The sequence below is a fragment of the Anabas testudineus genome, chromosome 24, assembly GCF_900324465.2.
Source record: "Anabas testudineus chromosome 24, fAnaTes1.2, whole genome shotgun sequence".
In the NCBI taxonomy this organism is placed as follows: domain Eukaryota; kingdom Metazoa; phylum Chordata; class Actinopteri; order Anabantiformes; family Anabantidae; genus Anabas; species Anabas testudineus.
The window spans coordinates 10207896-10265641 of NC_046632.1; the positions used below are offsets into that span (position 1 = coordinate 10207896).

At 40.5% G+C, this 57746-nt stretch overlaps 5 protein-coding genes across 16 annotated transcripts; 3 read left to right on the plus strand and 2 right to left on the minus strand.

Annotated features, from left to right (window-relative positions):
* The first annotated feature begins 557 nt into the window (after positions 1–557).
* On the plus strand, positions 558–4813 carry LOC113149000 (pro-opiomelanocortin-like). The gene is made up of 3 exons (XM_026340803.2): positions 558–764; positions 2774–2903; positions 3700–4813. Exons 2-3 carry the CDS (start codon positions 2781–2783, stop codon positions 4468–4470), a joined length of 894 nt encoding a protein of 297 aa, XP_026196588.1. The 5' UTR covers positions 558–764; positions 2774–2780; the 3' UTR covers positions 4471–4813.
* A 2713-nt stretch (positions 4814–7526) lies between these two features.
* Positions 7527–31373, minus strand: LOC113148972 (protein EFR3 homolog B). 11 transcript variants are annotated; one of them, XM_026340761.1, is made up of 23 exons: positions 29476–29658; positions 23172–23248; positions 21218–21345; positions 20297–20447; positions 18217–18338; positions 17734–17883; positions 15101–15235; positions 13593–13671; positions 13031–13166; positions 12758–12919; positions 12425–12536; positions 12221–12272; positions 11595–11767; positions 11428–11503; positions 10988–11149; positions 10551–10682; positions 10396–10463; positions 10151–10278; positions 9639–9730; positions 9424–9472; positions 8991–9097; positions 8838–8887; positions 7527–8279 (listed from the first exon to the last, which is right to left on the minus strand). In XM_026340761.1, exons 1-23 carry the CDS (start codon positions 29558–29560, stop codon positions 8174–8176), a joined length of 2532 nt encoding a protein of 843 aa, XP_026196546.1. In that variant the 5' UTR covers positions 29561–29658; the 3' UTR covers positions 7527–8173. The 11 variants fall into 11 exon arrangements, with proteins under 11 accessions (XP_026196546.1, XP_026196536.1, XP_026196540.1 ...); XM_026340751.1 differs by lacking the exon at positions 29476–29658 and adding exons at positions 30600–30738; positions 31197–31373 and having other exon boundaries at positions 10396–10682; positions 12758–13166; XM_026340755.1 differs by having other exon boundaries at positions 10396–10682.
* Positions 31374–32647: 1274 nt separating this feature from the next.
* si:dkey-206f10.1 (adenylate cyclase type 8) lies at positions 32648–45706 on the plus strand. The gene is made up of 23 exons (XM_026340747.1): positions 32648–33149; positions 33651–33686; positions 33835–33952; positions 35225–35436; positions 35933–36676; positions 36895–37044; positions 37254–37384; positions 37588–37699; positions 37797–37924; positions 38010–38168; positions 38441–38675; positions 38798–38968; positions 39092–39192; positions 39627–39828; positions 40505–40585; positions 40788–40948; positions 41041–41122; positions 41217–41375; positions 41926–42072; positions 42297–42389; positions 42503–42617; positions 42771–42973; positions 44798–45706. Exons 4-23 carry the CDS (start codon positions 35260–35262, stop codon positions 45002–45004), a joined length of 3558 nt encoding a protein of 1185 aa, XP_026196532.1. The 5' UTR covers positions 32648–33149; positions 33651–33686; positions 33835–33952; positions 35225–35259; the 3' UTR covers positions 45005–45706.
* Positions 45707–47103: 1397 nt separating this feature from the next.
* On the plus strand, positions 47104–57500 carry parp1 (poly (ADP-ribose) polymerase 1). Of its 2 annotated transcripts, none has more exons than XM_026341888.1 (23): positions 47104–47354; positions 48227–48389; positions 48855–48970; positions 49116–49330; positions 51492–51582; positions 51686–51802; positions 52001–52177; positions 52379–52541; positions 52644–52784; positions 52896–53135; positions 53239–53304; positions 53397–53529; positions 53695–53890; positions 53999–54127; positions 54335–54418; positions 54561–54683; positions 54806–54934; positions 55087–55185; positions 55302–55454; positions 55551–55678; positions 55792–55853; positions 56022–56136; positions 56686–57500. In XM_026341888.1, the coding sequence occupies exons 1-23, from the start codon at positions 47232–47234 to the stop codon at positions 56765–56767; spliced, it is 3045 nt and encodes a 1014-aa protein (XP_026197673.1). In that variant the 5' UTR covers positions 47104–47231; the 3' UTR covers positions 56768–57500. The 2 variants fall into 2 exon arrangements, with proteins under 2 accessions (XP_026197673.1, XP_026197674.1); XM_026341889.1 differs by having other exon boundaries at positions 48858–48970.
* Positions 49469–51481, minus strand: LOC113149160 (adenosine receptor A2b-like). The gene has a single exon (XM_033325886.1). It carries the CDS (start codon positions 50564–50566, stop codon positions 49469–49471), a length of 1098 nt encoding a protein of 365 aa, XP_033181777.1. The 5' UTR covers positions 50567–51481.
* Positions 57501–57746: the final 246 nt, after the last annotated feature.

Below are 57746 nucleotides of genomic sequence, written 5' to 3' on the forward strand. Positions count from 1 at the left end.
TTTCTCCATTCTAGGTGTAGTAATGATGTCTAAGCAGTGACTCACATCTTCCTAATGAAGTTTCCACACAGGGATGCATGAACAACCTGTAATCGAGAACCACCAAAAACCTGTCCAATCGATGAAATTGATTTGCACACTTCACTGCAGCTGCCTCTTTTTTGGGAGGACGTCACTCTCAGCATTAAGTGTCGGTGATTATGACTGACCTTTGAGGGATTTAAAATCAGGACGGGCATGAGCCCCCTGATGAGTAAAAGTATTATTTTTACCTGTGTAAAATAATGTAAATCTAAAATGTACCTGAGAACATGCCAATAACCAGTCATTAAGGATCCCTGAAGGCTTTTCAGGCTGGATCCCAACCAGTGGCAGGAGAAGTAAAACTTGTAACTAATGCTTCACCTGTTATCTGGTGACGTGAGCAGCTCAATTGATTAAAAACCGTGTGGGTGGCCTTTGCAAAAACATGCAAATACACACTCCTTCCCCACCCAGGAAAGAGCAGGAGACCCCTTTACCTCAATCACACCCAAAGGCCTTTCCACTCCAAGCTCCGTACCTCATGTGTCTATAAAAAGAGATTTCCTCCTCTTAGGAAGTGACAGCAGACCTTCTCCTACATTGAGCATTTCATCACAGAGCAGAGAGAGAGCAGGAGAGGAGGAGAGGGATCACAGTAAGAGTCATCACTGTGGAGAATCTGTGGACAAACCGGAGGAAGAAAAACAAGAAGCGAAGGAAAGAAAGCACCTGGAGAAAAGGTAAAACAGCCGTCTTGTTGTTTTGGCATGGTTTCGGCACTGTCTGATGGTTGGTAACTTCTCATTTTTCTGAGTGAATAGTCACTGATGCATTGATCAGACTTGCTGACCGATTGATTCATGATTCTCTGACACGTGCAGCTACATTTGCTCATTTACCTCTTTAAAAAGGATTTCGATTCCACACCTATATATCTTATAGACATTTGAATTTCTTTTCAATAATGCATACTTCCACAAACAGTAATGGAACTTATAAAACCTTTAATTAGCTCAACATGTCATTAACACATCATGGTTGCATTTATTCATCTATTTTAATTGCCGCTCCCCGGCTCCTTTTAACAGATTAAGCCTGTAGAGAGCAGAGCTCAGCGGAGTGAGTCATTCTGTAGGAAGCGTGTAGATGAGTCTCTGCCAGAGTTACAAAGACGATGGCCCACCAAGGAGTCACTCCTTAGAATAATGATGGGTGGGAGAAGCCATTTCCCAATAAAGGAAAGAAAATTGACTCATTTCTTGTTAGACATTTAAAGCACCAGGATGATATTTTTAAAATGGGGGTATGGGGCATTATAATTAGTATTATTGTTGTTATTGTTGTTGTTGTTGAGAGAGAATAGAAGCAGGAGAAGTGATAAGATGAGGGGAGGTCTTAACATCATAAGTCACTGAATGCTGTCATCTATTGATAGAATTAGTTTGTCCGTCTTCCTCCGCGTTTCGGGATAATGCAGTAGAATAAATATGCAGAATACGTGAGCGGGACCTGGATGAATGCAGTCTCTTGTATATTTGCTCGTGTGTGAGCATTGATCAGTTTCGTCGAGGTGGCAGTGAAGGTCACATTTGCTCACCACTTGTCTCACAAAGTGACTTTAATAAGCAATTTACCTCCGTGACCTTTCGATTGTTGGCTGCACAGCTCTCTGTTAGAAACGGAAGCGGAGCTGGGGAAATTCAAAGCCTTTTCAGTGATGTAATGCATCATTTTTCAGCAAGGCTGCAACATTACATTCAACTTGGAAATCATATAGCAGCACAATTTAGGTCATGTATAAATGAATGAGGTGGAAAATGGGACTGAAACGTTTTTGATTGATGAACTGATATTTTAAGTCAAATAATACAGCATAAGGTTTGCACTAGACCCTCACTTTGAAACACAGCGAAGAGGAAATTTTAGGACAAGAAACATATCAAATGTGTGATGTGTTCACTGATTTAAGACAAGAGTCAAGTCAAAACACAAACACAGGTATAGGGAACAGTACAGGCTTAATGAAGTTAGTTAGATTGCTGAAGTTGGATTTGTGCAGCCTGTCCAAAACTCACTGTGGCTTCATCTTGCTCAACTACCCCTGTACAAATGACATTTTAGGCCTATCTGATGGTAAATGCATCTCTGTTTTGAAGATTATAATATATTGAGAACAATATATAACCTACGTCTCTATGTCTATGTACATGCAGCTCATCAGTTTTAAATACTATACATCTTCAAGCCTCTTTTAGGAACCTTTTAAACAAGGTCCTCGTAAATACACTCATCTTTTCCAGAACAGCTACTTTTTAAATGCAATGAATGTGGCACCAGCAAGGCCATCTGTTACAATATGTGTGACGCTGGCCGGAAGAGAGAGGTTGATTGTTGGTATTTAAGCTCACAGTTATTATTTGACCATGAGACACACAAAAACACACACACACACACACACACACACACACAGCTACAAATCCACCAATTACTGCAAAGATGGTGTTGAAACATGTCAAGTTATATAAGGACCGGAGGAAACTGTTATGCAAGTCCAGCGATCAAGACACCTACTGTATTTCTGCACAAAAGTAGCACTTTCTTCCAATTCGGGACTGATTAAGTGAATATTCGAGCCTGTTGGGACTGTTGTGGTACTAAAACATTCTCTGTGCTCTGAGGATATTTTCCCAGCAGTCACATTACCTACTGTTCAGCTCAAAGCCTCACTTGTTTCTGTCTTCTACACCAGGCTGAAGATGGTGTGTCTGTGTTGGCTATTACTGGTGGTCATGGCATATGTATGTGTGCCCGGGTGTGGGTCGGTGTGCTCGGTGAAAAGCTCCATCTGCAATGACCTGAGCAGCAAGGGAAGGATACTGGTAGGTCAAACTGTCCTCTTGTCATCTATATTGTTTATTTCTTCTTTGTTTCTGCGATCACTAGGCAAGGCGAGCAAATCCCATTCCTGGAAACAGCCGGTAACAAAGCAATGTAGCTTTGTGGTCCATTCAAAAGTTGTGCCGACGCTTTCAATTATACTCCATGATGAAGAAGTCCTGAAAGTCTTCAGACAAATGGACATTTTAAACACAATAATGTGACTAAAGGACAGATGCTGCAGTTTTTATCCTGAGGAAAAAACATGAAATTTAAGCAAAAGCACGTTAAAATACATGTTTCTAGATTGGAGGCACATTTTTTACTTATTAACATGAGGATTATTATGAGAACAGACACAGAGAACCTTCTTGACCTACTTTAGTGGGATAATAGAATCCATCATTGGATAAATAATGAGTAAAGTCTATTCAACATGTTGTATTTCCTTGGGTTTGGACTGTTTTTTTACATTTACCCTTCATCTTTTCTGATATTTAATACGTAATTAATACGTTGTAGAATAGAAAAGAAGCAACAGATTGATTTGGTGTTTTCTTTCATTCTCTGAGGCAAATTATCTAACGAAAAGAAATCTTGCTGAATACTTTTGCTGATTGATTTTTCGCATATGTCACTGATTTTGCTCGTCATTATGTGTCATGTCTTTATGGGTTGGCGCAATTTCACCCAATGGGAACAGTCAGTCTTCGTTACTGTATCATCGTCACTCCTTGTTGCTGCAAATGATCCAGTGTTTAAAAATGTTGCTGCTGTGATTTTTATTTCTCCACACAGGACTGTATTCACTGCTGCATGTCTGTGATCCAGGCTGAATTTCCAGATCTCACTGCATTGGCAGTGAAGGTTGGCGGGGATGATGATGACCTCTTGTTCAGCATCATTCTGGCTGCCATGGCCTCTAAGGACAAGATATCAGAGCCAGATCTGAAAGCTCGCAGCAACAAGCGACGTTCCTACTCAATGGAGCATTTCCGTTGGGGTAAACCCTTGGGAGACAAGATAGCACAGCCAAAGCTGAGGACCAAAAGCAACAAGAGACGCTCCTACACAATGGAGCATTTCCGCTGGGGGAAGCCGTTAGGAGGGAAGCCACCAAAGCTGAAGGCCCACAGCAACAGCAGACGCTCCTACTCAATGGAGCATTTCCGCTGGGGGAAGCCGCCAGGTCGTAAACGCCGGCCTGTCAAAGTCTTTGGCTCTTCACTGGAGGGAGGGGGCTCGTCCGAGGACAGTTTCCCCACTTTGTCTCGCAGGCAGCTGAGTAAGGATGAAGCAAAGTGGGAGCGAAACCAAAACCAGCAACTGAAGAGGGCAAGGGTCAACTCGACGACAAAGGTCCCATTGGGCCCGCAGGACAGAAAAGCTGGGACCTATCGTATGAGTCACTTCAGATGGGGGAGCCCAGCCGCCTCCAAACGTAAAGACGGGTTTGCGAAGCCGTGGCAGGAGAAACGTCCCGTCAACACGCTGAGGAACATTATAGTCAAGGATGTACAGAGGATAATGGGACCGATGAAGATGAGGGAAGAAGAGGTGGGGGGTTAGTCGAATGGTGTAATAGCGACTGCATGTTAGTGCCCACATGTCTTAATTTGAAATTACAGGAAGTTTCCACTGTCAATAGCATGTTGTTGAATGTATCTTCTGTGCCAATGGTTTATCTCAGTAACATCTGATCTAAAGATAAGAAATAAGACAGTTTCATGTTGAATAAAAGCGAAGATGCACACACCAACCGCCTTGACCTTCTTGGCCTTGACAATACAATTCCAGGTTATGAGATGAATATGAATGCAAGTGTTTAAGCATAGCTGTCCATTTACAGGGTTGTACTGTATCTTCTTTTGTAAATTAATATATTAAAGATGACTTTGTTTGTTGCAAATAACACAGTAACTGTCTGATTGGTTTGATTTGGTTTATAATTTAAGGAAATAATCAGATGACTTGTGAAAGCTTCCACAGAATGTGGATGGTGTGTCTGAACTAAGACTAAATATGATATGTAAATATCAGGGGTGGAGAAGATTCAAAGCGTATTAGCGTTGAGTTTATGAGAGAAGTATCAGCTTCTCCGTTCTTTGCAGCCGTGTCTCATCTGGAGAGTAGGAAGCTCCTCTAGGAGCTGTAGGTCATTATTTTCTTAACTGTTCAATCCTCTCCAGCGAGACAGACATTTTCCTTTTCAGGGTTTCTTATTCAAGAGAAAGACCAGCTTGAAAACATTTCTTCTCTTCTTCTCATTTAATGACTAGCTCGTCCGAAGGAAATGGAGAAATCCTATGTTTAATTTCTAGCTTCTCCTATTCCTACGTATAGCACTCCCTATCAGCGCTGTCTCTACGCTTAATTTGTTCTCTCTCCTGTTTTCTGTGTGATGTCATGGTTAGTCGAACTTCTCTGCAGGTCTGATCATCAGTTTACAGTTTGATAAAATATAAATTTATTCATTTTATATAACTTCTGAAACTACTTAACCTTTATTACTTATCCTGTCAATAGTTTGACACCATATTCTGTTGAAGGTTGTAAGATAGACTGAGCTAAATCCTGATAGGCCATCAGATAACAACACACCAATGGCAAACAGAGAGGCTTGAAAGTTATGAATCAGAAATAAAACACCATGCAATCCAGACGAGCACAGAATAACCACAGCTGAGGGAAACATCTGCTGAACACTGCAGCTGACTCAAACTGTCTTCTGTGTTTTCTCATTCCCTATGTGATGATGCATGATAACAGCTTTCTGTACCACATAAGAAAACAATTATTTGACATGCTCCTCTTATCATAATTTGACTTTCATCAATTTAAAAAAAAAAAAAAAAAAAACACGAACCACATCAGAGCTTCTATGGTTACAGATAAATTTTATTGTACAACACAGCAACATCACTAGCATGCAAAGTCGGGTATGACACTCATAAGGCATTTTCTTCATGTAAAAGCTGCCTTTGTCACTAGGTAATCCAGTTTTTAAAGTGCAAAGTTCACAGAATGAATAGATTTGACCTACAGCACTACGTTGTAAACAGATCTATTAACCAGACATGTAATGACAAAAGTAGGATCGGATTACCGTCAGTTAATTTTACATTACACTATGCAATGACAACAAGCAGACTGATAGAGTTACAGGTCTTCACCGCAAAGTTGCAAGATGCTGAAAAGACAATTTTACAAGGCGTCACTGGAAAGTTTAGAGGGCTGCAAACTGCTCTTAGTTGGTTTGTTCTTCGTTAACATGATGGAAAGAGTCACTGGACAATAAACGTAAACTATCTGAAGAGTTTGGTCTTAGGTGATGACAATGAAAAGATACATAATGAACAAATACACTCACTCAGTACGCGAACACGGACAACAGTAAACATGAAGAGCCAATCTGATGCACTGGCATGTGTGTACTTACATACAGAACAGACCACATTGTAAAAAATATAATAAACGAAATGGCGCCAACTAGACTGCAACACACGACAATCAGAGACAAACCAGACAACGCAGTCTACATTAAACAAGATGGCAGCAGCAGATGCCACGTCTGATGAGGTTAAAAATTCACAAAAGCGCTGGAGAGGGAGGGGCAGCCTCGCAAAAACCATCACTAAACGAAGCACACCACAACAGAAAGTACGGTTTAAAACACACAAAACAATCTGCTACCTAGAGTTGGACCGTGTAAGCCAGGCTAGTGCCAAATTATTGCCATTATACCTTATATTATTACAACTGTGCGCGTGTGTGTGTGTGTGTGCGCGTGCACAAAAAATGGCTTTTAGGTTTATTCTGATCTTGCTGAATGAGACAAACGCACTGCTTGGAGGCTGGCGCAGCAGCACTATGGCATGCAAAGAGTGCAAAGTCATCCCAGCAGGATGAAATGGCAACGACAGATTCAAGATGACGGTGAGAAAACCTGTTTCAAAACCTGTGGCTACGAGTGTCGAAGATTTTATCAGATGGGATTATTACTACTTCACTGTTGTGATCTACTGCCTTTAACGAGATGCAGAGTTCCACTGTGAACTGATCAGACCCTCATCGGTACACATTTGAACATGTTGCTGGTTACTCATTTGAGATTTTAACAAAAAGGATCTTTATATTAACTACGTAGTCTTGTCTCTTATCTATGGACACCATCAGTGCAGCGGCTAAAATCTAAAATTAGAATTAATATACAGCATATTTATATACAGACACACACACACAAAACATCCCTACCCTGTACATCAGCTTAAAGATTTATATATTTCTCTGTATATACACATTTATATGGGAAGGAGAAAAATAAAGGATCATTAATTATTTTCTAGTGTTTGACCTGGTAAACATCGCAGTAAGCACTTCAGATCTTCAGATGTTTACTTCGGTCATGACTGTGGTGCCGTGTGTTGAGTCACCTGTAAGGCACACTCACTTTGGAGGATAGCACACAGATCAACGATTAACTTCCATTTAAACCACTGCTAAAAACTAAAGAACAATTTGAAAAAAAGTGCAATAAATAAATGCCCGTCATGAAAGAAAAAGCACTTTTGGCTAACACTAAAAATGCTAAACAAAACTACAATAAGCGTTAAAATGTTCAGTAACATGACAGATGGAGAGGAATGGCTTCATATTTGTTTCTACACATATCGGATCCACACATACATAACAATACAATCAAATTAAAAAGCATCTAATTCACATCCGCTCTTCCTGGTTACACAAGTAAAATATTAAAATCTCAAGAGAAAAGAAGCACGACTGGTTAAATCTAATTTCATGAGAAACAGTAATATGGCACCCTGTAAGGGACAAAAGAATAGTCGAGACCTGCAGTGGGATTATAATTTCCAGTTACAAGGCATGCAACCTCATTTCATTCTAAAGTCAATAAAATAGCTTTCAGTCAACAGTTCTCTCACAGTTCTTGACAATGTCTAACTTTAAAATCCAACCAGTGGAGTTTCTGCAGACATGTACTAATAACAAAAAGTCAATAATCTGTGTTAAATTATTAGTTTTGGCATTTATCAACATTAGCCAGACTGTTTTGGCTGCAATCGCAGGACAAATGAATTTTTAAGCAACTAAATTAATCAAAAAGTGGGTTGTTCTTTAGTTGGCTTTAAATTACTGCTAGTCCCCCCACATCCCCTGTAGTTGTTTGATTCCATGGTCAGTATGTCTTCACGGTGACAATCACCTTGTGCCCAAATATTTAACAGTTCAACATCACTGTAGACTTCCCGGTTTAGTAAACACAAAGGTCGGGAAACTTCATCTCGTAGATAGGTACAGATCGACTCTGACTTTGGCCATAACCTGATGAAACGGTTCCAGATGGGCTGGGCGGGGGTCTGAATGTGGACACAAACAGCAGTCATCATTATCATGAGTCAACACCGTCCTTATCGTCATCATCCACTTAGTCAGCATCACCACCATTGATGTCATTACTGCCCTTTGTATTATTAAACTAACACAAATGTATTTAATTGCTAAAGGGACACTCTAGGTTTCAATATGGCCATTATCACCAAAGTATTTAAAAAATGCAATGTGGGAAGGAGAACACAGCTAAATGTGTCCTGCAGCAGAGGCTCCAGGAGAGGAGGATGGTTACACAACAGACACATCCACAGGACGGGACATGTCAGGTATTGGTTGAAAGCTACGGTTGGTAATTTAACAAGTTGACCTAGAGAGTCACCAATAAACATTTTACAATGAACCTACTACTACTACCAAAATGTAAATTTGACCCAAAGCCTTTTACACAGCATTAATTGGTTTGAAATATCAGCTGTGTGGATTATATGCCAACAAAACTCTATGTTATTATGTCTAAAGCACTAAAAATAAAATAATTCAAGGTTTAGTGCCTCTTTAAAATATCTTACAGCGCTGCATGTTACCTGATTGTAATCTCAAAGATCTGGTTTAGTTTGCTCTGCAGTAGCGTGGCCTGTAAAGGAGAATAAACAGCCTTAGAAACAGAAAGAAGTTGAAACGAGAGTATGGATAACAGTACGAACACTACATATAAAAGAAAAATGTCTTGCTTGTACCCTGGCACCACAATGGGCAGCTATTTCCTCGAAGGGGGCCTTCTGGAACTTCACCACCACTTGTCTCCTCCGCTCCCTCTCCTGCTCCTCCATACCCACACTGTCCACTAGAGGGAGGCAGAAATATTTAATAAAATTTAAATAACACATTTTGCTGCAGCGCACTGTACGCTGTACATCCCAATGTGGGCTTAGTGCTTTTTTTAACAGAAGTAAAAATCACAATTATTTTTCTGCATTTAGGCTACAGCAGCATATTTCTATTGTTTCCATTCCTGAAGCTACATATCACTTTCTGATTATGACAAACGTTACATAAACACCTTCAGATATTTTCCTTAGTTTCAACCACACACATCAATATGATTTAAGTTTGTGGTGATTTCATGAATACTTTAAAACCACAATAGCTGAATAATGTGAGCAGACATACCGATGGCATTCTTTAGTGTTTCAAACGTGATCTCCTCTGCTGGAGTCCTCTGCAAAGAAGAATTACAGCAGAAAGGAGTTTGATACAGCCTCTTCCCTGGAGCAGAGCTCCACACTTAAAATGTTCAGTACTCTAAACTTACCCACAGCATCTCAGTGGTGCACATTTTAAAGTTTAGTACCATAAAATTGTTGCAAATAATTTTTTGCCTTTACCTCCTCCTTCTCTGGACTGTTTCTGGACTCCACCTCCACCTGGAGTGAGATAGTCTCACCAATGCTCTTTCTCTTGGACAGACGGTCCTCATCTGGACAAAGTGCAGTACTGCTGTTTATTATATTTTATTTTTAAATAGAAAACCTTGACAAAATATATGGCAAATATCAATGTGTTTTTTGGGTTGGTTGATTAAGTCCGTCTTAAAAAACTGAAGCAGAGAAACAGTGGTTCAAGTCCCACAGTTATAAACAGTCTGCCCTGGTGAAATGTCCTTCAAGAAACTCCTAAATCCTCACTAACTCCTAGGGAGCAGTTAGGTTCTGAATTTATATTCAGGAATCAATAATGTGCATAAACCCTTACCACATTGCAGAGTCAGTAAACATCACTATTTTCTGAAAGAGAGTCTATATTTAATTTTAACTGTTCCTCTATTTGACTTTTGAACTGTGTGTAGCATTACAACACATTTCTTGTCTTCAGGAGATGTATTGTCTGGGCCCTTTACCTGTATACTGTGGTACATAAGGCGTAGCCAGCCTCTCAGTGTTGTAGCCACTACCTCCAAGGACCTCAGTGATCTTCGACTGAAGGAACAAGACACCTCCCTCCACCTTCTCCAGTGAGGAAGGCAGCCTAGGAGAACAGCAGCAGTGTTGAGTGTTTTCTTTTTATATATAAGATGTACTTAAATATCCAATTGAACACTTGTATTAGTTTGAGGAAGGACAATAAAAAGTGGATGGTACATACTTTGGATTATCAATAAAGACATCCTCAGGCAGAAGGTAGGGACTTTCTTTCTGTCTCACCTCAATTACCTGAAGGGCAGAGGATAAAGGCAGTTTATTAAAAGAAGCTTCAGACATGACACACACAGATATGCACAAAGGAGCTTGGGTCAAGACCTCGTGTATGTGCTGGCAGAAGGCTGGGACGGTGGTGAGCTGGCAGATGAGGTTGAGGTAGGCGGCGGCGAGGGCATGAACAGCACAGCGGTTATAAACAGGAAGAGCCTCGTCGGTGGATAGAGCCAAGTCCTGCACAGGATACGGAGAGACGTCAACATTGTACTTGAAGAACTCCAGCACTAAACTTTATCCTCAACATACAATGTATGTTAAAATGAATTCAGGCTTTATATTTTATATCTTTATGAGTCCTGGATAGTTTCCACTTCAAATTGTGTTGAACTGGATGTTTATAACATGCATTTCCCACTTTCAAATCTTTTTTTTTCCCACAATTTTAAGCACACTTTTAAAATGCTTTGTGAGCTGTGCATTTAATTGTGTTACACAAATATTATAAAAAATTACTTGATTGCATGCACATTCATCCAAACCTGCAAGGCGAGTGCCAGGCGAATGAGGTCCACCACCACCTCTTCATTGGCCAGCTCCACGCTGAGAAGACCCAACAGAGCAAAGAGGGTCTCGTAGTGCTGTCGACCGCTACTCGGCTCCTTACAGCCCATGTAGATGTGTCGGTACAGCTGCTGGCCATGCTATTAGTAGAGGATGGCAAGAGTGAGAGAATAAATCAAAACAAAAACAAAGAGCATAATCTAGAGTAGTCAACAGTTACACTGCAAGTATGAATATTTATCTTTTTATTTTTATTATTTCAAAATAATCAGTTTCTATATCTGCAAATATATTACAACATTTTCAGAATAGGAAATGCAGAAAAAGTTTTACAGCTTTTGAATTTGTATTTCGAATTTCGGAAATTTTGAGTTCCCATGACAGTGAAGCTAACTCCAGATGTAGTGAGAGTATGTACCTTTTTCATGAATAAGTTGTCCTGTCTCGAACACTTGTCAACTTTGAGCTTGAGCACGGAGATGTCAGAGATAATGCTGCACAGAAGGAAAAGCACAAGTCCAACAAAGCCTAAAAACAACACATAGTATACAAATCCACAACGTTCCAACATACACAGCTACACACCTAATGTTGGTGAACTTGGGTCTGTTGTCATGTCTGTCAATGAGACTGAGAAGGATTTGGAGCACCAGCAGTCGAACTTCTGGATCCTCAGTCAGAGAGAAGGACAGCAGTGGCTCCAGGAAGGAGCTGGGCAGTGCTGTCAGCATGTTGGTGGTCTGGAAACCTGCTGTCACCTGAGATATTGATTTTACAATGTTACAACTCAACATGAAAATTCAATATAACAACAGAAACTTAACTACAAATTCTAATGTTTCTATGTGTTTTCATGTAAGCAGATTACATGCTGGTGTCAGACGTATTTGTATGTTCACATTTAAAAACATTGGCTCAAACTCTTGTTATCCCTAAACTGGCAATCAGGATGGAAGGATAATTAGAGGAATTGATAAGCAAATAGTTATGATCTGGTAGAAAGACATTGCTAACAAATATTTGCTGTACAAACATCCCTTGGTTGATGGGAAGACAAACTGGACACTTTTTGTCAACATAGGTTAAACACGATTAAAACACAGATTTATTCAATTTCACATCTGTGTACTGTGTCAAACTGGTGATCATGACCTCTTAATAACCAGGTTTTTGTGCTTTACATTTTCTGCAGTACACATTATTAGACTTACCTGCACCAAGGACTTGAGTAACATAATTTGAATCATTCTGGTACCCTCGGGTCTGTGGATGAAAGAGTAAATTCAGATTCACATTTAAATCTTCACCAACAACCAATGCATATGTTTAAAAGTCACTGCTGATTAAAGGATAAAACAAAGAGTTTTAACATTTAAGATCCTGGGCATACTGTTTGAGATGTGTGAATAACCTACCCAGAACCTGTCGAGGGCAGAGTAGGGTGAATCCCAGGGACAGGGATCTTGCCCATGATGAAGAGCATGACCTCTGATCTCTGGTATGTTGGTAGAGTGTTGGCAAATGAACCTGAAAGAAAAAGAGAGAGTTTAAGAGTGGATAAGAGGGAGATTTGGAGCAAAGGAAAAGAAAATCACATGGAACGAGAGAAAAGGTTGGATAAATAACTGTCAGAAAAAAATTTACACAGAGGCATAAGCACCACAGATGATCTGATACACTCCAGGAGCTAGTCTCGCAAAGCCTCCTACACAAACCAAAACACACAGAGATGTTGCCCACAGACTCACCAATGGTCCTAATGACAGCTTCCTGCAGCTGCCTCTCCTCATGAGCTTTAATGATCTTGGTGCCAATGTTGGTGCTGCCATCATAGGAGCCAGTCAATTCATAGTCCACACTCAGACGAAGCTGTCGCAGCAGAGTGTTAAACACCTCCAACACAGTGGGGCCTGCATATATAAACAACGAATAATCAAAAACCTGCCCACCTGACGCATCACGTCTAAACCTATTTGCATTCCAATCTGTGAACTTAGTATACATGTGGGCACATAACTCACCAACAGAGCCACTGGCTGCAATGGCAGCTGCCTCCAGCAACACTTCCACTATACCAGCTCGTACTTTGGCTGAGTTCTTGCTGTTAGCATCCAGGTGGCCAAGAAGCTGCTGGATTACCAAGTGAGAGTGCTGTGACTGTAAAAAAAAGAAGCAATAAAGCAAGAAATTTATTAAACTGCATTAAAAAGAAAACTGTGAGGAGAAAGAGAAAACCAGTTTTCTGGTGAATTGCAATAAGTCATTCAACCAAGTAGCAAACTGAAAGCTTTGGAGATTTAGCACTTCACTAACATGCATTTCTCATTTTGTCCAAGTTTAACAACAGCTGTGAGGAGAAAGCCACATGGAATAAGCAATCTTCTCTCATTTTCAGAGCAGTTCTAAGCAGTAAATCAGTGAGACCCCCATGGATCCTTGATCATGTTTCTCCTGGGCACCTCTGAATCATCTAATAGCCACTTATCTGTGTGAATCACACAAAAACGTTGAAACAGAGTGAAAGTGAAGGGAAAATGAGTGAGGAGGAGGTCTTTGAGGATATGATGGCACAGGATCACTCACCTGGATGGAGTACATGATGATTTTGAAGCAACACACTGCAAAGGTCTTTCCCTCCCATAGAGAGTGGTTATCTAAGTGCCTGGGGATAGAAAGACAGGTGGAGAGAGACAGGGAGGATGCAGAAGATGTAATTATACAGCGCCACTAGTGATGGAGAAAATCGATGCGTGGAAAGCAAAATAATAGTCCTCCAACATATGTTACACATAAAGCTATATGTCGTTTGTATTACATATGCTTGTTTTTTATATATATTTTTATATATACAGTAGCAAAAAAAGTATGTGAACCTAAAATTTTATGATTTTCTGCATTCATTTGTCATAAAATGTGATCTGATCTTCATCTTTTTCTTGCCACTGTTTATACAGCATAACTGAAAATTCTGGGAAGTTAATATGATTAAAACAGGGCGTCATAATTCAAAAAGAAAAAAAACATCTATCAAACAAGATCAAGGTCGTTCCTACTGAATAGTTGCTCAAACTGTAGCATCCGTACGTATGAAGAAACGGGAGGGAGAGTGATATAAATCACTAAAGCATGAAACGGGCTGAAACAGAGACAGTGATGGATGGACAAGAGCCAATGCAGCCAATATAACTTTTCAAGAAGTAGAGTTGTAGAGAAATGTAGGTGTACAAAAAATAAGTAAGAGAATTACAGGCTAAAAATTTAATTATATTGGAATTGCGTATTTCCAACGTTTAGATATGTGTCGGGGGAAAAAAAGAGCAAAAAATGTTTTCAGCTGTTATGGCTGCCTTTTAAAGTATTTTCAGTTTAACTTTATGTTTTATCTTTCGATAAACTGTAAAGTAATAATAATAATAATAATAATAATAACAACAACAAATAAGCCCAGTCCCAATTTCGATATTCTAGCAGATTCAGCTGCATTCCTCAAGGCACATTATACATGCATAAATGCTGGTGGACACATTTTATCTACTGCATTTTTTAGCAGACTTCTGTTTAACTGCCTATTAAAAATTAACATTGTGGCCAGACTGCTATGCAAACAATACCAGTGTCTTCATGAAAACACGGTATGAAGCAGGAGAGAAGAATACCAGCTGAGGTGCAGAGCTCATTGAGATACAAGCACAAGAGCAAATCCAGACTGAAAGGCTGAAATTGATAAAACACGACAATTCAAAACAGTGGAGCTGAAATTATTCATATAAGAGCGGGAAGGAAAGTAAAAGATGGAGAAAGAGACAATGAAACAAAGCTAATCTCCTGGATAAACATGCTCAGAGGCAAAGTTAAATAAAAAATTAAAAAAACATCAAAAACACAGTAAAGCTGGAAACAAACAGGAAATCTGCAATATTCTTACTATGTAACCTTGCATTGACCTTGCTAAGCTCTGTCAGGCCAATTCAAGTAAAGCTAAAAATCTGGCAATATATCGTCCTGATGTGTGTCATTCCTTAAGGTTAGTCAATATGTCAAATAAACGAGTCCACAAAGAAGGAAACGCAAAAGATAGAACAGTGTCTCACATCAGCACGGGTGTGACGGCATTCTTGATGTTGCCATAGGCGGCTCGTCCCAGCAGCTCTCTGAAGCAACGCTCTGTCAGCTCCACCGGGCTTTCCTTCTCCTTCTCCGTCGCCTGCAGCGGAGACGGGGAGCGGCTTGTAGGGAGCAATGCAGGTGAGAAAGCAGAAATCAGAGGAGAGGAAACAGAAAGGAGGAGGCAAAGAGAATCCGAGAGGGAGGGGAAAGCAAATTGGGAGGGGGAAGAGAGGTACAGACAGCGAGAGAAAGAAAGGGGAAAAGAGGCAAGAGTTTCAAATCAATTTGATTCAGTAGCGCTAGTATTTTCACAAGATTTTGGACTTCATCATCTGGACTGCTGTGTCACTGCAGCCTTCGCTCCTGAGGTGACTTTAACCTCTGCAGTTTGTCAGCAGTGAAAATGAAATGACTGTGCTGGCTGTTGTAGATGTACGCATTTGTGAAAAGAGACTACCATGGCGAACATGTCCAGTTTTAATCTGTGTGTACATACAATACAACTGGTATTGCCATCCTTTGTTATTATGCATATTTAAAACATCTACCATAACTGGATCTTGGTCATGAGTAGCCCTAGGTGGTCCACCAATGATGATATTACTTATTAATAGCCTAATAAAAATAAACTATGTGACTTCCTGCCTCTCTGTGGTGCCTCTAACTTAAAAAAATACACAAATCCAAAAGCTGAGAGGCAATGGAAAACAACAAAAACAAGTTAAAAATCAGTTTGAAGCTTCAACCTTTGTGCAGCAGTAACAAATGATGATAAAGCTGCTCCCACTGCCTCTGTCCATTTTAAAAGAGCTTATCAAACACTCACAAAAGACTATTCTGAGCTGTCACTGCCCAGTTTTGAACAAGAAAACCTTTTGACAGGAGGAGAGATCAGCCTACTTGTCTACTGCAATCTGACCTCGTATCTGCTTTTATCAACAATCCACAGAGGCCGAGTATGAGGAGTGTTTGAAACGCATGTTTAAGTGAAGATCATGTGGCAATGTCTGTCAAATTGTAAACAACCAATCAATGCTGGTACTTGTTTTTTAAGTGTAACAAACAAAACAGGGCAGAGAAAAATCTCCTGAAATAAACTACAGAAAATAGTCTCAACTGTCAGGAGCTAAAACTGTGCATGAAGTTGATCTTTAAATGAACTTGTTCATGTGCACAGGGATTAATGCAGAAAAAATTGCACCATCTGTGAGTTTAATTAAAGTCTGTATTGACTGCTGTGGGTTTTAGGGTTGGTAATGACTGGCTAAACTCGGTGTGAGAAAGGATTGAGGATGCACAGCAGGAGCAGCCCACATAACACACAGAGCGGAGTGAAGCTGAGAGGGAAATGCGTTTCTCCATTGGGTTGTGTCTGTCTCTTTCTGTCCATCTGTCTGTTTTGTTCAATAACCTCTCCATTCTTATCACTCTGTTTTTTCTATTATTGCACCCTCCACCCAATCTTTCAGCATTCTTCTCTTTGCCCTCCCCCTTTGCTCCCCTAACCTTCAGATCTCAGTACTGACGTCAAAGTGAATTTCAGCATGTGGAATAATGCCAAGAAGAAGAGGCTCCAGAATTTGAATCTGTCTCTCTCTCACACTATCATAGTGTAGTTCTCAGGGCTTGTGATGCTTTCATTATTCAGTCACTGTCATATTTCTGTTTATGCTTTCCCCCTTCCACGCTCTCTCATTATATTTTCTCCCTATCTCCTGGCCCCTTTGTCCTTGAATGCTGCAGGTGGCCAAACAGATGCCCATAAGTGAAGCTGTCAGTCGGTTCATTGTGATGACAATGATGATGAATGACATGGGTGATGGCTGGCTAGACTTCCAGGACAAATATGGCCTAACATAAGACAAACAGCACCAGTTGGGTACAGGACAGTGGCTGTGCAGTGTGTGACTAAGGCATGTTGGGCATACTGACCCATTTTGGGTCATCAACTTTCTCACTACATGTTGGCACATGTAAACAGTCCTGTCTATTTAGTAATGACCATATACATGATACCACAGTGATTTCAGTTTATCTGCAATAACCTGAAGTCAGGATTTTGTAATGTGCGTGACAAAATGCATATGCACCCAGTTGCCAGTTTATTAGATGCATCTAGCTAAAACGATTCCCATCTTGCAATAAAACCTCTCTTCATGGAGGTGATAATGTTAAGTGTTAGTTGTAAAAGTCTTACCACAGTTGCTGATACAACTTTGTGATAATTTGGCAGGCTGTGTGCTTAATGAACCGGGACTGCCTGTATCAGTCAGTATAGAACAGTACCTAATACTAACTGCAGATTGTTAAACATCAATGTAGAGCTTAAATTGTGTTTCTCAGTTGAATAGTTTAGTTCCAAAGCGTTTTAGTGGGTAAACTCCTATAGTTCTGCTCCCTTTTCTATATAAACCATGTACATATTAAAATATACAAATAAAAAATATACAGTATAATCAATTTAGACAAAATAGGTATCTTAAAAAGCACTAGCAATAAAAGTGTCAGAAAGTCTCTGGTGACTGAAGTTGAAACTGACACTATAATATGACATGTATAATATGTCACTGACCTCAAAAAATGGAACCTACTTAGTTGTCATTGTCCCAGCACTCACCTCTCTGAATGTTCTCCACACTGCAAGTTGAAAAGCAGAGAGGGGACGATTTTGTCCATGTGCTGAGGATCCCAAATATTGGCCTGAAGCTCATCATTCACAGTTTTCCTCACCACACCCTGCAGACCCTTTATACCTGCCATACGAATCCTGGAGGAAACATTTGCAGACACAGGCAACATAAATCATTTGACAGGTAACTGAATCTATAAATGGATAATTAAATATAGAAAATCATATTGTTTATTTTTGCCCATATCTGTCAGTGTTTAGATCTTTTAGATTTTTTCATTTTATTGTTCAAAGATGTCACTATTTCTATTTTCAGTGGATGACAAGATCACTTTAAAAAGATTTCACTTTTTAGACCATTTAAGAGAAATGTCTAGGGGCAGCAGCAGTCTAAAAAAAGGTTTGAAAAAGTAGTCTGAAAAAGCAGTTAATAATTTTGCCTCTAACACAATCAAGCATCTGTCCACTCACTTAGTGCGGATGTCAGGGTCCTCGTAGCTGGAGTGACACATCTCACTGAAGCGTGACACAAAGAAGTCATAACTGCGGTGGTACGATGGTGTATCTTCTTCTATGTTGGCAAACTTCACAAACTAAGAAGACAAGAACATTTTTATATAAAAGTGAAATTCAGATTAATTAAAATGTCTTTAATGAAATAAGCCTAAATCCTCAATGAAATTAAAATCTAACTGTAGCAGCATAACATCTCATTAAGAGTGAAAAGCACAGGGCAGAGGGGGGCTCTCCCGCTGGGCCAGAAAATGTCACCATTTAGACATGCTGACATTTAGCTTCACACCACACTACAATTAATAAATTATAAACAGGATTTCTTTTTATCAGGAAGGATACCCCGTGAAGGAAGAATTATTAAAGACTAAAGCAGATGGCAATTACAGAACATGAATCCCCCATTCAAAATACATTAATGCAGTAACCTAAAGGCTACAAAGAGTAGTATTTATGTAGAAAATGAACATCTAAAGAAGCCCTGGTGAACCCATTTCTTGCTCACAAAATGAGTATTTGGAGAGGACTGAAATTAAATGAAGCACCCTTGAGGAAAGTAAATGATGTGAACGAATAACTGCCACTGAGAAGCGGCTCAGCCGCTGCTGCAGTAAATTTCTGCAGCAGCTGATACCCGGAAGCTGCCTAGCATTAGTACCAGTAATACCGGGCTGCTTCAAGGCTTTAATGTTCGGTATCAGTTCTGTGTCTGCAGAAACAGACAACGGATTGAAAAGCTTTAAGAATAGAAACCAAGGGCGATGAGAGCAAAGATTAAAAATCTTTTCGTTACAACCAAAATCCTCTCTATCACAAAGTCACCCATAAAAGTAATGGCAGGTTGACAGTAACATGAACTCCGGTATTGATGTGTGTTAGAAAGGGCTCTGCAATGTGTATCAGTGAAAGACAGTGTAATGAAATACTGGCCTTGTGATGAAATATTCTCTCATAAACTGAAGATTACACTGTGTATGTGTGTGGTTCTATGTTGGTTGGGGTTTCTCTGCCCCGACTGTGTTAGGACTAAACACATCCAACGAAACTAATCCCAATCAATATCCTCACAACGTTCAACAACAGGCACTCTGAAAGTAAAGCTTTAAATCATCGCATATGGAAATATTCATCTTATATTGATTCTGGTAAACAGCACAGTGATGCACAATTAATTATGCAGCACTGATGGGAGGGTGAGTATGTGTGAGTGCATCAGCATATGGCCTTACATTTGTCCTAAATATACACCCCTTAAGTCTGTGCAAGAGAGACTGATAGCAGGAAGATTATGAGTGAGAGACTGTCGTGTCTCGTCCATCTGTGTAGATCTAGTCTGCAGCTAATCTGATTTCTCCTATATGTCCTCTGCTGACCTAAGCGGTGCTGATAGCTGCTTCCCACATGAGAGGATACTCATCACTCACCCACCGTCTGCCCATCACTCTCGTACTGAGATCTGATCTTTCTCCTATGCTATCACAGAATGTCTAACATTTTTTTTACTCTGTGCCATCACATCAGGAAACTAAAAACTTACCCTGAGAAATTGTTCTAAATCTTCTGAAATGCGACCAATGTTAAATGGCAGAAAAGCTAAACTAGCACAGTTTTGGGATGTGGGTATTTACTGCATCTACATTTATATTAGTAAAACAATCAGGTTTTGAATCATTATTGTTAACAGTTCATGGCTAGGGGAGTTTTTTGCTTAGTAAATTATATTTAGAGTAAACAATTATCTTCAGCTTTAACACATTTAGATATTACATTCACTCTCCCTGAATGCAACAGCTGACAACCATCATTTGATTATTTCAATGTTATTTTCAACGTTCAAATAACAATTTTCATGTCCTTACATTGCTGACAGGGGTGTAATTTAGTTAGTTGTTTAGTTAAGTATACTTAATTTGAAGTTCCAAATAATAGATGCTGTTCTTCTACAAAGATATACATTTGTATGATAATATGTCAGTTTTTTTGTCTGATTGCATCATAGTTGCACTTTAAAATTAATAGTATAATCCTATACACTCACTGAGTTGGTTCCAAGAATTTGCAGGCTGGGTTTGTCTGATTCTAGCAGCTTGCGCACCATCTTAAGAAAGCTCTCCACAAACAGGTTGATGCTCTGACAGTGACAAGCCATGAGGAGCTGGTCCAGGGCTTCCATGGCTATGCACACATACCTGAAAAGAAGAAGAGAGATAGAGGGATATCTAAATTAGACCACTGGCGCTATGGGCAAATATAATCTGTGTGTGGATTGTATAGACAGAAGTATAAATTTATAGCCTTAATGTTAAATCATGAACTGCACACAGCAGATTAACAGAAATCTAAATGCGATGAGCTTTGCCAGACAAACTCTGGAGACTTGCATATTGCACAGATTTCAGACAGAGTCTGCCAAGTGTAAATGTAATCTGCACATGCTGTTTATACTGGCAAGAATCATCACCAGGCATCATATTCATGAGTCATGAAAAACAAGAACTTCTCTGGCATATAAAGTAAGTACAGACTGTACAGAAACATTTGTGACCAAAACCAGCTATGTTGTTTTTGTAATAAACAGACCAACCTGTCTCTCTGTATGCTCAGCTGCAGTGACCAATAATTACAAATTACGTTACAACATGGAGGGGATAATAATTTCACAGTCCTTTCTCCAGATTATATGTGGGACACAAATCCTTTCAAGAATATCACAAGCACAGTTTTAAGGTCTTTGATGTACTGTCAGTTTGAATCTCTATGATGAAACGCACCACATTACCTCCTAGCAAGACAACCTCAAATTCTCCCCAGAATTTTAATCATGATGAAATTAAATCAATGTGTGGCCAAGAATAAATAATACACAATGTGCAAACAGTAATTGTCAGAGGATAGAATTACCATATGAAATGTTATTTCTGGAGACAGTTCTGAATAGCTACTGACTGCTGATGCTCACCCATATCTGTGTCGGGCCACATCCCTTGACAGTCTCTCAGACAGGTATGCTCCGATACGGTCAAGTTTCTCTGGAGCTGACAGGGCGTAGAATGTCAGCTTCTCCATGTTGGCTTTCACTAACCCATCCTAGGAGCGTGACAGAGGGAGAAACAAGACAAAGAAGCGTGAATCTCATACACGTTGCAAGTGCGATTGTGTTTGTACCATTGTGTGTACTTGCGTGTAAGGTAGTGTGTACTTCTCAAAAAACAAATTGGAACAATATAATGAGATTACTTTGTTCACCTGCTACTTTCCCCCTTGACCTACTTTACTGGTCTTTCAGTTTGGGCAGTGGGAGGAGAGAGCTAAAAACATCTATAGCCCACTGAGACATTCAGAAAAGAGTTGAAACATACCATAAGGAAAGCAGTACTTTAACACATTGATAAAACTACAATACTGTAAATGAGGTAGAATTATTTGTAAACTCTAAGTATCCTGTTCAGGGCTTTGCAACAGAATACAATCCCCAGCTGTGTGACATGAAATAATATTATTCATTATTTACCAAATATGATTTCAGCATGCAGAGAGCTAAGAAGCACTAACAGTCAAGTAGTAGACTGGTCTGTGAAAATGATCAGCTGGACTTTTGTCATGTTAATACCACCACTGTATCAACTAGCCTTTTCACAACTAATACTTTGAATTCCTGTTGTGTATGACATCAAAGTTCTTCGCATCCCTTTAAAAGGAAAGTCAAATAAACTCAAAAACTCAAGTTTGACCGTTGCCATAGAGGCTTTTGCAAACCGCTTGACAACAAGGCCCTATGTCCCAACTTCTCAATCATTTAAGATTTGTTCGTTTTGAAAATGTGTGTGATGTTGTAAAAGGTATTGTGATTGTGAACTAATTAGTATGGTTTCCTGGCACACCTAAATTAAATAAAGGCACTCATTAATGCCATTAGTTGCACTCATGATGAGATCAGCACCGGCCGTGACTCTGCTTTTGTCTGCCTCTTCGAAACATCCTGTGGTTGGAATCCAGGATCGATCACACAGCCAGAAAACTACAGCTGACTATAAAGCAATACACTCAGTTGAAACGCTGATTTGGGATTTTCTTAATTAGATGGAGTCACTTCATAGTTGGTAGGTTAAAATCTGATAGAGTCTTTGCAGTCCCTATCACACTGATAAATCCCAGTCGTATAATGTACTGTACTGTACTGTGCAGGAGAAGCATGCAACAACCTATATTATACTAATTTATAACCGTTTTACCACCAATTATCCGGTAGGAACTCTGTAATACACAAACTGCACACACAGGCTCAGATGCTCACACACTGTGACACATTAATTGAGGAAATGTTATCGGACGCCTACATTATTCCCAACCTGCTCTGATAACGTTACAGTGTCAACCAAAGCAGTTTAGATTCAAACTTACAAACCAATTTCAGTGCACCATTTAGAAAAACACTACCTGTTGGATCTGTGTCCCAAAACAGCAGTGTCCTGAGTATTGCAGTTTTGGCCACAGATCTGACAGATGAAGTGGGTTACTGCAGCAGCATAGAGGGACTTATAAAAAGTTTCCTCTGCAACAAATCATCTGCTCCTTCTGAATTCTCTTTATGAGTCATCTGTATCAGATCTCAGTTAATCAGAGGAAAATGTAGCAAACACAAGGTCTTTGGTTTGACACTAAAAGCTTTGAAGAAGAAAGTTGTGCATGGAAGCAATGGTAAGTTTTCTTATCGTCTCTTTCTCACTTGCCCTAAACCCGAGACTGTGTTTATATTTACCTGATTAAGCGACTACAAAAAAAAAAAAAAAAAAAAAAAGGAACCTGCAATTCAGGCCCACAGTTCTGCCAGTGCATTATCATATTTCAGGTGATTTGAAGATAGATGACAAAGCATTAGAAAAGACACTGAATGTAACATTGGAGCTTCTCACCTCTGGGTCTTCTGGGAAGATGTTGTCTACCAGTCTCTTGTATCGAGGCCTGAGTGCCCCACAACAACCACAAACCCCTGAGGAATATGTGAAATTGGGAGGGAAAAGAAAAACAGAGAAATGTGGTCATTTAGACTTGTACAATATAACTGACAGAAATGCAATATAAATGCAATAACATAGTGACAAAGATTTGACATTAACAACATGTTACATGCTATGTAAAATTATATACTATATAATATACACTTCCAGTGTTTGGTGTAAAGTTTGGACACACCAAACATTGTGCATTACTGAAAACATGGAAATTACCACACAACAAACATGGAAATGTGTAGTCAACAAAAACGTATTCAATTTCATCCAACTGAGGAAGCTGCTTAAATGAGTCGTGAAATGTTTGAACCTAACAAGAAAGAAAAGTTGCTGTTACAAATATGCCTGTTTTTATCGGAAGTTGAGTATTTATAGAGCTTTTGAGAAACAGAAGCTTGGTTGGGACCACCACAATTTGCTCCTAAACTGTTTTCAGTAACAGCCTGTAATTTTCCACACACACACACACACACACACACACACACACACACACACACACACACACACACACACACACACACACACACACACACACACACACACACACAGTAAGTGAAGGCAAGCCTGTGAAAAGACATTTAAGGAAGGACAGATATGGAAAGAATGTGGTCACAAGACAATTACAGTTGCAACAATGCCAATCAGAGGATAACACACACACACACACACACACACACACACACACACACACACACACACACACAGTCTCTCTTTCTCTCGATGCATAAAGGACAGCCTTGGAGAGAAAAGTACAACAGACTGAACAGTGACTGTTTTTCAGACTTTGGATTGGGGAGAAAGCTATGAAGCCAAAGAGAGCTGGATTATGATTGGTTGAGAGTATTCAGCAGTGGTGAGTCATAGGGGCCCAGGGAGAATTGAGAAATGAAAAGAGGATAATGTTTAAAAAAAAATAAAAAATGAAAACACAACAAAAACAAATGAAGCATTGGACACTTTATACAACTACATTAAAATTATTATATTACACAAAAGCTATTTTCACTAAATGGTCAGCAATGCAGTTGAGTTTAATGAATGTTCTCCCATTTGAAATGAAGACAGGACAGATTTGGTGTTTGTTACTTGTTTAAGTAAAGCAATCTGCAGAGAAGTCGCTTTTCTTCTTTTCTTGCTCACTTGCAAAATAATTTTTCGTTCCAGGAAAGATAGTATTATTAAAGCCTTGAAAGGCATCTTTACCTCAAGGCTCCTCTGTTTCAAGGTCTTGGTTTGCCTCCTAAAAGTTTGGCTGAACTCCACAGCAAGAGCTCTGCTAGTGCTTTGGCTTATCTCTGAGAGCTGCATGTCTATTCATAGCTGTGGTCTTCTGTCCTCCATCACTTCAAACACTAATGAGGCCTCTGCACCGCTCCCTTCTTCCCTACTGCACACACCCAACTACTCTCTACCTCCTTCTCTCACCCTCGCTGTATTGGCCCAGGGCCTGAGTGTGGGAGTCACCAATGAATTAATAAAAATGCAGCAGGTCCAAAGTGAAGACAGGAAAGAAAGGATAGACAGGGATGCAAGTGTAATGGAGATGGATTGTGATGCACTGTATGAGTCACAGATTAGCACTCTTATTGCATCTTCTCTGTCCACTACAATTGTGTCCTGTCCTCTCTATCAGCACCAGAGAAAAGACATTTTTGGAAAGACAAACCAGATAACATTTATTTTTACAGGGAAAACTTTGTACTGCCATGTTGTAGTGCCAAGTAGAGTTAAAAAGTCTACATGTTACCTTTTTTCTTATTATGACCTTAAAGCTGCTGTTTGTTTTAGGTCAGTTAGTAGAGCAATGGTGAAGCAAGCATGTGTTCTCTGAAAGTCAATTCTTCTCAAAGCAGAAAAATCAATTCGCCATCTGAAGCAGCTTTATTCAAAGCACATTCAATGTGTGACTGTGGCTCATGGTGGCTTAAAACATTTACATATTCTGCTTCTAGTGTTTCCGTAACTTGAATATCAGCTGCAATCCAACCATAATTTGGAAATCCTGTATAGTTTCTGAGATGTGCTTGTGTAAGAAAAAATGGTTGTTTTGTGTCACTGATGTTGGTAATGGTGGGTTAGTGTGGAAAAAGCTAAGAGAGTGCAATAAGGTGGGTGGACAGGAATTTGGATGACAGCGGTGAAAAGCACACATAACAGGGGGTCTCACGACATCCACCCACTCTGCATGGCACCCTGACAACACATTAAGGGGCTGGACATCGAGCCTTCATACACACTCGCACATAAACCCACACACAAACATGCTCACACACACTCTGAAGAGCATTTAACTAAGGAACAATGAATTACTGGTTGCTAGTGGATCAAACAAGATAATAAGGAGAAGGCGGACATCTGCAGCCTGGTGCACCAAAGTTGCGGATCTCTGTCTACTTGTTTCACTAGCTGGAAGTTAAGACACACAGTCACGCAGGTTTCATGTATGCATGCATGTGTGCACATCTGCACATATGAGGAATCTCCACACCTCATATCACCATAGTAAGGAGGCAGCCAATCACAATGCTATTTTTATCTATGTAACAATAGGCCAGTACATTAACAGATTACACTCTCCATTTCCCCCAGGATGTCAGATTAACCTTTCCACATTAGGGTGAGAGAGAGAGAGAGAGATGGGAGAAAAACCGTAGTGGAAAAAACATAGGGTCAAACAATACTACATAGCACTCAAGGAGTTGTTTGTGCATGTTAAAAATACTCTCCACACAGTTACAGAAAAACAATGTTGTCGGGACTATTACACTGTAGGTCAACTACCACAACACCACAAATCAAAACGTTCAACCTCACTACAATTACAAGATCCAGTATAATATTGAACCTTTAAACACACACACACACAAAAGGTAGGAGTGTTTTGCAATGTCCTGTCTGCACCTGCTGTCCTAAAAATGCTCTGTTGTACCCCCAGTCACGTGGCTGACAAGAGAGAGTAAATATAGTCCTGACACCCCGCAAGGACAATATTAAACACGTTTTTGATCAGTGTGTGTGTCTGTGTGTGTGTCTGTGTGTGTGCCTGTGTGTGTTTGCAACAGAAGAGAGAGAAAGAAAGAGGCAGAACTGTCAATACATATTTAGACCTCACCTTCCTCTGGGGTCATGCAAAGCATTGGCTTTATAGGTCATACTCATGAGCACATATTCAAACACACTCAAGCAAGCTGCATTACACATTTTGTAATGTGTAGCAAACTATTATGTATTAAGTAATATATGTACACCTGTACAAAATATATGACACTTCTCAAGATGCATTCAAAGCCTTTAGGGGTGTTCTTACATAAGACTGAGGGGAGAGAGACATCAATTCATGCTATTTTTAAAACAGCAAATAAGGGTGGGAGAAAATGTCTTTAAGCAACAGATTCACACAGTGAAATGCAGGCAGCAGAATCTACAAAAACACAGAGTATAGGAAAAGAGGCATGGAGAGTTTAAGTAAATCTCAAACAACGAGCAGGACTGATTCAACAGCCATTTAATTTGCACATAAGCTGTCACTCAGTGAGCCTGGGAAAGATGTACAGCAGCTGAGGGGAGGACGCCGAGTATCACCAAAAAGAGGCTGATAGAATTACGGAGAAATGTCAATTTTGTCAATAACACATGCAGAGAATGACGGCTTTTCAAATTCAGTGCATATATATTTCCAGAACATCCATCTATCACCCTTTTCTCGTCACGGCAAGCCCTATCTATTGAGAATGTATATTTAGGTATCCACACTGTGCAGAGAAATATGTACAGTATATACATTTTGTTTCAGCAACCAATTCACATACACACAGTGACATTCAAAGCACACAGTAAGTGTGGGAGGCAAATAACTGATGTACAGACCCAGCTGCCAACAAATCCTCGTGACATAAGGCCAATCCGATACACTACGAACACAGTCAAGCAGGCACTGAAACTGGGCTATGAGGGACTCAAGCCCAGAGCACTGTTACCGTACAGTAGCTCAGCAGAGCAGCATACAGTGAACTGAATTTGATCTTCCACTGTGCAGGTTATGTCTTGATAACTGATTAGCATACTCTACTAACCAAAAGCTGTCAATAGCTTACAAAGCCTAAATAAAACTGCCTACATTTTAATTAGTGCTAATCAATAAACCATATATCAACATGTCCCAGTTACACACGTGCTACAGTAAATGGCAATGCTTCACCAAGGACATCCTAAACTCCAAACAGCATATATACTGCTTTTCCTTTTCAAAGAAGCATGGATCTAGGTTACCTAAAACATTCAGAATAACAGAACCATAAAAACTATTACAGGATATCAAGATGTTAAACATCTACACTACACATCTACGCAAACCTGACAGCCACACAAAGTTTGCGCAATACATTACAAGTGCCAAGAACATTACGTTACCACCTCCAATGGAAAAGGAAAAAAAAAAAGAAGAGTAAAAAGTAGCTTTTACCAAAAATAAACATCTTCCTCTCTTTAGCTATTGGTGTAATTTAAGAGAGAATACCCTCATGATTTACTTCAAGGAGACGTGACACAGTAGTGACAGTTTCAGTTTTTCCATGTGAAAGCTAAATGAAATGTGTTGTAGAATGTAGGAAAACTGGCTCTACATGCTTCACATTACTCACATGCTTACCCAGCTGACAACACAAAGCTAAATGCACAACAGAGGAATCGCTGTAATTCTTACCGTACATTGATCGTGATGTTGGAGTCTCTCACTACAGAAGCTTATGGTTCCTTAATGTAGATTCAGTTGCTCATGCAGGCACGCTGCTGTGCCAAGAGGCACTGAAAACACACACAATCGCACACACCGCTCGCTCTGGGAGAAATGCCTGCATGTGTGCTTGGAGCTAAAAGGCAATATGAATGTGCACCGTGATTGGTGCAAATCCTCGCTCAGTGCAATGAATCTCACACACCTCTCCCTGCTGTGCAGACACACACACGCAGGGATATATATACACACACGCACAGGACAGGACAGTGAGGCAACGTCAGAGAGAAGCGTGCCATGATGACCTTGGATTTTCCCGCTTGTCTTCTGCTACAGAGCTCCTTCTCAATGAGCTAGTGCTGATTTCATATGCAGTTGCACATACACACTGCCACCTCACTTCAGTTGCAGAAAAACAAGCAGACAGAGAAGGGAGATAGACTAAAAGAAGAAGCACCAGAGGGTTAGAAAGGGAAAATACCTCCCACCCATGCAATCTCTGTTCTCCCTTTCTCTACCCCTTGCCAGCATCACTCTTTCTCTGCTCTCCATCATGAATCTTCCCTTTCCTCCTGCTTTACAGTTTTTCTTTCTTTGCTTATGCAACTTTCTGCCACGGTTCCTTCCATTTTCAGTCACAGTTGCTTGTAAAAAACTGACATATGAAGGAAAATGTTTGTTTATATAACTATGTTTACTGTTATTTGAATTTTTAAAAACAATGTACATCTGTAAGACTGTGAAATACTATCCTTTTTATGATGTCAGAGTTTACTCATTCTCTTCCAGGTTATATTTTCTAAAACCATGGTGCATGAATACATTAATGCATAAAAGCTGTTCAGCAGCTCACTCACATTCCTCAGATGGCAGTGCTTCTCCCACAACAATAAATGCCTCACATATGCAGACAGAACTTTTAAATCAATTCATACTTTTCTACAATACCACACAGCCATAATAATGGTCTTTAATATAAAGGTATTCAGCAAACTCAAAAGCATGAATGTTTTCAGTATAACAAACATGAATTTAGATAAAATGCCATGAAGTCTGCCTATCAGAATTACAATTACAGTTTAAAGGTTTTCAAGATCCCTTAAACTCTAACACACTCAACAGAGAGCATGTTATTAATGTAAAATGTAATTATCAGTGAAGATTTAGGCTAAAAGCAATTAAATATGAGAGAGTAAAAATTAGGTTCCCCTTTAATCAGTCAACGCTGTAGGACAGAATATTTAGTATTAATCACAGCCAGTTTTCTATTCCATGGTGGCCTGCAAATATCCAAACAAAACTATGCAATAAGCAGAATCAAGCTAATATATGCTTGTATTTGCAGCATAACATATTGTTGGCTGGCATTATGGAACAATATGGCAGAAAGCAGTGAAATTATTCTCTGTTCATGTGCCTTAACAACAGAGAAGGAGCTAGACAGAGAACAGGGGAGGTAGTGTTGTCACTTACCCTTGCCAACGCGATGGTCCAGAAGGGTACGACAGTCCAGTGCCAGCCTCTGAGAGGCAGGGACATCAGGAGCAGGCAAGGGCATGACGGACAGACACTCAACAGCCCACAAGCATGCACACACACTCAGACACACAATACTCCTTTCATAGAAAACCTCCTAACCAAGGCCAAAAACATGCATGTAATGTAACACTACAAGCATCAAACTAAAACTTTCTAATTACTATTTTTTTAATGTTTAAAATGTTATCCTTGTCTACCAAAGCCTACCAAATGTCACAAAACTATTTAACCACCCCGAGTATCACAATTCCTAAACTGACATGCTAAATGCAAATATATAATCACACACGCATCAACAACTGCCTGTTCCGAATGCAACAACACACTAAACACATGCACACAGAAGCATAGACTTGGGTCCTAGGTCAAACCTGATCAGAAGTGTCAGCTCCAACTTCTGTACAAGTACAAGACCAGAACTAACTCACAAGTTCACTCAGAATCCCTGCTGAACAACAGCTCGTATGTCCCGTCTTGGGCTTCTTGGTCATTTATGTTAGTGCATCAGCAGGTTGACCGTATTAAAGAAGAGATTAGCGATTAGTCCTATAATAGCAGCTCTGCTCTCTCTGTGTGTCTCTCTCATTAATAAACATGTCACTTACACAATGGCCCTCACTATCCACCAGAAGTCTCTCTCTGGGCGAGAGACAGGAGGGTGGAGAGAAGCTGGCAGAAAGGGGAACAGTGGAACAGCCATTCAGTCAGTCAGTGGGCTTGTGGTTTTAGGAATGTGGTCAGCAGCGGATGCCAACACAGGCAAAATGTCTGGTGAGTGATTTCTCTGCAAATTCTCTCATCACAAACTTGGCTGCAAAAACAGAAACATCCCATACATGCACACGTATGTGAGCGCGGGCACACACACACACACCTGGTACACTGACAACAAGGTTATATCCTGACAACTTTTTCTAATCAGCAGTAATTTATTGAGAATCTGGATGAGGCTGCTCATATTTTTAACTTTCTTTGCAGATCACTTTCCTGCACTACCCAATAAGTATATGTTCGCAGACAGTGGTTATGCTGGACCTAAATACTTGGATGTCACTCACCTGTCATGTTGGATGCTGGACACAAGGCGGCGTTCTTCTTCCAGGTTTACAGTGGCAGGGAGCTGGACAGCACTTCAGCCCTGAATGGAGTCTCCACTAGCGCTTCGAAACTCAGGAAAACCCCTGGATTGTCTTTGGCCTGTTGATGCCAGTTTGCCATGATTAGTATATGGGCTACTAAATAATGTTGTCATTTGGGTCTATGAAAAATGGACAATAGGTGTTACCATTTGGCTTAAAAGAAGTTTGTGAAATTTTGCTGACATACAAGAGCTGCTAATAGTTAGCAAACGTTTAATTAACGTTAGCGATGCTAGCTAGGTGTAACGGGTTTTCGTTTAAACCTAACTTGGTCTTCGCGTGATTAAGTGTTTTGCTACTTATTCATGTCTTCGGATACGTTTAGCCATAAACATACGGTGGCTAAACCTAACAAGGCTGATTAATGTTATTCAGTAGCAGACATCATTGTATTAAGTTGGCTAAGCTAGTTGTTAAATGCTAGCTGACTAAGCTAACGTCAGTTAGCTAAGTGCTGGACTTGCCAGGCTGTGCCTGTTTCAGAGCCGCCCATCAATACCAACACCCATTACTTACCATGAAGTGAACAAAATTAAAATCCTTAAATTAGGTTGCATATGTCCGCTCAACGCCAGGAACCCCGACTAACGTTTAGCTATACCAGCGCACCATACACCGGCGTTAATGTTACTACCCCTCAGACCTACTGCTTCACAGGCTAGCTGTTCATTAGTGACAGCCCATCACCACTGGAGAGTTGACTAAGTGATGACTGTTCATGCACTGTAGGCAAAAGTACTGCTTACGTAAAGATACTGGAAAAATTGAACAGTACATGAGTGCATTATAAAAGTTAATGTTATATTTACACAAATAAGGGGCCCAAAACATTTAAACACCCAGTGATTTAATGCACAACTCCACCACCCACTATGACTTCAGTAATAAACATAGTAGAAGCATTACCTTTCTGACAGTTTCTACAAACACTTTGAAATTATAACCTTAAAATACCTTAATAAGTAGAAATCATTAAAAAGGCTGCTGTATTGGATTGCATTTGATTGTACCTAATAAAGTGAGTAGTGAGTATAAACCTTAATCTGGGTATTGTCCATAAGTAGTGGGCCACGATGTTTCTCATTATTACCCACTTTTTCTGAATGTTCCCATCAGAGTCTATGCGTTTTGTATTTCTGTTCCTTGTTTACTGCTTTAACAGTTCAGCCCACACTAGATGGCAGCTGGTGTGTAGCACCTCCGACCGGGTTAAACCCATCTCAGTAGGTCAGTTCTATTGAGCTAATGAAGCATAAGCTAGATCTCAAAAGAAAGCAGGTTGGGGAGGAGGTCATTTCTAGATTTAGTCGTTCTGCCTGTAGTTATTGTGTTTTAATTGAATCTAATTGAGTTTAGTGGAAAAGTGCAGAATTCATCAGTTCAGACCTACTTGCTGGAAAGGTATGGTAGAGTGAGTCAGTGATGAATGATCACTTGTTGGGGATGAGCCTGTGTTAAATTAAAATTTGTAAATCTTTATATGGCGACAGACATGTTGTTTTGCATTAGAAAGGTTTTGTCTTTGGTTTGTATGTTTGTTTTGACCCATGTTCTTTACACTTTGTGCAACTGCCTACAATAACAGCTACCATGTATTATATATATATTTATATTGTACCAGCCATCCAACAGCAGTCATGTCTGTGATATACAGTCACAAATAGATCCCTGTATGTGGCATAAGTTAAATGTTTGGCTAGCAAACACAGGACTGGGACTAATTCTGTTGCTAAATTTGGCATGATTGAAAAAGAATCAGCTGATTAACTGCAGTTAACCTAAACACTATTTAACTCTTGGGGTTTTATCCTAAGTGGACTCACGTGTCCTAACTCATCCCCGAGGTGGCCACAAGTTCACAGGTGCTTCAAATAGAGCTGCTAAATAAAATGTCAGCTTGAATGTTTAGAGCGTTCACTTCACGTGCCTCTAATCAACAGTGGTCTTCAAGAAAAGATCTACACCGGCTGACTCACTCACCCCTGTTGTTCCTGACAGTGACATCTTCTCACATTAAATTGTTTTTCTACATGCTTGCCAAGAGTCAAAGAGCCGTGCTGATGTTGCAGGAGTCAAAGTAGAACTAACTAACTGTTGCTAGCTATATTTAGACGCAGTAATCAGCACGACAGGCTAGGCCGTCATAGTGGACCATATGGGAATTGTTAGATCAGCCTTAAGCACGTTGTGCGTTGTCTGGACATAATTAGAAAAGCAAGGCTCAAAAACTTTAACCAGCTTTCAACCATAGGGACCACGGATTGCTGCTGAACTTATTCAACCTCTGTTGGTTGCTTTACCCATGTGCACACAGTACAGTGTAAAACGGCAAATTAATTGACAAAGAACTTGTATCGTGTGACTTCTGTTTTGGAATAGATGGAGCTGAGGATGTCTTTCTCTCGGTGAGACATGCAGAAATGTGTGATGAGACAGTAGAGTCATCCATTGGAAAGAAAAGAAAGAGCTGTAAGTCACTGGCATAGCAATGATGGATAAAGCTGTAATAGAGCCTATACATGTAATATAGATTGAGAGAAGAGTCCTGTGGAACAGCTTTAGGTCCAAATGAACAGTTTTCAGATTAACATGCCAGATTATGTTTTTAAAATAATATCCAAATGCCCGTACAGCTCAAACATGTTTTTCTCTTATAACCCTATAAAGTCCCTGATGCGTAAATACATCACCCAGAAGACAAAGACACTGAGGACCCCGTTTTTTCTCACTGTTGCGACTTCAGAGTAAAAGAACAATTCAGAGTCTGTGAAAAAGAAGTCAAATGAAAGATATTATTGCAGTACTATTTGATTTAGGTGTAAATGGTTTTAAAACATTGGTTTAACTTGGTCAAAGTTGAAAGCATTGCGTTTTTCTTGGTATATTCTTGGTGCCAGTGACCTCAGCTTAGCAGGTCAGCGAGAGTGGCTGCTGACTAATTAATCCTCTTTTCGTCCCTCACTCCTGTAGTTCTGCTCTGTGGCAGTTGACTTCAAAACAGTCCAGGTAATGACCTACAATACCGCTAGAACGACTCCACACTATTTCAGTGGACCTATGATTCCCCCTCCTCGTCAGTTTTTGGCATTGCATAACGGCGTTGACTACTTGAGGTTTAATTTTTCCTTTTTATGGATTATGACTTTGTTTTCAGATCGGCATACAGTTGCTGTGGGATGGAATCATTAACGGTGGATAAGAACAAGGTGGTTGAATATATTTTATGGAAAAACTGGTTGCGAGGAGTGGAAACAATATGTAAAATGGGACAGGTCAGTCTTATTTTTGGTCTCTTTTTTTACTTAGAATAGGTGCAGACTATAGCATACAGGTAGCCTAAATTCAAAAGGTGCATATATTATCATATACATATAAATCAGTCTAAAGTTTTAGTAATTAGTCTTGAGTGTTGTAGTGAACCATGTCTGTGTATGTACAATGTTTATACATATATCTACAGTTTTAGAGGTTCAAATGTAATTAGACAATTAGCAGCTCAGCAGTTGCATAGTGAGTTGAGGGTTATTCCCTTATTAGTTCATTTGCAGGTAAGCAGATTAAAGGTCTAAAGCTGATTTCAAGTGTGGCATTTGCATTTGGAATCTGCTGTTGCTAATCATCGTCACTGAAGCAAGCCATCACTTGACAGACAGGTGATCTCAAAACACCAAAAGGTCCAATGGAAAACAACTGTGGTGCAGAACATAATAATTATTATACATTTGAGAATGATGGGAATATAAGAGTTCAGAGAAGGGAAGGAACTGCTCATTGTCTATGGTGCTTCACAGGTACTTGTTAAGGCAAAGAAGTGGCATATTCTGCAATGGCCAAGACAATCACCTGACCAGAATCTGACTGAGCATCTATTTTGCTTCCTGAAGTAATAAATGTCCCAAGAATGAGCATGAGAATGTAGTATTCACTCACCGGGCAAATATGTTTTAGTTGCCAGTCCTAATTTTAAAATGTGTCTCTTCTAATATGAAGTGTTGAATCACATCACTGTGCATCGTGGATACATTATATTGGTTAACATCAGGCTATTTATAGGGGACTGTGGAGTGGGGGGGTGGGGAGGGGACCTGGAGGAGTTTAACTGTGCATTAACCAGCTCAGGTCTAAATCTGGTTTGTTGGAAAGCTTCCTTTCTTCTGGCGCACATTGTGTAAACACATGCATCAGGTGTCTCATCCCAACACATGTATTGTCAACTTTGTTCATATTAGACCTGTTTGATCATGGTAGGAGCCACAGTGACGATAAAGTCAGTCACAATAGTCAGCATTCAAAATCAGTAGTCAATACAGCAGATAGCAGGACAGATAAGAAAATGCTGGATAAACTGTAATCTAGTTATTAAACACACTTACAGCTTTCTGCACTGCTCCAGTTTGTAAGGATTTCTGGTATACAGCATGTTTGTTCCTCTCCAAGCAGGAAACATGACTTTACTTACCTGTATGTATAAATAGATTACTCTCCCTATCCACCATCCTTTCCTTCTTCTCTCACCATCTCCATCATCACCTCTCCCACCTTAGGCTGCCGACTCCTCCTGATCTGAGACCAGCAACAGATGCCAGCTAAGGTCATCACCATGGTGACCTTTGCTGAGACGACACAGGTCTCCCCCGTGGAGCTGTGTGAACCTCCCTGCCTGACGACGACCCTGTCATCTGGGCTGCGGCGGAAAAATATGCTGTGGCAAAATGCTGTAAAACACATCATTATCCAGCAGGAGCTCAGTGCCCAGGTGACAGATTATCTCACAGTCAACAGTAGATTTGTTGCATCCAGATGGAAATATTATTTGGATGCTATTGTATTGTACATATTCCTCAAAAAGATTATGTGGATTTCGTGTACTAGAAGAGACATGGCATCCTTTTGATGTATCTGTGTATCTGCGCACTCACAGCATGAACAAATCATAGCGTTTGTGCATGTTTTTAAGTCAGTGACCAAAACTCAAACTATCAGCACAAGCACTACTAATGAGGAAACAGCAAATACTTTTTCTTGTAATTTTTTTCTTGTAAAGTAATAGTTTAAAATAGTCTTTGCAAGTACTAGTCTTACTACGCATTACTTTTTATTTTCATCCAATAAAAAGATACTTTTTATTGGATGCTTTCTGTGATACAACTAGAACTGTTTTATTACAGTCTCCTAGTGGTAAGTTCAGCAAAAAGAACAGGAACCATATTTTATGCTACAGCAACATCAGATTTTCTGTTGTGTTTTGACAGGTAGGAGTCGAGCCAGCACACAAAATGTTTGTGACAGATGCCTACATAGAGGAGATCAACAGACAAATCCGGCACAAGGCCTCCCGCGGGGTCATAAAACGCCGCTCCTCCACATTTAGAGTCCACCCTTCCCAGGCCCGTAGTTCCACCAGCACATACAACAGTGTTGGAGGGCCTTTTAACAACTACATCAGCGATACTGACTTCTTTGTGCACTGGGGTCACACTATCTGGGGCATCTACATACCCACTCTGAGGCACACCTTCAAGTCTCACGACCTTGAGAAACTCTACCAGCAATACTCCTCTCGCCAAAGACGCAATTCTCTCGCTGTCACAAATGTAATAGATGCTGTGGCCAAACTGAATGTATTGGTTCTATACCTGGCATTGGCCCCTGAGCCAGCTCCGGACACCTTGCGAGGCTGCTTGACAGGCATTTTCATGGTGTTAGCTATAGCACTGTGCATTGTGGTGTTGAACTGCAAAGACTCAGTGTCTCCGCAGTGGCTTCATTACGCTGGCCTAGCCAGCTGGTTGTCACAGACCACACAGGTACTGGGAGGACTCATATATGGACTGGAAAAAGACCCTTCGTGGTATGTTTTGTTCACATTGTTTGCTACATACACTCTTCTGCCATTACCTCTGCTGTGGGCCATGTGTGCTGGCACCCTCACCTCAGTACTACACCTTCTGGTGGAGATGGTGTGCTACTACAATGATGCCATGCTCATGAGAAAGGTGAGAAAATCTGCTGTTTTTGGAAAATTTCAAATCTAATAGCCCTCGAGAGTAATACTGAATGTCCCATCTGGAAATTTTAAATAATTCTTCCAAAAACAAAAAAAGTATTATTTGACAAATTACTATTGAAAGAAACATGTTATTTTATTTGGGCGAAGATTTACAGTCCTATTCCAGCCCTTGTTGCATGAACTGCGTGGATCTCTTGGATGCAGGTGTTTGCCAAAGGCCTGCTGTATCTTGGTATGAACACAGCTGGCTTGTTCATCCACTACCTAACAGACCATACCCAGAGACAGGTTTTCCTGGAGACACGCCGCTGCATCGAGGGTCGCCTCAAACTAGAGCAAGAGAACCAGAGACAGGTAATGTCTGTTGCCATTGTGCTATAAATAATAAGGTACTGTTGAGGAAGACTTACAGAATTATTATTATTCTCCGAATCTTTTTAGGTGATATCTACATAGGATTTACTATTTCAAGAATGCAAATGTCTCCTAAATTCTCTTGTGAACTATGTGTAAAGAGGCACTGTACTACAAATAGTCATATTGGGCTTTGTGTCGCCACACAGGAGCGTCTGGTGCTGTCAATCCTGCCTCGCTTTGTTGCCCTGGAGATGATCGCCGACATAAGTGCAATGGAGGACGAAGTTAATCCTCAGGAGTTTCACAAGATCTATATCCACCAGTACAAAGATGTCAGGTACACACATGCACACATGTATTTATTTAACTAGGAATTAATGCACAGATTTTTCATAGATGAAGTAAAGCAGATTAAGTCTTAAGTCTTCTTTTTCAAATGAAAAACTCTTTATTTATAATTGTACAGACTGGAACAGAAGAGTTCAACAAGAATCTCAAGCACACATTAAATGTGTCTTTCTCTTTGTCTCCTCTGTGCAGTATTCTTTTCGCAGACATCAAGGGCTTCACTCTGTTGTCTATGAATCTGTCAGCCCAGGATCTGGTTCGAATTCTGAATGAGCTTTTTGGACGCTTTGACCGACTGGCAGAGGTAAAATCCTGACATAACATACAAGGGATATTTTTTAAACATCAGTGTGTTCTATTGAGACAGTTGTGGTGTTTACTTTGGTGTCTCTTCATGATAGGAGTACCACTGCCTGCGAATAAAGATATTAGGAGACTGTTACTACTGTGTGTCAGGGGTTCCTGAGCCACAGCGTGCCCATGCTCGTTACTGCGTTGAAATGGGTCTGGCTATGATCAACACCATACGGTCAGTTGTGACGTTTGATTGTTTGTCACATAGACTTGGGCAGCAATGGCAACAAGAGTTAATATTAGTTTAACATGGTCCCCAGGTTCGTGCGTAAGCAGCTGAAATTTGGCATGGAGATGAGGATCGGGATCCACTCGGGCTCTGTCCTGTGTGGAGTTCTGGGTTTGCAAAAATGGCAGTTTGACGTCTGGTCCTGGGACGTGGGCATCGCCAACATGCTGGAAGCCGGGGGCATACCAGGGTGTGTTACTACTACCAGTAGAGTACCACTTTGATAGAACTCATCAATCCCCCTTACTAGCACATATTTGATTTTTTTAAGCCACCTGGATCCTACTGTTGTTCTGCTAGTTCACATTGTTTAGCTTATTTGCCATGTCTGTAGCAAACTTTACTAAAAGTATGTCAAATCAAATCAAAACATAAACTTGGGCTTCCTCATGCATGTAAAAAGCTAAGCAAATCTCATTCTGGATGAAATAATGAATTATTTTACTGCTGTATCTCATTCAGACGCATCCACATCTCAAGGGCGACTCTGGACTGTCTAGAAGGCATCTACAAGACAGAGGATGGACATGGCCGTGACAGAAATGAGTTTCTACGTAAACACAACATTGACACTTTCTTCATTTGTCCTCAAGAAGAAAGGAGCAAAACTGAGCACAGTGAAGCCCCCAAACTCCAGAAAACCAATCAAGCCTGGAACCCGGAGATTCCCTTTGGACATGTCACTGACATGAACAGTGTAGGGAATCATTGTGTTTATAGTCCTGAGCGCCTATTTTAAATTGCAAAATGTCTTTTGGTAAATCTGTTATTATCATCTGATCAGTCTCACACTGTTCATATTCTTTTCATGTACTGTAGATCCTGGCCTCCTTTACAAACGGTTCACTGCCCAGTGTATGGCAGTCCACTTCCAAAGAGATCAACAGACGCATCAAACATGCTATAGAGGTTCGAAGTACTGAACGTGTGCACAAGAAGCACATCTCTCCGGTGACCCTTGCATTCAAGGACACACACATCGAGGACAAGGTATGAAGGTACAAAGACAAGTTAGAAAGGTGCTGATAAGGGGAAACTAATCAGAAGGATAAATGCCAAGGATCACATGGCACATGGTGTTGATTTTTCTTTGATCTCTTTTGGTTTGTTCAGTTCTCCCAAATGAGAGATGAAATGTTCAACTCCAACTTGGTCTGCTCCTTCATCGTGCTTCTCTTTCTCATGGCTGCTCAGGTCATTAGCCCTGCTCCAAGGTAGGAAAACGCTATTCAATCTAAGCTTAAACTGTCAGCACTGTATTAAAGAAACAATTTGTGGCACTGAGAGCAATATTTAAAAGGGGGACTGCAGTCCCAAGTTGTCAGAGATGAAGTAATGAAGACCTGGTCAGGTGCCGCTGATGTTAAATCTTACTGGACAAATATACAGTGCGCAGGATCATACAGTTCATTTAATACAGTAAATGTTTACATACCGTTTCTTTCACTTTTAGGGGTTTATCAGGTTTGAATCATTTGAATATGCCCCTAATATACACCTGACCTTATTCCCTGAGAAATCAGGAAAATAAAAGCCTGTCGAGAATCTGTATAAATAAGATTTCAACAAACATTGGTTTAATCATATAAAAAAATATATTTTTCACAACTTTGCTCACATCCCTCTTGTTGTTGTTCTTCCTCCGCAGGCTGTTTCCAGCCGTTCTCCAGTTTTCGGTGTCTCTGCTCACCCACATGCTGCTGCTGCTGGTAGCTCTGGCTGAAGAGTTCAGGTGGATTCCTGCAGCACTTCAGCACTTTTGCTGCTGGATTCATGAAAATAACAGTGCCCGTAACATACTTACCCTTACCGCCATCACCATCAACTTTGGCTTGGCCTCAATTGACATGGTGAGAGACTAAACACTGGATACATTTCTATACATGAAAGGGATTATTAAAAGGTTGTTTCTGTGTCAAGGCTCATGGCTGTTGTCTGTGTTTGGTGGTCAATGCTATCTCTACATCATTTGGAACATCTACTTGGACTCATGCATGAGTTTTTTAGAATATAAGCATGAATAGACATGTAGATACATGTAGACTCCAACTTCACTGGTTGGAGTAGGAGTAAAATCTCTGTTATGCTATTTGCTCTGTCAAGGTAGAGATGCTTTTCAAACCAAACTGGCCAGCACAAACTGCAGGACATCGTAAGTCCACATGAAAGAGCTGTCGATCACACTTGTAATTCTTTCTTCCTGTTATATGTGCAATCCTTCTGAAATACATATTCATGGAGATGAAAGCAACACTTCGGTGCACCTCAGATGACAGGCAAGCTGTGCTTCCAGGCCTGTTTGATAAATAATATACAGAACTGCAGTCAGAACTACAAAGTCTAGTAAATGATGCTCACAAGCTTTACATTTGGTCTCTTCATTTATGTGCTTAAATTGAAGATCTGTTGAGTTTATCTAATCTAATAAATCTAATTGTTTATTTGTGATAGTGCTTATTTCAGCCTATGGTTAGTTGTCAGATGCCTTATATAAGTCATATATTTTGATATTTGTCTTTGGTACAGGTATGGTGCATCCTCACAGACACAGGAGAGGTTGATTTAATAGAGACGTCACGTCCACTCACCGTCTGCTCGTACCCTGAGGTCAGCACAACAGAAGTTAATACTGCTGCTCCATCTAAATGTCACAGCCATTCTGTAAACAATATCTGTCACTGCAAACATTTTGTATTGTGTTTAAAAATATGTGAGGCCATGTTAATTACCATAAATATCCCAGCAGCATTTTCTACTAAAAAAAACAAAGTTGTCTTTATAACTTTTTCTAACATCAATGTTTCCTCAGGCCTTTGTCCTGAGTGGTGTGATCGCCATGGTGACTTGTGCCGTGTTCCTGCGTCTGAACTCTCTGCTGAAGCTGGTGGTGTTGCTGTTGGCAGTGGCCATGTACTCCTACCTCATCCACCTGGCCTTCCTCACACTTACACACCATGATACGACGCACAGGTCAGTGTATACTGTAACTCTGGGGACACGCTAATTATACTATTTCATAGTTTTTTAATGACTTTATTATAAAAAGCTTTACTCCTTAACAGGTCCCACTATGTCAGGAGAAAAGGAATCTCCATCCTTCTCATGGCCATGTTTATTGTAGCCGTCTTCTACAATGGACGGCAGGTACCATATCCCTGTTTTTTAAGCTGGCTGCACAAAGGTGCTGTATCTGTCCTGTGACTGCTGACAGATGCTGTATCTGTCCTTTGTTCTCCAGTGGGAAGCCACCGCTAGGCTGGACTTCCTGTGGCGTCTGCAAGCCCAGCAGGAAGTGGAGGACATGAAGGAGCTGCGGGAACACAACGAGTGTTTATTACACAATATCCTGCCTGTGCATGTGGCGCGGCATTTCCTGGACCGGAGCAAGACTGATGAGGTATCAAAAACACCCTGACACCTTTGATCTCGGCTCTTACAAATGCTTTATTTCCTTCTCAGATGTTTTGCCTGTAATGCCTTTGTCTACTACAGAATACAATACGAATAATCCAAATTTATTTTGACAATTATGCCACATTTTTGAAGTACTTATTACTCATTAACTAGTTATACTGTAAGGCAGCTTTGCTGTTTATGAGTTTTCACTTTATTCTTATTAAGGAAAACTAGAAAAAACATCATACATGGCCATGATGAAGACAATTAACCATAATGAAAGTCAGAGTTGAATTCAGTCCATACCTGCTGACATAGAGGGAGCAGCCTCAAATGACCATGTAGAATGAACTTAAAATGATTCAATGTTTAACTGTGTTTGGTTACAAACCAAAGGAGTAAAACTACCTGATTTTATTTCAAATATCTCACTGGAATTTTAATTGTTTGTTTTTACTCCATGCCTCCACATTTTGGAACCTTTTATTGCAATTTATATTTATGTGTTTAACTTTGTGAACAGCAGCTGAAACCACAACTTTCCTTTTTAGGACCTTTACTCCCAGTCCTATGATGAAGTGGGTGTTATGTTTGCCTCCATCGCCGGGTTTGATGAGTACTTTGAGGAGAAAGAGTTCAAACACGAAGGTGTGGACTGCCTCCGACTGCTGAATGAGATCATTGCTGGCTTTGACGAGGTAATGAGAATAAAAATTAAACTGTTAAATGTTCCAACGAGTTCCTAAACCATAATAACACATGATGGCGTAATGTGTGATTTTTTTAATATACTGTATGTGACAATACAATCTTATATATAACATACAGTATACATGCATCAGCTGTTTTCACCTTTTATGTATGTTATATATGACAATAGTGTCTAACTTATTTCTTTGTCTCTAAATGTTCCTTCTACAAGTTGTTGGAGGAGTCATACTTCCACTATGTGGAGAAAATCAAGACCACCGGGAGTTGCTACATGGCAGCCTCTGGCTTAGCTCCAGAGAGACAGGTGGGAGATGTTCACGTACATAATCTGCATCATTTTGTTGCAACTATATTTCTTCATCAGTTACCGGTACAAGGTTTAATACCCTCCCTCCACCCCTCCTATCAATATCCAAGGACTCAAGGGATGAATGGAATCACCTGAGCGAGCTTGTTTTGTTTGCATTGGCCATGCAAGAGACCTTGAAAGAGATTAACAGGCGCTCTGCCAAAAGCTTTCAGCTGCGTGTGGGTTAGTGGCTGCACACACACACACACACACACACACACACACACACACACACAGACCAGCTAATAATGATGCACCATTCTTCAAGATACCTGCTGTGACAGACCGACTATTTCTTAGTGATTTTTTCTAAAGTAAATTATATTTGTAAAACAGGCATTGCCCATGGACCTTTGGTCGCAGGTGTGATTGGTGCTACCAAGCCACAGTACGACATCTGGGGGTCAACGGTTAACCTGGCCAGCCGCATGGACAGCACCGGTGTGAGCGGACGCATCCAGGTACCTGAGGCCACGCGCAGGATTCTGGCAGAATGGGGCTTTGTCCTGGAGTTACGAGGGGAAATATTTGTCAAGGGGGTAAGTGGCTGAAAGACAGAGATTGATTTTGTGCATCATAGTCTGAGGGGATTCTGGTGATTAAATGCAGTAATATATTTGATCTTTCAGTGGTCACGCAGTAGTGAAGTGAGAGAGACCATTTCACTGGGGACATTTTAAACTTAATTGAAACATTAATTGAGGTTAAATGAGGTTCAGTTAACTTCTGAAATTAAAGTGATGCACTGGGATCTAGCTGCCAAAATGAGAAAAAAACATTCCTATACTTCTCGTAGGGTCATAGGGTCACCGTTATAAATGACTCACTAATGTGGTTTGTACCTTAGGGCTTAAGACATCAACTGTGAGCTACTGCATGTCTGACCAGGGCATCGTGTTACACCTTTCTGTTTTCATTTACTCTTTTTGCTTCTTGAAAAAGAGATGAACTGCACAATCCCTCCACAGATTTTCTATGGGATTAAGGTCTGGAGACTGACTAGGCCACTCCATGACCTTAATATGCTTCTTCTTGAGCCAGTCATTTGTTGCCTTAGCCGTGTGTTTTGGATCATTGTCATGCTGGAGTACCCAACCACGACCCTTTTCAATGCCCTGACTGAGGGAAGGAGGTTCTCACCCAACATTTGACGGTACATGGCCCCATCCATCCTCCCTTTGATGCGGTGCAATTGTCCTGTCCCCTTGGCAGAAAAACACCCCCAAAGCATAATGTTTCCACCTCCATATTTGACAGTGGGGATGGTGTTTTTGGAGTCATAGGCAGCCTTCCTCCTCCTCCAAACACAGCGAGTTGAGTTGATGCCAAAGAGCTCGATTTTGGTCTTATCTGACCACAACACTTTCACCCAGTCTTCCTCTGAATCAGTCAGATGTTCAGTGGCAAACTTCAAACGGGCCTGTAGATGGGCTTTCTTGAGCAGGGGGACCTTGCGGGCACAGCAGGATTTCAGTCCTTCACGGCGTAGTGTGTTACCAACTGTTTTTTGGGTGACTATGGTCCCAGCTGCCTTGAGATCATTGACAAGTTCCTCCCGAGTGGTTCTTGGCTGATTCCTCACCGTTCTCATTATCATTGAAACTCCACGAGGTGAGATCTTGCATGGAGCTCCAGACCGAGGGAGATTGGCAGTTAATTTATGTTTCTTCCATTTGCGAATAATTGCACCAACTGTTGTCACCTTCTCACCCAGCTGCTTGGCGATGGTCTTGTAGCCCATTCCAGCCTTGTGTAGGTCCACAATCTTGTCCCTGACATCCTTGGAAAGCTCTTTGGTCTTGGCCATGGTGAAGAGTTTGGAATCTGGATTGATTGATTGCTTCTGTGGACAGGTCTCTTTTATACAGGTAACGAGCTGAGAGGGCTGCCAATGTCAGCTCGTTACCTGTATAAGATCCACCTGGGAGCTAGAGATCTTGCTGACGGATAGGGGATCATCTTGTTCTAAAAACAGAACAATAACAGATTTCCTGTCTAATGCTTTCAGTAACACCTGTGATTTGTCAAAACATCTGTTGCTAAAAGGCCTGTTACTCCAAACAGCTCCAGCCTAATGAGATTAATCAGTCAGGGAAGCTGAAAACACTTGTGTAGACCCAACACATGGGCGACAGCGATCACTCATCAGCTCACACTGAGAAAACTAAAATAGAAATAACAAAATAACAGAAGAGCTAAAACAAGAGAGACATCTACTGGTGAAAGGTAACAACAGACAGATCAAATAAAAATGAAATGTGTAGATGTGAATATTTGTATAACCATATTTATGAAGAGGACCTGGTCATAAATATCTTAAAGTTCACTGAAAAGACGTTTCTGTGTTCTGTGACCACTCGCAGGTGAGCGAGCACCAGGGGAAAGTCCGCACCTATTTCATCAGCACCATGCGCAGTAAGAGAGCCAGTATTGGGACAGATGGGGGCCGGACAGCGGGGCGCATGACTCTGGCAGGAGTGGTGTTTGGTCTCGTCCAGGCTAGACACAAGGAGAAGATGAGAGATGCCAGTGGGGGGTTCGGTCTGACTCCATGCACTCTTCAGTGCTAAGTGGACTATCAGATGACTGCGGGGAGAGAAGCACACAGTCAATGCATGTCGTCTCTATTTGTTTACAGTTCTGTTGTTATTGTCTCATAGTTTGCCATAATAAAACTAGGTGCACACGGGTTACAGGCTCCAGTGCTAATAGAGCCTTTGTTTCTGTCCTATGTTCAGCTTTATTTGTACAACAAATGTGAATAGTTCTTTTTGGTTTGCTGAGATAAAACTCCTACAGACGTCAGATGTCTCTGCGCCAAAACACACAATACCTCAAAAATACCAGCTCAACCTCTTATGAGCTACTTTTAGCCTATAACAGTACTGACTTGTGTGTTTTTTTATTGTTTATTCTTACTCTTAAGTCATTTTTTTTTTACAATTGACAATATATTTGTGAGTTGATTCACAACATCTACTGAGCTACTGATATTGAAGACTGTGTAAATATCTGTTAGAAGGCTTTTATTTTACTCCAAATAAGTGTTCATTGCTGCTTGGTATCATATTGTGCTTTAATTTTCTGTAATGATGTGGTTCCTACTCAGGAGACATTTCTTATCAGCTTTCATATTGTTATCAATATTCCTTTGGATTTCTGAGATTATTTTTATTATCAGTGTGACAAATTTCACCACAGCCAATTCAGTTTTACCTCATCACATGAAGATGATTCTGTCTTCTGTTACTTTAGCTACTACTGTAGTATTTCCAATGTAGCGTAGTGTTTAATGGCTATATAGTGAAAACTACTAGACTAGACCTTTAAAAAGGCATTATGGTATATCTGGAAATTGAATCTTATTAAATTTAAGTTTTGCTAATGAAAACTGAGTTGGGTCTTCTCATATTAATTGCTCATGTGATTTATTTTGACGCTGATTTGTTCCACCATCCTGCTGCTTAAGCAACCTTTTCTTTCCCAGCTGGACGAGTCTTCGGCATTTTGCTGTTTCAGGTGCCCTGTCAGACAAAGTCAGACATTTAAGTTAATTAAAATCCAGAGTCACTCATTAGTAGCTTAGCGAAAACATCCAGACCTGAAATTCAGAGACATTTTTCCTGAATGTGTCCAGGGGCCCCAAATGTGTCACAATCCATAGATGAATTAATAATATGTGTGTCTTCCAGTAAAAGCTGTTTATGATGCAAGACATCAGGATCAATCTGTTATAATATTACAGAAACAGCACATATAGCATATAAACTCAACAATATATAGATTATAGAAGGAAATATGTGTTTTATTATTTTGATGTTACACAGACTGATGTTCCTTCCTTTGAGAGTCTTGACGACTTCTCTGTGATCTGTTAGTTCTGCCTGAGACAAGCGCGGGTATTGCACTGATCGTGTATTACGACAAATGTCTCACTCGGTGTTGACTTTTCTGAGGCAGCTGCAGAACAAACATAGCAGCTTCACACAACCACTTGTCTGGCATGTGTTTGCCCACACACATCATCAGCAAACCTTCCAAATATAAAGACTTGAAGCAAAGATTTATCTATTTATCTATCTATTTTTATTTTTTTCCATTAGTTTTTCCTGGGCTTGTTTTTATATTTAGAGGTAGTCTATCTCTATTACCTCCTCAATATTACGGCACAAAGAAGTCTCACTAAAGAAACACAATGTTCACTTTATGGAAGAATATTATAACATATAGCACTTTAAATATAAGTGTGCAATCCCCATAATAAATGACACTGTAACATCACTGTGGTATTTCAGTTTTCCAATTTTTCACATCTTACATCTTGATATAGTTTTTATTTTTGCTGGTATTTAGTCATGCATTGCGTTTTAACCTTAATCTGCTGTCATCTATTTTACTATTCTATCATCTTAGTATTTTTAGTTTGTTTGTTTTTGTTATTATTATATCATTTTTGCTTTAAGTGTGTTTGTTCTGTCTTACACTTTGGAAGAACGACATTTCAGTCCACTGTGTGTCTGTGCACAGTGCGGAATGACAACAAAGCTTTTGTACATTTAATCATAATTAATAAATTTAGAGACTTTTCTTTAAGGCTGATGCCTTGTGGCGACATCTCGGTGTCACGACACAGAGACGGAGTGAGAGCTCTTCGCACGGCCGGCCTCTGTGCGCTGCCGTGCAGGCACGCGGGATCGGGCTCCGTGTCTGTGCTCTGATTGTTGTGTCTCCTCGTCCTCCACAGAAAGTTGGTGTCGCTGCTATTTCTTTGTGTTTCGGCTTTAATATTAGAGGACTATGGAAGATTCCGAGAAGGACAAGCTGTACCGGGCTGAGTACGCCAAAAGCGGCCGCGCTTCGTGCAAGAAATGCAAAGAAAACATAGCTAAAGACTCGCTGAGGATGGCCATCATGGTGCAGGTAACGTAGCGACGTCTGGAGTCAGACTCCTGCTCGGTTAGCTAGCTAGCTAGCTAATTAGCTTCCCATTGCTGTGTTATTAGGCACTTTACTCTGCTTCAAGCCCCATTACCGTCCTATCAAGAGGCGAGCGTGTAGTTTAAAGTGTGATTTCAGTTTGGCAGCTCAGGCCCTGTTTAGCATTTAAATGGCTGACATTGTGTGCTGAGCCTTTCTCTGTGAGATTCTCCTGCTCCTCACAAAGTGAGGTTTACTGAGACATGAGGGATGCAGCCCGAGGTTTTGTCTCTAGATAACACGTGTTCAGACTGCACCCAAGTGAGCATTATTATCTCAAAATCACACACACAAAAAAAAATCACAGCAGCCTCACATCCAGAAGCTAAAGTCTGCAGCTCCCCTACAGAGAACTAATTAACTAATAGGCTAATAGGCTACTAGAAACCTTGTGTGACTGCACAAAGTCAGTCTGTGGAGCAGCTCCAGGTTTTCCAGCACGTCAGACTGCTCAACAACAGACAATCAATTCGCTTTATTCAACACAGCACATTTTAATAAACAGTTTGTGTGTAGTTTTCTGCATCCTGGTCTTCATAAATGTGACACAGACATTTCTGATCTTATATGTCTCAGATAATCATATTCATTAATATATATATATTAATTTATTTTCAATGTGTACATACCGAATCAGATTTCTGATCGGATATTTGGCTTGATTTGTTTAAACTGACAATCATATAGGGAGTTATTTCCTTTTGTTGGTAGCACAATGTCTGTGCAACTTTGCAAGTTTGGATTGCGTTTAAAAATATGATGTTACTATACTGTATTAAACCTTTCCTCCTTTCCTGTTTGTTTTTTTCCTGTAGTCTCCCATGTTTGATGGGAAGGTCCCCCACTGGCACCACTTCTCTTGCTTCTGGCAGCGAGCAGCAGTTCAGTCCACTGCTGACATCGCTGGTTATTCTGACCTTCGCTGGAAGGACCAGGAAAACGTCAAGAAGGCGATTGAAAGCGGTGGAGCTACAGGAGGTCGGTACTCCACAGAAGGCATTTTTAAACACATCTCAAGTTATTGATTAAATTACATAATGCACCACACAGCTCTCCTAAATGCCATGTGGTGCCTATGTGGAGATGGTGAAGGAAACTAATTAGCTTAATATCATCTCAGGCTACAGGATTAAGGAGCTGACTTCGTATTTTATATGCCCCCTGATGTCAGCACTATGTGCTGAATGACAGATTAAACATTTCCTATTATAGGATGAAGAGATATCACCATACATTAGCGCAGCAAGCAGTGAATACATTCTCCTGTCTCTGTAAAAGTCACTGAGATGTGAAAAAGAAAGGGTTGTTATTTTGCAGCAGTTATTCATTTGATTTATCAGTAAAAATTAAACACAGGTTCAGACAAAATATATATTAAACGGAGGTTTAAAATGTGTTTGCTTACTGTTGACCTTATTTTTACAACAACTTTCCTCCATATAGCAGAAGGAGACCAGAAGAGTGCAGCTAAAGGGGAGAAGACCCTGAATGACTTTGCGGTGGAATATGCCAAGTCAAACCGCAGCACGTGCAAAGGCTGTGAGCAGAAAATAGAAAAGGTAAAAAAGCGACTTCTTAAATATAATTTGAACGTAACAATAATTAAAACAATACAATCAAATGTAGTCATCGTGATGTAAATATTACATGTTGATTGTTATTGGTTGTATCATGTGGAATTGCTTCTGTTTCTCTGGTCTTCAGGATCAGATTCGTGTGTCCAGGAAAACTGTTGACCCCGAGAAGCCCCAGCTGGGTCTGATTGACCGCTGGTACCACACAGCATGTTTCGTGAGCCGCAGAGAAGAGCTGGTCTTTAAACCAGAATACAGCGCCGCCCAGCTGAAAGGTTTTAACGCACTACGGGCAGAAGACAAGGAGGAACTAAAGAAGAGGCTTCCTGCTGTCAAATCTGAAGGGTGAGACAAAGAAGATAGGGTTCTTTGTGCAGATTGGGTAAATTTAGGAAAACAAAGAATGTTAGTATTTTTATATATATATATATATATATATATATATATAAGTATTGACAAGGTTCAGTGATTTAGACGCAAGCATTATCCTGCACCCTCTCTGTCATCTCTACCAGCCCAGTTTGACGCCTCTCTGCCTCCCACTGTTCTCCAGCACATGAAAATTGCCTTAAATGTGTCCCTGAAAGTCGTCATTGTGTATGCATAAAGAAAAGGGTTGACAGCAGAGTTTGCATGTGACAGGATGATGGCTGTGAGCAGCAGCTCTAGTGGCACAGAACAGCGTGGACAGAGCAGCAGGAAGCAGTTGATTATGTGCAGCGGTATCCAGCAGATTGTGAAGAGGAAAAGAACCAGAAAAAGTGAAGTAGCCGTCTTCATCTCTCGGCGCATGCTGGCTGCAGCCCTTGCTTGTCTCTCCCCTCTGCAGCTTTGCTCACATGCGATGCGTCTCGCCTGTCGCTTGACCATGACAAAGATTTGGGCATAGATGAGAAACATGATCACTAGCGGTGTCAGGACACAAGCAAAGAAGTTGAAATACACCATGTATGTCATGTCCACCACAAACACGAAGAAACAGTAACCTGACTCAGGTGGCGTCTTGTGCCAACCCATCAAAGGCACGAGCCCAATGAGAAAGGCCAGCAGCCATGTGGCAAAGATCACCAGCACCGCGTTGCGAGAGGTCATCAGGACGTGGTAGCGAAAGGGCATGAAGATGGCCACGTAGCGCTCCACAGCCACAGCCAGCAGGCTGAAGATGGAGCTCTGGGTGAACATTATCAACACGCTCAGCATGAGCAGACATAGGTACAGATTATGCCGGGGTAAACCAACATCAGTCAGGATGGCGCAGGGAATGGCGATCGCGCCCACACAGATGTCAGCAACTGCAAGCGATACCAGGAAGTAGTTGGTAACGGTGCGTAGCTTGCGGTTGAGGCCCACAGCGGCACAGACTAGTAAATTGCCAACAGCGGAGAGAAAGGCGATGAAGAGTTCAGCCACCATGTAAGCCAGATTAGGGGATATCACCAAGTCAGCGGGAGGGGAGGACGAGGTGGTAGAGGAAGGAGTTGAGAAGTTCTGGAAATGTTGGGATACAGGGAAAGACAGATAAGATGAGCTTCTAGTTTGTTGGAAAGTGTAGAGGTTAAACAGTGCACTTGTGTTTTCCATTATTGTCCTAAAAAGAGAAATAAGATGAAAGTTAGAAATCAAGTTCAGTCTAGTGATGGAAAAACATGCAAGTAATTAAATTACTCACCAATCTACATCGGCACAGTCCTGTGTAATATAAGCGTAGCTTAAGAAACTGACATTTCCATTATGGTTCTTCTAATTTAGTACGCCTGCACTCACATTAAAGACCACACGTAGCCTCTGTTTGAAGAAGACTGGAGGACACTATTTTATAGAACTCTCTTCCTTCCTTTTGATGTCACTTGTTGTCTGATAAGGGATGTTTTTCAAGTGTTTTTCACACTCCAGAGGCTCAGACGGACTGCTAGTTTGTTGGTCATTAAGTGAAATGTGTGTGTTGGTGTGTTCCTGGTCTCATGGGGAGCTAATACATTTGTCTTGTTAGGTCAGGGTGGATGATATCAGTACTGACACCTGGGGACTGTGGGGACATGTACTAGCTTGTGTGTATGTGCATGTTCATTAACTGATGGGACTCTAATGAATTTATTTAATGAATGAAGGTGTCAGATTCAGGCTTGTTTGTTCCGGCTTGTTATCTATCATCCAGTGTCCCTTTGGCTTCATTTGGGAAGTTAATTTGGATGTTTTGTCACCTTCTTTTTTTTCCACACTGAACAGGAATAAACAAGAAAAGTTTGAAAGAAAACTAATTTGAACTTTCACACAAAGGAAGGCAAGTGTGCCACTGCAGTAGCACAAGATATACTTTGTACCTTCTAGTCAATTTTAGTATTTTAGCGCACATTTTAGACCCCGGGATTGAATTTTTGTGCGATGTCTGCACATTTATATTTTAAGTCTGATATTTTTCCCCTCAAAGAGCACCAGTGGCTGTGAGAGAGACCAGAACTGCTCCTGTTTAGAATCAATTTGTTCAATTTTGTGTTTGCTCTTGTAGAAAACGTAAATCAGATGAGATGGATGGAGTATCAAAGAAACAGAAGAAGGAAGAAGAAGATAAGAATAAAAAGCTGGAAGAGCAGTTGAAGGTAGCATTTTTATATACAATTTGTCGCTTGGATCATTATGTTTGTTGTATGTTCTTGATTTGTCACTCTGTATTTTGTTTTTCGTTCATCTCATTTAAATCAGAATCAAAGCCAGCTGGTTTGGGGAATCAAAGATAAGCTGAGGAAGTACTGCTCAATCAATGACATGAAGGAACTGCTGATTGCAAATGGCCAAGAGGTTCCCTCTGGAGAGTCCAATGTAAGAGAGGCTTGTCGCATTTCATTTTCTTTGATCCTCGAACAAAATCAGCTTCCATTATTCAGTCGTTGTTTTTTTTGCGCTATGTTTAACACAGTCTTAAAATGACAATCGTAACCTGTCACTATTACAACTGGATTACTGGTAATAGTGTCACAGTTATTGTTTTTTTTAAGACAGTTGTTAATTGATTCCCAGGTGGTGGACTGCCTGGCCGACGGCATGGCCTTTGGTGCTCTTGAAGCCTGTAAGGAGTGTCAGGGCCAGTTGGTGTTCAAGGGTGATGCTTATTACTGTACAGGAGACATTTCAGCCTGGACAAAGTGTGTGTTTAAAACTGCAACACCCATACGGAAAGACTGGGTCATCCCCAAGGTAGGTCACCTAATTTCAGGACTCTGGTTCTTTTTATAGACCCCTTTACCTTCTCGGATCACGAGCTGTCGCAAGTTGGCACTGTTCACTATGTCCTCTTTCTTTAACTGGTAAAAACAGACGGGCTAAAAAAAAAAAAAAGCCATGAACTAAAATCACATTTCTCAGTCTCTAATGGAGTCACCTGGTTTATCATTTCAGGAATTTGGTGAGGTGCCTTTTCTAAAAAAATTCAAGTTTAAGCGACAGGACAGGATCTATCCTAAGGAGGCTCCTACCCAAACTGTGACAAAAGTCAAAGCTGAACCTCTGCCGAGTGCTTCCAGTGCCCCAGCTGAAAGACTGCCAGAGGGGGCACCTTCAGGTGAGAGAAGAAAGTTGGAGGAGCAGTAATATCCTGGAAATCTTCCAATATTGTGATTATTATTTCAATTGATTACAATGTTATGTGTTTTTTGTCTCGTAGACAAACCTCTGACAGGCATGAAACTGTTGGCTGTGGGCAAGCTGAGCAAGAACAAGGACGATTTGAAGGCAGCTGTAGAAGAGTTGGGTGGAAAGATGACAGGCACGGCTAATAAGGCTTCTCTCTGTCTTAGCACCAAGAGTGAGTACTGATTTAATAAAGGGAGAAACAATATATGGGGCACTAAGTTCCCTACCATGTGTTTCTCAACTTCTCATTCCTTCCCTCATCCATGTCCTCTTGTTTTGACAGAGGAGGTTGAGAAGATGACTAAGAAAATGGAGGAAGTGAGGGATGCTGGTGTGCGCGTGGTTTCTGAGGATTTCCTCATGGACATCAAATCGTCACAGAAAGCTCTACAGGAACTGGTCTCGCTACATGCCATCTCACCCTGGGGTGCAGAGGTCAAAGTTGAGGCCCAGGCTCCGCCCGTGGCCTCCAAATCTGGAAGCCTGGCTGCAAAGAGTACAGGGAGGGTAAAGGAGGAGGAAGGTAAAGGAATATTTAGTGCAGTGGTTAGTAGCTATAAAAATGATGTTAATGCATACACTAAAAGATGATGTGTCATGTATAAATAACTGCTTTATGATTACAGGTGGTAGCAAAGCCAAGAAGATGAAACTCACAGTTAAAGGTGGAGCAGCTGTGGATCCAGACTCAGGTACTTAAAGGTTTCCTTTGTTGAATAAATCCTCTCTTTTTTCCTTTTACTTTTTTCCCTCCTGATGTTAATTGATGAGTTTGGTTTGTTAGGTCTGGAGAACAGTGCCCATGTCCTGGAGCAGAATGGAAAGATGTACAGCGCCACACTGGGACTTGTGGACATTGTCAGAGGAACTAACTCTTACTATAAACTGCAGCTGCTGGAGGATGATGTACATAAAAGGTCATTTAACGTATTGTTGTTGTAGTTTAGGTACTGTTTAATGATTATTCGGGTCACAGCTTGAACATAGTTGGAGCACAATAGTAGTGTGTTTTCCTCCCATTATCTCTATCTAAAAGCTAACTTTATTCTCTGTTACACTGCTCATCTGTCATATATGTACAGGTACTGGGTGTTTAGGTCATGGGGCAGAGTGGGTACCACAATTGGAGGGAACAAACTGGACAAGTTTCATGACAAGAACTCTGCCCTGGACAACTTCCTAGGCGTGTACAAAGAGAAGACGGGCAATGACTGGGGCTCTTCCAACTTCACCAAATACCCCAATAAGTTCTACCCTCTGGAGATTGACTATGGCCAGGTACGCACAAACACAGTCACACACTAGGAAGCCTGCATTCTTTTTTTCTGAATCTCACTAGGTTTTGTTTTTCTGTGTGTGGTGTTCACACACATCCTTGCTGAGCAGGATGAGGAAGCAGTAAAGAGGCTCACAGCCACCGCTGGCACCAAGTCTAAGCTGACAAAACCTGTTCAGGAGCTGATCAAGATGATCTTTGATGTGGAGAGCATGAAGAAGGCCATGGTGGAGTTTGAGGTAAGACACAGACAACACAGTTAATTTGACTCATAACTTGTTTGCTTGTATTGCCAAAGCCCACATTGCCAGTTAACCTGATTGTAATAAAAATAAAAACAACAAAAAAAAATTATTCACATTTTAATAAATGAAAAGTAGTGATAACATGCATTGCTCATTTTGTGTCCCATATTATATATCCTCTTTGTTGTTTCCTGTCTTCAGATTGATCTTCAGAAGATGCCCCTTGGAAAGCTGAGTAAGAGGCAGATCCAGAGTGCCTATGCTCTCCTCACTGAAGTACAGCAGGTCAGCTTCACCTTTGAGTCTCCTGTTACCTTTTGTACAAGAAAATTTTGACTTGTGAATTTCTGACATTCAATTATGTCTAGAGAATGTTCTTTGGGATGTTTCTATGACATTGATCAGTTTATTCCTTTTTTCACCGTAGGCTGTATCGGAGTGTGTGCCCGAGGCTCAGATACTGGATCTCTCCAATCGCTTCTACACCTTGATACCGCACGACTTTGGCATGAAGAAACCTCCACTACTCAACTCTCTGGACTACATTCAAGTAAGAGCAAATGTTGCTTCATAAAGTAGAATTTTCTGTTGTTTCTTGTTTTTATCTCAACAAAGCCAAATGCAGAATTAAAACATGTAGACGGATAAATATGTGTATACATCACCGTCCAGGCCAAAGTTCAAATGTTGGACAACCTGTTGGATATTGAAGTGGCGTACAGCCTGCTGAGAGGAGGTGCCCAGGACAATGAGAAGGATCCCATCGACATCAACTATGAGAAGCTGAAAACCAAGATCGAGGTGAGTTGTGAAAACAGTTTCATTTTTTAACTATCATGAACAGTTTGCATTTTTTTCCTGCATTAGTTTTTTATAAGAATAATGTTCAGGTTGGTCTCTATAAAAAGACATTATGTATGGAAAGACTGGAGTATGTGATGTTTATTTTACAGGTCATTGACAAGAACACAAAAGAGGCTGAGATCATTAATCAATATGTTAAGAACACTCACGCTGCTACACACAACACTTACACACTGGAAGTACAAGAGGTAAGTCATTACAGGAAAAACAATAAGACAAATCTGATTTCATATTTTATGGTAAATGCACATTTCTTATAGGTCACAGATGATATCAGTGTCTGTTGCTTGTTTCCTTGCCCTAGATGTTTAAAATTGTTAGAGAGGGAGAGTACCAACGGTACCGTCCCTTCGAAGAGCTACACAATCGCCAGCTGCTGTGGCACGGTTCCCGCGCAACCAACTATGCTGGTATCTTGTCTCAGGGTCTTCGCATAGCCCCTCCAGAGGCCCCAGTGGTGCGTGTTTTTGGTCTTTAAATGCCTCCCCATTCATAAATACCTGTGTGTTGTAATGATTCAAGTTGACTCATGTATTACACTGATATTCTCTAGACTGGATACATGTTCGGCAAAGGTGTGTACTTTGCTGACATGGTGTCAAAGAGTGCCAACTACTGTCACACCTCGCAGTCAGACCCCGTAGGTCTCATACTGCTGGCTGAGGTTGCCCTCGGCAACATGTAAGTGACACTTTCCAGATAATGTCTAACTGTCAACATTTTCTTGGGCTGCCTGTGTTGAAGATGTAATGTATTTGGCTTTGTTTTTATTTTATTTTATTTTTTCAATGAAGGCATGAATTGAAGAAGGCATCACACATAACAAAATTACCTAAGGGCAAGCACAGTGTTAAAGGTAAGTGACTTGGATGTGATTGTTAATGAATGAAAAATGAATTAGAATTTGGTCCTTATTTTTCAGTGCTGCTGTATCAGAAACGGCAGGCATGTTCCTTGTTAATTATAAACAGAGGTTTGGTTTGTGTTCGTCCTGATTTTCACACTGGCTTCTTTTTCTTTACAGGTGTGGGTAGAACTGCTCCTGATCCGGGTGCTACTGTCACTTTAGATGGTGTCCAAGTGCCGCTTGGCAAAGGAGTCCACACTAACATTGATGACACAAGTCTACTGTACAACGAGTATCCTTTAGTAGTGATTTCATTGGTTATTATTTTGATAATTACTTTACCAAATAACCCTGCGTTTTTCCTGCTTTTTCATAATAATTCTTTAGACATTGAAGTCAACTGTGAATGTGTAGGTTTTATTGCTCTGCTCTGAATTTAGCTCTTTCGCCAAGTTCTCATAGCTGGCAGTCTCAATTTAGGCCTGTTACTATTCTGTGTTAAAATTAGACAGAGTTGGATGTCTAGAGACGTCTGTGCTGACATTCAGCATAGCTCATCTTCTCATGCGAGAAGGATTTTTTTCAACGTCCTGATCATATTGTAATTCACCAAAATTATTTTAGTTCAGTTACTGTGGCGTGAACAAACTCGCAAATCACTGACCTAGACTTATGTTGGACAGGACAAAAATAAAAGCAGGAGTTCAAACCTCTTTGTTTGGTGATGGTGTACTGTCTTGTCCTCAGGTTTCTTCACAGAATCTGTGAAATCTATTTTTATTTTTGTTGTGTTGGTCAAATTATGTGTAGTGTTTGTTTTCCTTAACCGCTGCTCCTCCAGGTACATTGTGTATGATGTAGCACAGATAAACTTGAAGTATCTCTTGAAGGTCAAGTTTAACTACCAGACATCCCTGTGGTGAGAGGGTCAGAGTCGTGTCTGAGCTGAACCCTCTTCGTTGAAAATAAAGACCACTGTTGCCTCCAAATGCCTGGGATTTATTCTCTGCAACAAAAGATGTTTGGCAAAGGAGTGATGGTATCACCATGCTTTACAATGGTCATTCAAAGTTTCTAGCCACTTTACTGCTTTTTCATCAGGGTTACTTGCTGGCAGCCTTTCTTAGTAATGCTTTAGGTACTTAAATACCTAGGTCTGACTCATAAGACTGCAAATCACAGCTCAATACCGTAGTTAAAGCATGGTGCATGCTAAATGTGATTTAGAAGTTAACAGAAAATATTAGTAATTTTCTGTGTCATGTGGCAGTCTTGAATTTGAGAAGCATCTTATTCTACATTTAATAAACATGATGAATAGGCATAGTGCTGAAAGTTTGGAAACAATTTTGAGTTGTATACAAAAATTTACAAACCAGTGTTTGTTTTGCCAGATTTTCCAAGTAAAATTGCCAATAAGATGAACGTTTTATAGACTGAAGGGTTCTAAGATCCTGTACGTTTGACATGTATATATTTCTTTTGTGGTCTTCCTTGCAGAAAATGAAAGAAATGAACACTGTTACTCATGTTTATTACATATTCTGTAAAAGATACAGTCGTCATGTTGTGTGGTACACTTTTTCTTAGTGTTTTTGTTTGTTTTTGTTTTTTTTCATTCACCTAAAACTAAATAAAACATTGAGACTTCTGGAAAAAAAAAAATGAATGCTTGCTTGTGAGTTGTTTTCTTACTCCGATCCTTTTTGATAAATGTGTTATCTGTAAAATAAATTTTAAATTACCTTGATTTATTTTCTCTGATGGTTCATTACTGAAGAGCAGTTTTAGGATAACTACAACCTGGATAATGGATCATCTCAAGTGGGACCTGTGTTTTCATCTGTTAATTTTTGGGCAGGGTAAAGGTCGTGGTCCGTTAATGATTATTACTCCATGAGG

Excerpts from the sequence above, each read along its gene's own strand:
- LOC113149000 (XM_026340803.2), top strand. The coding sequence starts at position 2,781 with ATGGTGTGTCTGTGTTGGCTATTACTGGTGGTCATGGCATATGTATGT. Across the intron at positions 2,904-3,699 it reads GCAGCAAGGGAAGGATACTG|GACTGTATTCACTGCTGCAT; the intron begins GTAGGTCAAACT and ends TTCTCCACACAG.
- LOC113148972 (XM_026340749.1), bottom strand. The coding sequence starts at position 29,560 with ATGCCCTTGCCTGCTCCTGATGTCCCTGCCTCTCAGAGGCTGGCACTG. Across the intron at positions 15,236-17,733 it reads TGTGGAGAACATTCAGAGAG|CCGCTCCCCGTCTCCGCTGC; the intron begins GTGAGTGCTGGG and ends GCTCCCTACAAG. Across the intron at positions 9,098-9,423 it reads AACACTAAAGAATGCCATCG|TGGACAGTGTGGGTATGGAG; the intron begins GTATGTCTGCTC and ends GCCTCCCTCTAG.
- si:dkey-206f10.1 (XM_026340747.1), top strand. The coding sequence starts at position 35,260 with ATGCCAGCTAAGGTCATCACCATGGTGACCTTTGCTGAGACGACACAG. Across the intron at positions 37,700-37,796 it reads GCTTTGACCGACTGGCAGAG|GAGTACCACTGCCTGCGAAT; the intron begins GTAAAATCCTGA and ends TCTTCATGATAG. Across the intron at positions 37,925-38,009 it reads GCTATGATCAACACCATACG|GTTCGTGCGTAAGCAGCTGA; the intron begins GTCAGTTGTGAC and ends CATGGTCCCCAG.
- parp1 (XM_026341888.1), top strand. The coding sequence starts at position 47,232 with ATGGAAGATTCCGAGAAGGACAAGCTGTACCGGGCTGAGTACGCCAAA. Across the intron at positions 47,355-48,226 it reads GGATGGCCATCATGGTGCAG|TCTCCCATGTTTGATGGGAA; the intron begins GTAACGTAGCGA and ends TTTTTCCTGTAG. Across the intron at positions 54,419-54,560 it reads TCCTCACTGAAGTACAGCAG|GCTGTATCGGAGTGTGTGCC; the intron begins GTCAGCTTCACC and ends TTTTCACCGTAG.
- LOC113149160 (XM_033325886.1), bottom strand. The coding sequence starts at position 50,566 with ATGGAAAACACAAGTGCACTGTTTAACCTCTACACTTTCCAACAAACT.